The 72,089-nt window shown below is 38.1% G+C and overlaps 5 protein-coding genes and 1 long non-coding RNA gene across 6 annotated transcripts; 3 read left to right on the plus strand and 3 right to left on the minus strand.

The window, feature by feature from the left end:
- Positions 1 to 391: 391 nt before the first annotated feature.
- DRB2 (dsRNA-binding protein 2) lies at positions 392 to 4,168 on the plus strand. The gene is made up of 3 exons (XM_086575731.1): positions 392 to 895; positions 1,023 to 1,242; positions 2,942 to 4,168. The coding sequence occupies exons 1-3, from the start codon at positions 650 to 652 to the stop codon at positions 3,958 to 3,960; spliced, it is 1,485 nt and encodes a 494-aa protein (XP_086431857.1). The 5' UTR covers positions 392 to 649; the 3' UTR covers positions 3,961 to 4,168.
- Positions 4,169 to 10,042: 5,874 nt separating this feature from the next.
- LOC147482134 (uncharacterized) lies at positions 10,043 to 13,873 on the minus strand. The gene is made up of 3 exons (XR_015205328.1): positions 13,600 to 13,873; positions 11,629 to 11,762; positions 10,043 to 10,341 (listed from the first exon to the last, which is right to left on the minus strand). It is a non-coding gene; the product is annotated as an uncharacterized LOC147482134 (long non-coding RNA).
- Positions 13,874 to 30,658: 16,785 nt separating this feature from the next.
- Positions 30,659 to 31,186, minus strand: LOC147482135 (uncharacterized). Its single transcript, XM_086579212.1, has one exon. The coding sequence runs from the start codon at positions 31,184 to 31,186 to the stop codon at positions 30,659 to 30,661; it is 528 nt and encodes a 175-aa protein (XP_086435338.1).
- Positions 31,187 to 58,298: 27,112 nt separating this feature from the next.
- DCP2 (decapping 2) lies at positions 58,299 to 67,455 on the minus strand. Its single transcript, XM_086575895.1, has 8 exons — positions 67,290 to 67,455; positions 67,050 to 67,201; positions 66,834 to 66,961; positions 63,221 to 63,319; positions 61,910 to 62,062; positions 59,674 to 59,777; positions 59,524 to 59,591; positions 58,299 to 58,741 (listed from the first exon to the last, which is right to left on the minus strand). Exons 1-8 carry the CDS (start codon positions 67,415 to 67,417, stop codon positions 58,557 to 58,559), a joined length of 1,017 nt encoding a protein of 338 aa, XP_086432021.1. The 5' UTR covers positions 67,418 to 67,455; the 3' UTR covers positions 58,299 to 58,556.
- Positions 67,456 to 67,685: 230 nt separating this feature from the next.
- LOC147482137 (uncharacterized) lies at positions 67,686 to 69,455 on the plus strand. The gene is made up of 4 exons (XM_086579213.1): positions 67,686 to 68,019; positions 68,223 to 68,492; positions 68,614 to 68,827; positions 68,966 to 69,455. Exons 1-4 carry the CDS (start codon positions 67,686 to 67,688, stop codon positions 69,453 to 69,455), a joined length of 1,308 nt encoding a protein of 435 aa, XP_086435339.1.
- A 26-nt stretch (positions 69,456 to 69,481) lies between these two features.
- LOC147482138 (uncharacterized) lies at positions 69,482 to 69,868 on the plus strand. The gene has a single exon (XM_086579214.1). It carries the CDS (start codon positions 69,482 to 69,484, stop codon positions 69,866 to 69,868), a length of 387 nt encoding a protein of 128 aa, XP_086435340.1.
- Positions 69,869 to 72,089: the final 2,221 nt, after the last annotated feature.

Consider the following 72,089-nt stretch of genomic DNA (forward strand, 5'->3'; position numbering starts at 1 on the left):
CATTATACAGTGGGTGGCTGGGTGCAAGAATTTGGGGTTTCCTAATAATTTCTCTGGGCCCATAAAGATTCCTTAACAGTTCAAATGAATATGGCGACGAACATTAAACAAGTGCACTACAGTACTTTTTCGAGCCAAAACTGCCCAAGCCCACTTAGCCCATATCAAGTCCAGTTTCGATGACCCCAAGACAATGGGAATCTGGACGATGGTTCCGAAAGCAGGTGATACATTTCTCACCTTTCCATTCGTTTTGTTGCGTTGGTCCACCTAAAAAAGTGTCAGACAACAATGCCAAAAGAAAACGAGTAGATTGTTGAACACGTGGCACTAAGATTGAGTATCCAATGACCCCCTTCCGTTATATCGTCTTTCAAAGAAAAATTAAAATCTAGTAAAAGATTACGTCCATGCAACTCAAAAAGCTTAAGTTGACCCACCGCAATAACAACAATCATTAATATTAAAATAATTTACCACTTACTCCACTCAGAAGAAAAAAGGCTCGTTTCTTTGCCCCTTTTTTCTTCACTCCTTCACACAAAAGATTTTTTCCTCCCTTTCATACATTTTTTGAAGCTCGATCTTAGGGAGGAGCAGGAAAAAAAAAAAAAAAAAAAGGAAAGAGAAAGATTGGTAAAATTGGAGGATGTATAAAAACCAGCTGCAAGAGCTGGCACAGAGGAGTTGTTTTAATTTACCTTCATATTCATGTATAAGAGAAGGACCAGATCATGCACCCAGATTTAAGGCAACAGTTAATTTCAACGGAGAAGTATTTGAAAGTCCTCAATTTTGTACTACTTTAAGACAAGCTGAACATTCTGCTGCTGAGGTGGCACTTAATTCTTTATCTAATCGGGGTCCTTCTCATTCTCTTGCTGCTAGAATTCTTGTAAGTTTTTTTCAGTTAGGTTTCCGTTACTTTTACCTGTTATTTCAACTTATACTTGAAACTTTGACCTGATATTTTAAATATGCCGATATTTAAGACAACATTTATCGATATATTAATTTCTTAGGATGAGACCGGGGTATACAAGAACCTATTACAAGAGGTGTCGCAGAGAGTTGGAGCGGCATTGCCACAATATACAACTGTAAGGTCGGGTCTTGGGCATTTACCTGTGTTTACTTGTACAGTGGAATTGGCTGGAATTACATTTACTGGTGAACATGCTAAGAATAAAAAGCAAGCTGAGAAAAATGCTGCCATGGCGGCGTGGTCATCTTTGAAGCAATGTGAGTTTTATGAAATTTGAGTATTAGTTTGGTTCTGCTCTATTGCATGATTGTTATTTGTTAGATTGTTTATGAAGCTGCTGTTACGGAAAATGTAAACTAGTACACTTTAGAACAGGGAATTGATTGTGCCTCGTTAGGTTAGATTTTTCTTTTTGATGAACTAAACTGTATTGATAAGAGGAAAAACTACCTGCACTTTGCCATATAGAGCGTGATATGTTCAACTATGTTAACTTTGTAGGCTTTATACTAAACTACTTTTGTCACAGTAAGAGCATCATTCTTGCTTGATAATTGCAGAGAGTTCTTACGTGTAAGTCATCGTATATATTTAGGTAAATTCCATTGTTCTGCCTTGCATGCAAAGCTCAAGTAATTATAAAAGATAACCTTGGAGATACTTCTCGGTTTTGTGATGAGATTTACCTGGCCTTATGGAAGGCCTGCACTATATACTTATTGTACTGATTGACGAGCTAAGTCACCTAAATGTAATGATGCTTTGCAGTGTATCCTCATTTTCCTAATACAAATTCGTAAATTATGTATCTGGTGTGTTTATTATAGTATATAGATGACTTCGGGTGAAGTTATGTACCGAACGAGGTATATTATAGAATATAGATGACTTCGAGTGAAGTTCGAATTGCTTTCAGTAATGCACAATACGACTTGTTTCGTTTATTGAGTTATGAGAATTGTGATTTTAACTATTACTTGATGAAATTGGTTGATGTCTCTGATTATTTGTCCAAAGACATCAAATTTTAATGTATAATATATACAGTTTTCTAGCTTTACCTCCCCAGAACTTAGGCCAATTAGCTTTACCGCCCCCCTCCCCAAGACCACAACACATCCAAGTCAACTGAGTTTGACTGTTATCTTTTGGTCAACACGTATAAAAAGACTCTAATGCCCTTTCCTTGGCATAATTACAAAAATACCCCATGACTATGACAAAGACTAGGTTGGAGTTCAAATCATCTAAGACATGTGTCATGATCTCGTGATCTCTATCCGACGGCTAAAACCAATTCTTATGAAATTACATTCATACCCTTCACACATGAAATTACATAACTACCCTCAATGTGACATCATCTTCTTCAAGCAATACACCACTACTACCATCACCACAACTCCGCCATTACCATCTTCAAAAATATATAGCAAAACCCAATTCAAGTAAACCACAATTGGGTTAAAACCCATTTTTTAACCAAATCAATCCGGCTAAAACCTCAAATCAACAAACATGAATTAAAGGAAAATCTTTAACCACCCACCAAGTGTATTCTCCTTCACCAAAGTAGTCATTGGAAGTCAAATTGGGAAGTGGGAGTGTTTGAAGCTTTTAAATTTGAAAAGGCCCCTTTAATAACTTGTGGTTTCTATTTGGTAGGGAAAAGATTCTAACCATTGGATAGACTTGAGAAGATTATGACACGTGTCTTAGATGAATTTGAATCTAAGTTGGTCTTTGGGAAAGTCATGGGGTACTTATGTAATTGTGCATGCAAAAAGGGCAATAAAATATTTTCATTTGCTTTGACCAAAAAGATAACAGTCAAGTTTCGTTGACTTGGATGTGCTGTGGTCCTGGGGGCGGAGTAAAGCTAATTGGCCTAAGTTCTGGGCGGGGAGAAGCTAGAAAACTGTAATTAATATATACTTTCTGTTTTTATTTATACAGTGGCAAAACAGGATTCAAGCTCGTCTTCAGAAACAGAGACCAGTGATGAGCAAGAACAGGTCACAATAGCTCGAGCATTATTGAACTATCGGCTGAAGGAAAAGATGGCAATGGCTAACTATCCTAATGCCCTATCACCATTCCCAAAGAGATTTCCCATGCAACATCAGAGGCCATCAAGTGCACAGCCTCCACCACTCACAACATCAAAAATACTCCCCTTAATCCGTCCAAAGTCGGTTCCACGCAATAGACCCGTAGTGACAGTAAATCACGATAGTGCCCAACCATCAAGGTATGTGCCACCTGAAAATCGTGGTATTCGCCCTCAGAAGTTCCCGGCAGTTAATGCAACACCTTATGTTCCCATCCGACATTTTAGGGCACCTTATCATGGAGTAGCACCACCAGTCACAATGAGAACTGCTGTTCCAGTTTTCTCTGCTCCACTGTTTCAGTCACCAGCCAATCAGCCTTCTCATGAGATGGCATCTTCTGTGCGTCATGTTACCCCATCAGTTCATATCAGGCAAGCTGTGCCAGTGTTCTCAGCTCCACCAATTAAGGTAGAGAAACTGCAGCTTGTTACGATTCCTCCAGAAGCCGAGTCAAGAGTTCAGATGGAAGCAACTGGAAATGTGCCGTTAGTGGCTGCTCCCCAAGTTTGTGTAGAGGAGCCACCTGCTCTTTCAGTTCCCCAACTTCCCAAGTCGGCATTTCCTATAGAGGAGAGTTCTAACTACTTGCAAGAACCAGTCACAAGGGCTCAAGTTGTCTCATCCCAGCCAGAGTCATCTGTTGGTACATGTCCTCAACCAGAAAAGTTGTTCCATCATATGCAGGATGCTGGAAAAGGGTCCATTAATAACCTGAAAGAATCTGCAGCAGTTCAAGACGTTGGAAATCAGACCATTATTGACCTGAAAGACGCTGCAGCAGTTGAGGATGAGGGAAATGACGTCACTAACGACCTGAAAGTTTTGGCAGCTATTCAGGGAGTGAAACAGCTAAAAATCTGATGTCTGCAGAGGATGGTTTTATCTATTTGAGAATATATTCTCGGTTTTGTTTTCTAGCTTTCTTTTAGTCATCTTTCTTCCATGTCTCTCCTTTCCTCTTTCTGGTAGCTTGTCAGCTCGTAGGTTATATTAGCACAGATGATCTGAAACATTGTAATTCCGCAGTAGGTTTGATTAAACAATAATAGATTCTGGCATTGTGCTTAAATAGTGTGTCATCTAATTGTTAAACTGAGGATGTGGTAGAACCGTAGAAGTGTAGAACGTATATTTAGGTGTCAAAACATTTGGACTCCTCAGCTTTTAACCCAACCCCGTCCTTGTCCAACCAACAAGAACAATAATGCTAATCATTATGTAAACCAAGTGTATCAAATCTTGGGGATATTATCTGGATTGGGAAGAACGGGCCTTAAAAAGCTTTTCGGGGAACACTAGGGATTGTGGGGATGAACAAAAAGGAGGTTTGGTTTCTAGTTTCTACAATAATCAGCCTATTCTAAAGAGGGAACATGAAGATGATTATGTTGACAACTGGGTGTGTCTCTAACAATGGCATTGTTGCTAGAAGATAGGGTGGATTTTTGGGGCCTTTAGGTCGTCGTAGGGGTGTAAATTCTATTTTAAAAGAGCTTTAAGGAATGCTAGGTGGTGTCTAGTCCGCCTGTGCACTGGTTGCGCCGTGTAAGTTAGATTCTCTCTCACTTGTACGGTTGTACCCTTTTTGCAACCAATGAATAAAATTTACTTGTCCAAAAAAAAAGAGTATCAATCTCCGGGATTGCCAGAATATTGATTCAGTCTCCTGTCAGGAGTGTCATATCTTCTTCTATCAATACAATGCAAATCGCTGGGGTTCAGAAGACAGAGAAAGGCAGGTCTACTTGTCAGTATTATTAGCTTTCCTACTTTACAACGTCAACGAAAATTCCTGGTGCGTTATTAGCTTTCATCCGAAACGCAACCAATAAACTGGTGCGTTACAATGCAGTAGTAGATGGAAAAAGGAACTGAGCTCAATCCAATGACACTTTGAGACTGTAAGCTGGAGCGTCGTTTGGACGGCTGACCAATTGTTACTAGAACTCTACATTCAGTACATACAGTCCCGACTCTACACCAAGCCCCTTAAGAGTAAATGATGTACTATAAGTGCTGTTAAATCAGATTCATTACGCCAGGGATCTATTAAATATTTTGTGTGCTGAAAAAACTTTACAAAATGTCTCATACAAATTTTCGAATCGGAATATATTTTTATTGAAAATAAACCAAAATGAGCCGCGATTATAGTGCATAAGTACGTGGAAACTAAGAGATCAAATTGAGACAACCTCTTCACTTTATGGTTTAGGATATTAATCCGTAATTTTTAAATGGAATTATCTTAAACTAGATCTAACTTGTATAATATTTTTCTTAGATTTATGGTGATTTAGCGGCAAATTTTCGAATCACAATATATTTTTATTGAAAATAAGCCGAAATACGTTAATGAGCAGCGATTATGGTGCATAAGTACTTGGAAACTAAGGGATCAAATAGAAATAGCCTCTTCACTTTGTGGTTTAGGATATTAATTCGTAATTTTCAAATGGAATTATCTTAAACTCGATCTAGCTTATATAATAGTTTTCTTAGATTTATGATGATTTAGTAACAAATTTTCGAATCAGAATATATTTTTATTGAAAATAAACCGAAATACGTTAATGAGCAGCGATTATGGTGCATAAGTATTTGGAAACTAAGTTTCCATTTGATCACTTGGAAACTAAGTGATCAAATTGAGATAGTCTCTTTACTTTGTGGTTTAGGATATTAATCTGTAATTTTCAAATAGAATTATCTTAAACTCGATTTAGTTTGTATAATAGTTTTCTTAGATTTATGGTGATTTAGCGGTAAATCATCACCGCTCGGCTTACGTACTAATGTGCATAAATCAGTGAAATGTCTATCAAATTACTAAAATAGATTGATTGTTTCCATATCCTCAAGGAATACACTACTCCCACTTGAAAAGATTTATCACATGAACGTGTTCTACGATGAATTGATTAATACAAAAAAAAATTTCTTTCAAGAAAATGCGTTCACCTACTTAGAATACTCTCCCAAGTATTTTCTCTTTTTCTAGGTAATTGTTTGTGTATATGCAAAATATACTTATTCAATTCCAACATTAATAACAGAGAAGATCATGTTGTTCTATGTCTTTCGTCAATGTAAACATGTCAAAGTGTTAACGTAAGATTGGGTGGGTAAAATGAGTAATGACCATTAATTTTAAGATTTGAACAATCTAATAATAAAATGGATGGAAAAAGAGGGTGCCTTTCAAATAACATTTTCTTCCCAAATTTGAAGCTTCTAACACACACTTTGAACTTATAATAAAATGCTCAAATATTCAATCTTATTCCACATTTTTCCTTATTTCTTATAGTATATTTATCTATTCTCAATGTTTCATAAGCACATTGCAAAACAAAGTTCGGATGAAGAAATAGTACCACAAAGTTCTTCCAATATTGTACTAATATTGAAAGGGTTAAGTTTGATGGTATCAATAAAGTGCTACAAAAATAAGTATAACAATAATTCACACAAACACTCTTCACTCTTTTGGACCAAAGAATTATCATCTATCAATTATCAGTAGAACACTCGTAAGAATTTTTAAGCTTCGGTATATTTTACTCCAAAATTATTAAAATTCCTACAACCAAAAAATGTTTAGACGGCCCTTTTTGCAACCAAAGTTTGTTCTGTATCGAATAAAGGTTGTTGGGCTATTGCAAGTTCAACTATAGTTCCATCGCTTTGAAATGCTCATCACAATGCAAATTCAATAATAGCTTTCTTATGCAATACCAAGAGTAACTCATATAGAACATCATATTATTATACAACTTGGCAAGATCTTACTCCATGATGATATGGACATTTTATAAGCATCCACACCCATTTATGAAGTCAGAGAGGTGAAACATACTTGACAAGATCCTACTCCATGATATGGACATTCTATAAGCATCCTGACCCATATCTTTTAGCACTATCACATCTTTCTGCACTCAGAATGAGCACAAATTTTGAAAATTTATTTTTAGAACTATCCCATCTTCTTGTACTCGGGGAAAAAAAATAACAAAACTTAAGAAACCAGAGACAGCCGCCTCGATCAGTTAATTTAATCTTCGCTCCTGAATTAAGTGATTTCACTCACCATATCTTGTATTAGTTATAAGAGTCAGTTCCAATTTTTGTTCCAGGAACTGAAATGAAATGTAAGAAGATTGTATATATATATTCAGTTCAAAGAAAGCCAACGTATTGTTTATAAATGAAATTAGTTAAGTACAATACTTAAAGTTTTGCTTACCATTTAGGCCCTAAAGGAAACCGTCCCAAGTGCACAATACAATTTTACTTTTGAGTTCATTTGTGTTTCCCGATGATATCCGAATACAAAATCTAGATTGTTATAGTCAACTCTTATTGTGATGGAAAATGCTTTATGGATTCATATGTAAACGTATTATATTGCTCTATATGTAGGAACCGTTATGGTTTCATGTAATGATTTACTACAAACCGCGAAAACTAATGCGCAGCGGAATAAAGGGTTCTCATGCTTTGGTTTAGAAATCATACCTTTGATCAGCTGTGATTTCTCTGAGAATCCAAGCTCTACGAATCAGCAACCTCTTGATCTTCTGTTGTATTCCTATCCTTAGAATGGACGTTGTGTGGGCAACGATCTTCCAGCCTCTTCTTTCTCTCTTGGCCTCTCTCACTCACAAGATCATAACCGAATTTTGGAACTTACTTTTCTTGAGAAAAACCTGAGTATTTCGGCTAGAGAAAGAGGAGTTTCTTTATATAGGCTACAACAAGGACCATAAAGAGAAATTAGGGTTAGGTCTCCTGACGGACTTGGGCTTCCCATGTTCGCCCAGAACACAAGGCCCAAGTCCGTCAACAAATGACTTATTCCACTAAAGGCCATTGTCGCACTACCGCCCTAATCCCAAATTACATGTATGGGTTCCATATTATATGATTGTTGATCTCCCCGTGTTTAAGATATCGAATGCTCGTTGATTAAGACAAGTTACTGACAACTACATTAATCAACTTTTTATTTCCTTGAGTAGTACCACTCAACCTTATTGTCATGTCGGATTAAATCCACCTGCAGGGTTTACATGACAATCTTTATGAGCTCCTCAAGGAGACATCATCAACCCGACTTCCTGCGGGTCACGGATTTTTTCTATAATCAACAGCACACCTTACATACAATGTCATTACCCAATCCATCGAGTTTGTTGATTCACAAATGAATCTCAGTCATTGATGATTTAAAGCAATGTACAATGCACGTAAGTGCCCATTATTATATCCGGATTAAGAGGATAAGCATCCATAATAACAGAGGTGTTTGTTATCTTATATAGTCAGTATAAAGAGAAACAACCTCACTTGGTCCTGTTCAATACACACAAAGTGTACTAGTGTAATCTTGTAGTCAAGATAGACTAATACCAGATTATACTACAACCGTACCAATGGTTTGTCCAAATCTATCTAGGTTGTGAACGTTTACTTATACTTTATATGGTACTGATGATATGATCTTCTGTGTGTCACCACACATCATATCATCTACAACATAAAGTATTAGACGCATACATATAACTAATAACATATAATATGCATAACATTTGCCGATATGATTCTCATTCAAAATATAAAAAATTAGAGTTAATACAAAAGTAATTGCTTTTAGTATATAACCCTATCACTATATACATTGAATAGAAAAACATCACATGCATAACCATGCATTATATCTACCTGTCTTCCAAATATAACTATCGGTGATCGTCCGATCCTTTCATAGTGTTCTTAAACCGATAGAAACACAGTTCTCTACATTAATGAGAAAGCAGTTGGGAGAGTTTCCACCTTGGCATTTGATCTCGTGTTAACTTTGGCTTTTTCTGAATCAATTGTTCGAGTATATGTATGTGAGAGGTTGTGTTTGGATGATTATTAGATATATCATTAGATTGTCTAAAGAAATAATGTCATACAAAAAAGCATAAATCAAATGTGCAAATCAAAGCACCCCTTCATAATAAACTGGTGTTTTTTTTACAGGTATAGACTTTCAATATGTATTATCATATTATAGCATGCATGTGTTTGAAAGATCCAAGAAAGAAAAACGAAAAGGAATAAAAGTGCATATGTTAAAAATGTGAGAGTGTGTAATGGGTATTCGGGCACTTACTCGGGAAGTATATTGGTCTACTTCTTAAGAAGTTAATAACCAACAACAAATACAAATTCCAAGTATATGAAAGGGTTATGCGAATAACATTTTGAGTGTTCTAATTTGGTATATCTCACATAATCCTTAAAGAATGTGGAGAACCGTCGAAAGCTGATTTTACACCCTATAATAAGTTATTAACAGAAAAATATGTAATGTTTTTGAGGCCGTGTTAAGGATATATTCGAAATAAGTCGGTACATTATCATAGACACTAAAAAGTGTATGATTTGTAATATGAAATTAGCTTCTACAAATCACCTATTTTTTAGCAATTTTTCTTATTTTATCAAATATATAAGTATTGGAAATACACTTAAACTCTCCAAATATAAGAATTAGAAATACACTACTACAAAAAAAAACAGTCAATAAACGACTGCCGTTGTCTATCATTTTAAGACAAAAACGTGTGTTTTCATCCGTTGTTAGGGCCATCATAAAAAGGGTTGTAGTATTTGAAAAACGACGGCCTGGGACACTTGGGATACTTGTTTATCAAATAAAAAAATGACGGCTTTTAACACTTGTTTTTTTAACGACAGACATTGGCACTTGTTTTTCGCAAGTTTTGACCTGTCTCCTAATGTGCCTAAACAACAGCCAATGACCGTCGTTTATGAATAACCATATATCTAAATTATATATGCAGGTTTTTTGGTAGCTCATTGTAGTACCCTATATGTTGTACCAGATAATCATTTTTCTAACACAACTTAAATGGAACACAAGTACTGAACAAAAAACCAAATATTTTCATTTAATATTTAAACTTCAACCAAAGTCAATCCCAAGTAACAATTTTGTACAAACAAGTTTAATAGAAAAGAAAAAACAAATTTAATTACACGAGTAAAACACCATAGTCTTGAATCTCATTCACTATGTTCCAACACACATTTTGCAGTGCCCCCTCATGATCACCAAGCAGTCTTCCAAAATGCTAGAACTCTATGACCAACTCCTTGCAACTCACATGATATAGAGATGGACGCAAGGGAACCTTGTCACCTAGACAATGAATGTGTAGTTGCCTACAACACATGAATATAAGAGTGAGCACATAATCTTAAACTCTTGAAACAAGATTGCACGCGCATGTGTGTAACAAGGCATTTTACACCTCATATCCAACAAAAGACCCTGGTAAAACAAGAACCAATGCACCCTGGTGTAACATCTTAATACTTTATTTATAAGCGAAATTCAGTGGTCCGGAATTCACAATAAGCCTGGTGCTTACAAAAGAAAAGCAAGAAATTCAGTGTGTGCAAAGGCATATAAAGAGACCTAGAAGTACCAAACATTACTTCATACTAGGGGTGGCAATGGGTCGTGTTGGGTCAAGTTCGTGTCGTGTCATACTCGGGTCACGTGTTAGGAGAGCAAATCCAAACCTGACCCAATTACTAATCATGTCAAGTTTGTCAAACTCAAACCCAATCCACATATGTAACGGGTTACCCAACGGATGACCCGCTAAGCCAGCGGGTCAATTTTTGATTGGGTTAACAGATAACCAGTAAGTTCTATTTTTTTTTTGGATAAAGAATATTTATTAATCTAAATAATAAAAAAACTTGCAAAAGTGCGCAGAGTTGTTGAAGCACATGCATCTGTTGAACGCCTGAACCAAATAAGTGAAACAACCTGTTAGCCAAACAAAAAACATAACCAAACTAGAAACAACAACCATACATGTCCAGTTTGTCCGCTTTGTTACCTCGTGGGCAAACCTATTATTAAATAAATACAAATATTATTGTGACTTTGACGGCTTCATTGTTCTTTTTATATAATTAAGACTAGGGTCTCAATGTTAATGTACGTGATCATATATTTTATTAAATGAATCTATAATATTCTATATGTTGGATTGTCGATTGATCCTTCTAAATCCAGTTGATCCTTTTCTGTTTAGTATTTTCTTTTAGGTAATAGGGATTATGAGATTTCATAAAATTCGGAAACATATATGTTTAAGGACTTAAAACAGGTCATACAGGTCACGAGTTGATGACCCGATCCATTGAACTCAGGAACTAATCGGGTATACTAACGGGTTACCCGGGTTAACATGTGTGACCCTAATCCAACCCATTTATGTGACGGGTTTGACGGGTCAACCCTTAAATGACCCAAAAGCCTTTTTTCCCAACCCAAACCCGCTAATTTCGTGTCGGATTCGTGTCGGGTTAGCAAGTCGTGTACAAAACTGCCACCTCTACTTCATACTAAGTAAGAAAATAACATGGAAAAAGAGCTTGGAAGTACTAAACAACCTTAAATAATTTGTACTATTTCTCCTAATGTTCCCTTACCAAGCTTCCCAAGAACCCCTTTGCATTGTCACTGATTTGTGCCAACCAATTCCAGCCCTTCACCTTTCTCCCTTACTTCGGAAATTCGCACAAATCTCTTCAATTGATAATAGCACCAGATCAGTAGCACACACCTGTTTACACACTTGCACATACCAACAGAGTTACAGAGAGACACACATGTACAACATAAAGTTCAAAATTACATCGACACGCATAGACACAAACATATTCATGCACAGTATGCAGACAACTGGTCATGCCACACACATTAGTCCATTTTGATTGAAACATTACATTTCTTCTTTGACAATTGGTACAAAAACAAATGAGACAAAGACCACGCGTGTAACAGGGCATGTTAGTTACACCTAATATCCAGCAAAGGATCCTGGTATGACAAAAACATATCTAGAAACCCGAACATTACAGTGTAAAAAATGCCCTAGGGCTATAGGCACACCAAATGTGTATGAGAACATAACAAATCCCTAGTGGCTTGACAAGATTAAATTATTAACACACAATCCATGTCAAAGCAATACCACAAGTGCATGATGCTTAGGGAGATACTATTACCTGATCTAGAATTCATGTATAACATATCAAAGAGCAAGAACATGTTCTTCCATTACAAACTCCTAGCATACATTGCACCATACTAGGACCTGTGCAATGGACAACCTAACTACCTTATCATGCCAAAAACCATCTACAACAAAACAGTAAAATCATACGTTCCTAATGTTATTAGTTTCTTATGCATACTTTTGTAACGCCTCCAACCCCACTATATCTTAGCTGACCAACCCAAGATATAATGAGTAGGAGAACCTTGCTACTTAACCGTCTCAACAAATGCCAGAATAGTCAAGTAACAAGTTTACAAAATGAGGTCATTTTAACACACCTATACAATAAGCCAAACATACATATAAACGTCTCTAAATCTATTACATGAACAACATCTTTGCTTAAGTTTCCAAAATATATTACAAACCCTCATTGTTCTCTTTTACAACGTTTCTTCTTATAACTCAAAAGTTAACTAACAAATATATAAAAGATAAGAAAATTATCCAAAGCCAAACTCTAACCGGACAATGTCCCAGATTTCTAATTCTCCAACAAGTACACAAACCTCGACTCGATCATTACTAGTACTGCTCACCTTCTATGCTCCAACAGGAACGCAGCCCCAATGCAAGAAAATCACAATAACGGAGCTCATATAAATAATAACTTTACAAACTAATAACTAAAAATCCACAAAACACGATTAAACATGCTACAAAATCAGAAAATTTCTCATCAACCACCTTGAACGAAAACAGACGTATCTTTCTCAATATAGCTTGGAAAGAGACAAATCCAATTGGGTTTGAAACTAGACTCACAGAACTACAACATACCTTAAGACCTTGAAAGATATATGTTATTCAGAAAATCACAGACGTTGACTGAACCTGCTGAACTGTCAGCACAAGAACTAATTCACCACCCTGAACTAAAACAGTCATAACTATCACTATATAACTTAGAATGGAACAAACCAAAATGGATATAAAACTGCACTCGAAAGTCTACAGCTTCTGTTCAGACCAATCAAGCAAATTCCACAAAATTTTCAAGGAAGTCGACTAAACACAGAACATGGGCTGGAAAATCCTAGTTAACATAGTTGTACTAAAATAGTTGTTTCTTTTTCTATATATATTGAATTGAAACAAATCCAATTGGATATCAAAGTTAAGTAAGAGTTCTACAAGTTCTATTGGAACCTCAAAACCAAGTTCCTAGTCACAAATCCACACAAGTCAGCACAATAGACCACAAAAAGGAAAGACAAACAAAACTAAGTTATTCTATTATTTGTCATAGCTTCAAACTCTACAAACCCAAGTTTCTAAGTTTCTGAAACACATCAACTCCAAATAAATTTTAGTAGAGAAAACACGAGAATCAACTCACCTGAATCAAGTCTAGTCGAAATCAATTTCAAATCCACCAATAATCAACTTGACTTACTTTTCTTCTTAAATTAAAACTTTAGCAATACAACTCCCTTGATGCTTGAATTCCACCTTGGTACTGATTACATGAAAAAGAAGAAGAAACCATCAATGAAAAGTGTCCCCTAAATATGTTTTTCTTTTAATTAGTCTTATCCAATAGATTTTCTAGAAAGAGAGAGAACCGAACAGAGGGTTCTCGAAAAGGAGAGATTAAGCATAGAATTAGTAATTTTTTTTTAAATGTGGATGGTACAGCGCAAGGTAACCCTGGCCCCCGGGTTATAGTGCTTGTTTCAGCTTGTTTTCGAAATAAGAACTATGAGTTCCGAGCTATTGTGTGCAGACATGTAGGTCATGGGACTAACTTCATAGCTGAATGTCTAGCTATATTGGAAAGTGTGGAGTATACTTTGCATAGAAATTGGAAGAAGTTATGGGTGGGATCAGATTTTACCGCAGCAATTCATGCATTTTGTGGTTCAAATGTGCCAAGGTCAACGAAGCAAAGATGGCATAGATGCACAGAAGGACTAAAGAATTGCATGTTAACTCCAACATGGAGGGAGGCTAATTTCATTACGAATCAGGTGGCAAAGCATTCATGCAGTCAATCTTCAAGGCAGTGAAGTAGTTTTTTTTTTTTTTTGATCACCAAATGTGAGGTTACTAGGCATACTTATTTTAGAGCTACTATTGTGCAGTGGACTGTAAGTACCTCCTGTACTGCGTAGTTTGTACAACTTTCTTTTTTCTTTAGTACAAAGTTTTGGTAACTTAAATTATTTCTAGTGATTATTAGATGTAAGCTGTTGTTAGGTAAGTGATGTGAAATTGGTAGCAGAAAGAGTTGCGTCTTGACAATACAATCAGCGCCCACCAATAATGTTAATATTCTTTTCATATGTTTTGATTGAGACCAGTTCTATAAGTTAGGGGCTCTTCATTGGCCACATTTTCCGTTATCCACAATATTCTTTAATTCTCCGGTTGTTTTTCCAAACAATCATTTTCATAGTTTCTTAAAATGTATTGGTCTCTTAAAAGCATTAGAAAAAGAACTGTAAAGAAAGTGCACACTCATCCTTTGTATGGCAGTGACCAAGTCTAAACAGTACCAAGGTGGTTTCTCAAGTTTGTTTATGGTTTCAATTGCCCTCAATGAATCAATTATCTTTTCTACTTCCTTCTTCATCTTCACACCTTCGAAGAGCAATTTCAATGGTTTTTAAGCTCTCTTCCACTATGCCCTTACTATTAAGAGCTTTGTCAGTGTTGAGCTTTACTCTATTGTCTTGTGGGCGTAGCTATGAATACTAAGTGCTGACAGGGATCTTGAAGCTAGACTTGAATTGTACTGTGATACATAGAGAATCAAATTGTCTTTTTTGCTGCTTTGAAATCTTGGACCTTGGGATTTAACACTTGCAGAAAAATTCTCAGATCCCTGAACAACTTATTGTACGCCATTGTGAGGGTTTGGAAATCATCTGAAACCTACGGGCATCTCTCTTTCCATATTGCGTCCACTGCTCCAAAACTTATGTACTTCTATGCAATTCTGAGTTTAGTTCCAAATGTACTCGAGTAGAGCTGAGTGATCACTACTTGAAGTGAATAGGCCACTCTGGTGAGGTGTCTAGAGTCTAGACAATTTTATCTTGATCGAGGAAGGTATTGATGTCTGCTACTTCCTCAGAAGTCAGAACTCACTATTTCCTATAAACTATTTCCATCGTAAATAGTGCACTTCCATATAAACTTATATGCATCTTAAAATTAATGCATATAAACTTGAAAAGATGTGAGCCGTCTTCCTTATGTGCGACTGTGAAGATCAGAGGCAGCAAACCCTTGAAGTCTTGAACAAATTTTTTTAGAAGATATGTTTTTACTAAAGTACCCCTGGGAGTTGGGCGGGCTTGGTTGAATTTTTCACCAAAGTACAAGCGGGAAGAGGCACATACAAAACAACGGCAATTTAGTCCTTATACAACGGCCATAAGCAATCGTACTTCAACAAGTGCCATTAACCGTCGTTTTTGGGTGTCGTAAATTAGCCAAATTGGTGTAGTTACTCAAACTCTCCAAAGAGATTCCATGTACGTGGGATTGTATTAGGCTATTAGAAAAAACTATCTTTCATATTAGAGTGTCACATAAGAGAGAGAGAGAGAGAGAGAGAGAGAGAGAAATCTCTTTTAGAGGTCTCTGCTTTAGTATATTATGGTTTGTAATATGGAATTAGCTTCTATAAATTACCTATTTTTTAGCAATTTTTTTATTTGATCAAATATATAAAAATTGGAACATTAAAAGTGTTTGATTCGTAATAGGAAATTACCTTATACAAATCACCTATTTTTTAGCAATTTTTTTTATTTGATCAAATATATAAGAATTGGAAATACACTCAAGCTCTCCAAATATAAGAATTAGAAATACACTCAAACTCTCCAAAGAGATTCCATGTACGTGTGATTGTAGGCTATTAGAAAAGACTATCTTTCATATTAAAGTGCCACATAGGAGAGAGAAAATATTATCTCTCATATTAGAGATGCTATCTCTCATATTAGAGTGTCATATAGGAGAGAGAGAAAATCTCTTTTAAAGGTCTCTACTTTAGTATATACTATATTTTGGACTCGGGCATACGCCCGGGATCTTTTAGGTATTTTGCGTATTAAAATTGCAATATTCGAACATTGTTTATGTACTAAAACATTTCTATTAAATAAATAATATACTTCTATTAAATAAACAATATACGTACAACTCTTTGAAAAAAAAAAATTCTTTTATAGTTAGACTCCAAAACCATGTTTCCTTCTCATGTGCCACGTGGGCAACGCAGAGCAGATTGAACTTTCTTCTATTAGAAAACCACGCATTTATGTATTTATTAAGATCAAGTGTGTTCTATGCTTCAATGCGTTCTCTAGCAATCTAGCACGTGTCCCCTTCCGAAGCACTTTTGAAGTCGAGGTGTCATTCAAGCTAGCACTTTCACATGATGGAATTCTTGGTGAATGATCATTAATTCAATCAAATAACACCAACTTGGTTATAGTTCATGTCTTGACGCTGAGACACCAACACTACTCACTTGGATAAATCAATTTTTGTGTGGTTTAATGGAGAATATGTAAGTTATATGGCTCTTTCGCGTAATGCTCCTAAGAGTATAAGTTCATCTTGCACAATGTTTAGAGCACTTGTTTGGGTGTTCCAGTATATTGCTTTGATAATGTCACGACTTCACAAACCTATTATGAGAACTTCACACAAGAATGTCATGACTTCTGGTATATTATTGCTGTCTTTCAATATTTTTAGGACCCTGTTCATTAAATTTTTGTGTATCATAAGTTGTTAACATAGACGTTTGCAATTGATGGACTCTCATAGTCTCATTAGAGCTTGCCAATCAAGTGGATATCCGTGTCACCACAACTCCATTAGAAGATGCCACATATGAGAGAGAAAATCCTTCCTTGGAGGTACAAAAGGTATTAACTACACATTTGGTAGCAAAATTCGAACACCCACACATGAACACGTCAACTACATCACAAATAATCTATGGAGGCACAAATTGTAGAAAGCAATATAATTCGAAGCATTAAATCTATTTCCTTTTAACTCTACCTTAATATTCAACTTGATTGCGTACTCTATCATTTATCAGCCTATCCCATATTCCCATGCATCCCATTCCCAATCCCCTCTGAAGTTCAGGTGTCGTTCAAGCAAAAGCCCCATTTCCACTTAAGGTTTTGGTCTAGCACTTCACCTGATCGAATTCTTGTTGCATTTTCATTAAATCAATCAAATCAAACCAATTTGATTATAGCTCATGTCTTGTCGCTGAGAAACCATTACTAATTAATCATTTGGATAAATCAATTTTTGTGGGGTTTCATGGAGAAGATGTAAGTTATACGGCTCTTTTGAGTATAAGCTACTAACCTGGCCAATGACCACTACTAAATTTACTAACATCACTTGAAAATCTACTAACTCTTCTACTAACATCACTTTGTGTAAGCTCATAGCATAACATTTTTTTTTTCATCTTTTAGAATTATATTGTTGGTAAATGAAGAAGCATTTGCTCCACCAGAACGATCTCTTTGTCTAGAGCACTTTGGGTGATATACCCTCAAGTATCACTTTGATAATGTGATTGATTCATGCAATATTAGACTGGGTAGAATATATACTAACATATATGTTAAACGAAAATTAGTTAATGGATATGATTCTATGTAGAGATGGAACCTGGACAGAGAACATAGTGTTTAGACAATTGAGGATACAACAAATCGATAACCTCCCCATCCCAATACCTAAGTACTATGCATACGCCTCTAGGATACATCAATATATAGCAACAAACTTCTCATTGTTTCCCTTTTGATGCACTTTTTTCCGCTCCACGTACTCTGAATCATCTATTTTTTTGTTGGGTTTGAATCCCTATCACTTCAATTCAACAAATTGGTCTAAGCGATCTAAACAAAAATCCTCAAATGACCTCTCATCATGAACAATTGTTCGTTAATCACTTCCCTACCATGCTCAGGCGACACGACCCGTGGTCACTACTCCCTTAAACCACTCCAGATCAATTTTTCTCCAAAACTACAATAATCATTTTGTAGTTGATCTTCTATCAATGCAGAACAGTGAATTACTATAATTGAAGCTTTTCAGGAGAGCTAAAACATGAGTCAAAGCTAGCTCAAAGCACCCTATGCCTTTAAAGTTATAGAGCTTATATGAAAAACACATAACGACAAAAGCCATTTGAATGAGCATCTGTAAGAAAATCCCAGACATACTATATTTTCTAACTCTAAACTATCTAGTTTTTACTATCTATAGGTGGGCAAAGATGATAAATTCATATTTTCTTCACACCATAGCGTGCAGTAGATATGTATTGAATTGAGGTAATGCCTAATTTATACGCAGTATGCCCTGAAATAAAATTATCAAAACAACATTCTATAGAAGATCATTAATTTGTCCAAAAATAATGAAATTTATTATGATACCTCTATATAGTAAACATGTTATTGAATTCTAGGGCATACAAATAAAATATATTGAGTTCCACGGAGAAAAGCTTCGGTCCTCAGCGCTTAGGACCGAAGTGCGTCCAAAGCGGCTAAGGACCACACATTTGGTATCCACATCAGCATTTTCACACAAAAAGTCTTCAAAAAAAAATTAAAAAAAAACAAAAAATACCAAATGTGTGATCCTCAGCCACTTTGGACACACTTCGGTCCTAAGCGCGAGGACCGAAGCTTTTCTCCGTGGAACTCAATATATTTTATTTGTATGCTCTAGAATTCAATAACATGTTTACTATATAGAGGTATCATAATAGACGAAACTATTTCTAATAGAGTCATACTCGTAATAGGAAACTACTTAACTCGCACTTACTCACACTCCTGCACTCAAATAGTAGGAAGAGTTTTAATTAGACTCGAAAACTTTAATTACACGTGGCATAATGGATTCAAAAAATTTAATATTAGAGAGCCACCTAGGAGAGAGAAAAGTATATCTTTCATATTAGAGTGCCACTTAGGAGAGAGAAAAATCTCTCTTAGAGATCTATACTTTAGTATTTATTTAGTAGACTAGATTTTGAACTCGGGCATACGCCCGGGATCTTCTAGGTATCTTTCGTGATGTAAAAGAAATACTTTATTATGATAGTTTTTATATTTAAAAAATTTATGGTCTAATTCAAGTATAAAATGTGTGGCTCTTTCGCGTAAAACTCCTAAGAGTATAAGCAACTAACCCAACCAATGAGGCAGTGACCCACTACTAATTTTACTATCATCACTTGAAGTTTCCAAGTTGAAGTAGAGTTTGGGCGGATGGAGATGGCACCAGTCTTGCTTAATTCAATATGCTTTTACCTATAGCTAAATTGTTAATACCATTAGGTAAGATAATGCGTATGTGACATGTCTGTATACACGCGGTTTATGCTGCAAATAGATAGTCTTAGAATAATAATATGAAGTCCATTAATGTTGTTGGGAATGGAAATCAAGGCATATTTAACATTGTTCTTTCCATGATCACTGTGTTATGCTAGTTTCCGGTCAATTTGTATTCTTTTCTACTATGCTTTCATGGCTTCATTGCCTATTATCTATTCTCTCCGAAACTTCCAATTATTTTTTAGATTTTTAAGAGAGAGTTTTAGATTTATGTATTTTTGAAGAAATAATTGCTAGTTAAACATAATTATTTTTGCTGAATTTGTGGGGTCTTCTTTCCTATTTTTGAGAAAATAATAGTTAGTTAAAAATAATTATGTTTTAAGAAATAATTGTATATACTAATTTGAATTGCACTTAAGTTGGGAGAGTTGTACTAAAATAGTACATCCTGTTAAATGGCTTGTATTGATATTTAATTCCAATATTGAAGAAAAACATATACGTACATATTTGTGGGGGTAATAAGATCCTGTTTCCTATTTTTTAGGAAATAATTGATATATTCTTTAGAAATTTGTGTGGTAATTTCTTTCCTATTTTAAAGGAAATAATTGCTAGTTAAACATAATTATGTTTACTGAATTTGTGGGGATTAATTTGAATTTCACTTAAGTTGGGAGAGTTGTACTAAAATAGGAAACTATGCGGTAGAGCTATATTAATCGTATGTATGCACTCTTTTAAAAAGTGGAAATTGAATCAAACTCTCTAAAGAGTCACGTGGCATGGTAGAAAACCACGTATGAGAGAGAAAAGGTTATCTCTTGTCACGCCCTGAGACCCAACACACATCCCGAGGACGATGAGTGAATCTCGAGGCGGTCGCTATCCCGATTCTAACGAAATTTCGGCGGAGTCTCCTTTGTTTAATCGACGTTTCGTATACTCAAAACCTGTCATAAACCCTGGACATCGCATAATTCATCCTTAACAACAACCATATACATAAATCCTAACTTTATACACAATAGTGATGTCCATATACATATCCAAAATGTTTAAGATTAACTACACTCCAATACATCGAGTATTACATCCAAAATGAGCGAAGCTCTCCTATACAACTAAAAGAAAAGAGCTATGCTCTATGCTCTCTATATACAACAAAAGAATAAACTAGACTATCTCTATACAACCCAAAATATGAACTTGACTCTGTCCCTTATCAAGCATGGGGGAAACCACCCAAATCCCCATAACCATCATCCTCGGTGGTAGGGAAAGTCTCCTCTGCAACGGGCTCGGCTGAAATATTAATGTAGGATGAGCAAAACAACTATGCCCAGTAGAAACGCACATAACCAATAAATAGTTTACTTATAGAAAACATTTAAAATATGCAGGGTTTCCATAAAAGTATTCAAATATCGTGACTATATATATATACATCACTAACTAGCAGAAATCATCTCGACATGCTTCATTGATATACAAAATATAGTTTTTCACAATCATCATACAACTATTGTGGCCACTGCATCCTATTAGAATGGTGAGGGTACGACTGGTACTCAGCCCCAGTCACAGGCAAATCTCGGTTCAGTACTTTCCAGTGTGAACCATGCACCGTTGTTTTCCCCGATTTTACCGGCGTGGAGTCAAATGTCGTTGTCGTGTTCATACACACAAAAATCCCCAAAAGCTTTTAGGGCTCAGGTGGGCCCTGTGACCACGACCCCCATACGGGTTGTCACCTAACTTACGGTGGTCAACCGTTCGACGACTGCAGACTGCTCAAGATCCTGACACACATCCAGGAGTGGACTAAACTCTCACTCCTCGCGTCTAAACCTCATCGAGGTAACATGTAACCTCACACAAGCTAAGCACCATACAGCGTGACACGTACAAGCATGGTTATCTAGAAAAGTAGAAAAGGAATTCCCGGACTACATCCAGTGATGCATCCCTTTAAAGGTGGCCCACCACCTCGAAAGGTGTACACCACAGTTGGAATCCTAGAGCGAACTGCCGTCTCCGGAAATGCGACAACAGTTCCTTCTTTATAAGAATTCACCAATTCTTTTCCAAATCCCCCTCGTGATAAACATAGTAATATATATATATACTCGTATTACCGGTTATTTCAAAATACTATAACTATATATTTAGTTTTCCTTTTAAAATGTTGATTATGTAGGTGTGAGTTCCTGGATTTCCCACAATCAAGTAAAAGCAACCTATGACTCCCAAACGGGCCAGTCATAGTAAATAAAAACCGATGATTCCCAAACGGCGAATCATCGTAAATAACAACAACCATCCCGGGAACAATCCAGAACCTCACACCTAGTTACAAACAACCGGGTAATCCTTACCCACATTACAAAATTCATCTCTCTGTCTCCTTACTGAGACAAGAGACGAGAACCCTTCCCAAAACCAGTTTTACTCTTTTAACAAAGAAAATAAATCCCCACTATCCCGATTTCGCAAACTCATTTTTCACACAAAAGTTATCCATATATTTAGTTTATATCGCAGAAAAATACAAATGCAAAATATGAATACCATATATACATGCATGGTTGATACACAAACTATCTCTTAACAATTTAAACAAATCAAATCATGCATGAAAATAAGCATGCTATATATTGGTATGTAGGTTCCTACCTTTAGCAAGCTTCGTTCTCCTCAAGCCCACTTAACCGAATCGAGCCCGCTTAACCGAATCTACTCTTATTTGACTCCTATAACATCATATATATACGTAGATCGTTAGAGTTTATCAAACTAACGAGGAAATTCTTATCTAATGTAAGTCGAGAAGAAATCTCGACGCTAAAAATTTGGTTTCGTAGCTAACAAAGCTACAGGCCATTGCTAGCACTGTTCCTTTGACAGGGCTCTGTAGTCATTTACAGCCACTGTATAACCGCACGTCAATGCCAATCATATCTATCAATCCACTAACGATTATGATTTCTTTTTTTCCAACTCTAACTACAACAAATTCCACTCTTCAATTCACATTAAATCCAATAATAGCAAGTGGGTGCTCTTTCTCACTCACTCAATACTCAACATGATCTTAAACAAGTGTGAACTAACATCAATGCTCTAAAATTGATTGAATATACCGAAATCCTTACCAAGTCAGCAAGAATAGCTCCTTAGCTTGCTTCTCCACCAATTTCGCAAGCTCTACTTCTCCAAACAAGCTACTGCCGAATACCACACCACCCCATATCAATTATCTCTCATCAAATACAACCAATTAAATCGAAATCGAGTTTACACTAGTGATTTGAGAAGAATTTACTCACCTGTCGCTGTGATACGACGAACTTCCAATCAATTTTGAAGCTCCACACTTGACTCTAGTGTTTACAAGAGGTGGGTGGCAAGAATTTTTGGTTTAGATCGATTAAATTTGGGAGAATGGAGTTTTTTCTCTCCTAGGTTTTCAGTATTGGCAAAATTAGAGAATTGGGTGCAATTTTTTATTGTTTTGGTGCGATTTTGTCTAATTTTTAGCCAAAAGACCATCCTACCCCTTACCTTCTAATTTAGCATCCAACAAGGTTTTGAATCCCCCGCTATTGCGTGCAACTCCCAAGTTTGCGCACGCGATACCAAAATTACGACGCTGTCGTCGAATGACTTGTCCAGTTTTTAAAGTTTTCGGTTTACAGGCGACAGACTCTTATTGACTATGTAAGTATTTAATTATGCGCACACGAATTTACCCGGTATCGAATTATTTTATCACGTATTATTTATCTTCTTTTCGATTTTTGAATATTCTAAGTAGCCAGTTATATGAAACCTTAGAATTTTTCGAGAGGTTTTCCTGAACTAACTTGGTTTTCTCGGTCGGTGTTAAATAAATTTACATTACGTCAGGCTAACCGTCTATCTGACTGGCCAAGTACGTAATCGCCCCTAAGGTTCAAGTGTCTTTTACTAATTTACCCTTAATAATAATTTAGGACTTTACATCTCTCATATTAGAATGCCACCTAGGAGAGAGAAAATTTTCTCTTAGAGGTCTCTGCTTTAGTATATAGATAGTAGATTTTAGCAAATTTTTTTATTTGATCAAATATATAAGAATTTGAAATACACTCAAACTCTTCAAATATAAGAATTTGAAATACACTCAAACTCTCCAAAGAGGTTCCATGTACGTGGGATTGTAGGCTATTAGAAAAGACTATCTTTCATATTAGAGTGTCATATAGGAGAGAGAAAATGTTATCTCTCATATTAGAGTGTCGCATAGGAGAGTGAAAAATCTCTTTTAGAGGTCTCTGCTTTAGTATATTATGATTTATAATAGAGAATTAGCTTATACAAATCACCTATTTTTTAACAATTTTTTTTTATTTAATCAAATATATAAGAATTGGAACACTAAAAGTGTTTGATTCGTAATAGGAAATTACCTTATACAAATCACCTATTTTTTAGCAATTTTTTTTTATTTGATCAAATATATAAGAATTGGAAATACACTTAAACTCTCTAAATATAAGAATTAGAAATACACTCAAACTCTCCAAAGAGGTTCCATGTACGTGGGATTGTAGGCTATTAGAAAATACTATCTTTCATATTAGAGTGCCACATAGGAGAGAGAAAATGATATCTCTCATATTAGAGTGCCACATAGAAGAGAGAGAAATCTCTTTTAGAGGTCTCTGCTTTAATATATAGATAGTAGATGTTTCACTAATTACTGCTAGACGTTTCCAAATAATAAAACAAACTAGCTACATCCCTAGGGCGTGTATGACAATATATTCGACTAATTGACCAAAAATCCAAAATCAAATATTAGTCTCAAATGCATGCAACAAAGTATGATACTATCATGTTTTTCATTACAGATATCATCAACCTTAATCGTACTAATTCCACTAAAGAAGATCATGCATAATACATATGGTGCAGTTAAATTCCTAGCTTGTACACTTTATTTTGTTGATATAAGTTTCATAAACTTTAATTTGTATTATCTATTTTTAGATCAGGAAATTGTCTACCATTAACCCTTGTACTTTAATCACTTAACCTTCCTTTTAAACATTGATAATGAATGGAAGCCGTTTTTTTCTTTGCATTACTCATCACTAAATACAACTTGTCAAATATTATGTGTCAGCGACCTATATTAGAGCATAAAACTAAGTCTCTTCTATACGTAACTAAGCAATATTAGGATGTTTTAGGGACTGTACGAGAATTTGATAAATAAGCACACCACACCTACCAGTCGACCACGGTTTGTAATGCAATACCACATTATCTTTGCAACACTATAAAATAACACGTTATCTTTGCAACACTATAAAATGGAGAGACTGCTGAACATTCTAGTCTATATACAAAGTTAGGCTTTTTTTTTTGGTTTTTGCGTGGTTCAAAGTTAGGCTTGATATGGTTGGGATAGATGGAGAATCATAGATGGATATAGGGGGGTGTGTGTGTGGGAGGTCGCACCCCCTGAGATTAGAAAAGCTCCACTACCACATAACTAATTGCCTAGAAAAATCTTCAAACTATAAGAACTCGCACCCCCAATTTTTTTTAGCAAACTCCCCAAAATTTTAACAACTATAGTAAGAATTTATCAACAAAAAAAATAGTATGAAAAAACAACTAATAAAAAACATTCCAATAAACCAAATTTTTTTTTCTTCTTTTTTTGCCCTTACAAAATTATCATTTATTATTTATTTTGAGTTCAAAACCATTAAAGATGGACAAATGTGTTTTTGAATATTTGATGGGTTAATGAGACTAAAACAAATAGCCAAAGGCTCAAAGCCCAACTGGTCAGTTTGTATAATTCTAATCACCCATAATAAACTCATATGCTCTCCTTCCTTCTTTTTTTCACTCTCAATTCTTAAACAAACGGTCAGACCTCAACATTAAAAAAAAACAAAAAAAAAAAAAACAAAAAACACAAATTCAGAAAGGACTTGCGGTGCAACGCAGCTTGTTGCACGTTTGTCCTAATTATTTGCAAAACTCATTATCTTTATCAATAAAATTTTCACTTAAAAAAAAAAAAAAAAAAGGTAATTTTTTATAAGTCTATATAACATTATATAACATTATAAGTCTATAACATTATAGGAAGTTAATATATAACATTATATAGACTTATAACATTATCGGAAGTTATAAGTCTAGATTTTATATATATATATATATATATATATATATATATATATAATATATATATATATACTTAATGACTTAAGTGCTTAAGTAGTTAATTTCATCAGTCCATATTAAATTCTTAGTAGTCAACGCACTCTAGTTTTGTGAATTGAAATAAATGTATAATTTTGTTGATATTTATTGTTTAAACCTTCTGACAAAAAAAATAAAAAAAATTATATTATCAAATTTTTCCACCTCTAAGATCGAAATGTATTCTTTGATTTTACAACCTCTCTCTCTTTCTCTCTCTGTTTTTTTCTCCTTGTTCTCTTTCTTATTTTTCTTATTTATATCTCCTCTAACCGCTAACTACTCTCTAGTTCCATGATCTCCACCACCTTCTCCCATAATCGCTAACCGTCCACCTATCGCCTTAGATATCGCAAACTGGATACCGTACTCCTGACTCCGGTTCCATTATCTTGCATCCTCTCGAGTCACTGAACCCCTCCTTGCTACTATGCCTCTCGCCACGTCCCTTCAATGCTTCGCAGACTAGATCATATGCTCTCTCCCCCTTGTACCTTATGTTACCTCGGTATATGAGACGTGTTATCCTGATGGTCATGAATTTGGATGATACATTTGCCCCCTCTCGGCCCCCGAAACCACGTGGCGAATTCTGTTCAGGGGCCCGAGATATCTTCTGCTTACTTGATTCGCGATCCCTTATTCTCGTATCCTTTTCGTGTTGGTGTGTGTTTTCTCTCCATTGGCACGTGCTCGTTCTATCTTCCCCCATGCGTACTTAGCACGCCCCCACGCATCATGATTACCTGCAGAACATGACCCCTCGTTCCTAGGAATCCACGTGTCACCCATCTTCTGGTCCATCTCTCTTGGCTTTTGGGTTTATGCACCTAGAAAATTACCCTCTTGCCCCTGATGCTTCGAATCCCGCTCAAACACTTCATTTCTTCTTTCATTTCTCCACTCTTCTTCATTCACTCAACCTCATCCCCCATCTCCCTTCTCTTTTCCTTCTCTAATCTGCCTAGTTCTCCCCCTTTGCTCCTTTTCCCGGTGGTGTTTCCCCTTGTCCTCGCTCCAGTTCTCTACGCCCTCTCTCTCTTAACTCGCAACTGCACTGAAAGTCAGGTTTGTTCTTCTTTTCTTTTTCATTTTCAGTTCACTAGTTTCCGATCAACGTTGATTTCTCCCTTGCCTCTTGGGCTTTATTGTATCACCCTTTGTATATTTGGGAAATCAGTTGCCTTTCTTGTATCCCCCACCTGCTCTGCGTGCCTCATGTCTGCTTCGGAGTCATCGACCTCATCTGCCGTCAGATCTGAGGGATCTGAGACCCCACCCTCTAGGTCTAATAGCTCCATCGCGGATGGGTCGGAGTCCTTGGCCTCCGAATCGACAAGCCCTGCCGTTGTCCCCTCTACCTCGGGGAGACCTTTTAAACTTCCTCCCCCTCCCTTGTACTACCGCAGACCCAACCTAGACGCGGTCAAGGCTGCTTACGGCATCCCCAATGACGTGGTGTTAGAACACGTGTCAGGAGTGACTCATTTCCCTCACCTCGTCGATCCGCGACCAGGAAGTCTGGTCGTCACAGTCGGGCAAATAGTGGCCGGCTTGAGATTTCCCTTGTCATTACTAGACGTAGAAGTTTGCAATCATTTCAACATTCCGCCCTGTCAAGGTATTGGCAATTTATGGCGTGCCATGTACGCTGCCAACTTTTATAACAAAACAAATTCTCCCAAAATCCAACTCCGCGATATAATTGCCCATTACTTCATAAAAAAGAGTACCAAGTTTGGCAGTGTAGGCCAAGGCCCAAAATATCAATATCGATGAATACCGATATATATCGGTGTACCCAAAAACCGATATATATCGGATATATCCATTTTTTTGGTGACCAGTCCAAACTATTTAAAATATCAGAAATATTGGAAATATAATATCGGAAATATATCAGAAATATATTGGAAATATCATATTTATATTAAAAAATGGTCAAAAAGTCAACCGATATATATCGTAAATATCGATTATATGTAAATATCGATTATATCGGCGATATAAAGTTTAATATCGGAAATTCCGATATATATCGGGAAAGAAATGGTTCTATATTCGGTGGATATATGTCAGAAATATCGATGTCGGTGTACCAAAATACCGATATATATCGGCAATATATCGAATATATCGGCGATATTTTGGTCCTTGGTGTAGGCTATCAATCTTTTTGTAGTCGTCCGCGAAAGATGTCTTTCGTTCTTAACATCACTACCTCTGATCAAGTGTGGCACCACTATCCTTTATATGTGTCCGGGAGCTTTCTGTCGGCGGACATACCTCCTGAAGTTTCTCTAAGGCATTTACACTTTCTCAAAAGCGGTAAGTGTAGTTGGTCAGCTTATACGTCTTTTTACTGTTCTCATTGATGTCGCGCTTAACTTTCTCTGATGCAGGTTGGAGGCCCGACTCTCACTCTCAAATATACGCCGGTGTCTATTCTGAAATCTTCTAGAAGCTCCGCGGTTTAGGAAGCGATCAGTGCGACATTCTCGGCATCGACCCTGACAAAGGCACTCCTCTTCTCCTAGACCCTGCCCTCAAAGATTTTGGCAAGTACCAAGGTCCTTTCTACCATCTGCCTCCCCCTAAAGAGAGGTTACCCAAACCTTCTCCCCCCAAGACCAAGAAGAGGGGATATACAAAGAAGATCTCTCATTCACAAGCCGCGGCCCGAAGAGCTGCAGCCTCCCGGTCTAACAACCCTCCTACCGCTGCACCTGTCTCATCCATCCCAGCCAGTGTCCCCGGTTCTTACTCTTCCCTTGCTGATTGGGAAGACGATTTTGAAGGCACCAGCTCCCCTCTGCCCTCACAAGACATGGATGTCAACAAGATCAAACTGTGGGACAGCGACCCTGAAGATGAGCCCACTGACCTGGCGGCGAAAGGGCCACCCGCCAAAAGATGCAAAACTACGGGAACTACCACTGCCCCCACAGCCCAATCCACCCCAGCCGCTGTTGTATAGCGGCCTGTGGCTCCCTCCCATCGCCAGGGCAAAGATCCCATGCTCGTTGGGCCTGAAGTATGGCATCCCAAATTCAAAGCTAGAGATCGCGCGGTCACCACTCGAGACTCGGCCTTAGAGAATGCTGCGATGGCCGCCTCACTGTTTTTCAGCTCACATCTCCCACGAGACCAAGCCTATGGCAACTCTAGAACCTTTGTCGCACATCGTGCTGCTATCTACACTGGTTGGGAAAAGGTTGGACTCGTCTTGATTCTCTTGCTTGTGTCTTTCATTTGTAACATATCTAACGTCCTTTTTGTGTCCAGCTGAGCTTGGATATAGGCTACGTTATCTGCGGCTTAACCAACACCCTAGACACTCTGGACACGGTAAAGCAGGAGATCCAAGGGCCTGAAGGCTGGAAGGCGCGATATGCTAGGTTGGAGAAAGAGCGCAACGACTCTCGTATCGCATCCCTCAAGGCTCACAATGATCACAAGTCTGGGGAAGTGGCTCTCCGCCAGCAACTGACTGACCTTCAGGCCAGAATGGAGAGTGAGAAGGTAGCAGATGAGGCCGCCGCTCAGACCTTGCTTGACCAATCACTGAAAGCCGCCTCTGATCGCTTTCGCGACTTGGCCGAAAAGAAAATTGCTAGGGAACTCCAATGCCAGCTGACTGAACTCACTACTGCTGGGAGGATCCTCCCCTCGCCCCTTTCTATTCCTGCTCAGGTCGCTGATCCAACTACTACTTCCACTCCGCCGCCCGAATAAGAACTCAACACAGTCCAGGGGACCAATGATGCGATAGTGGAAATATCAGAAGGCTCGCCCATAAAGGAAATGTCCGAGGACCAAAATCTGAAAGAGATGGCTGGGGAGCAGTGACTTGGAGTTCAATCTTTGGTTTTATGTTTTGATATGCTTCGCTTTCAAACTTGTTGTCATGATACTATGTTGTCTCGGTACTATGTGTCCCGTATTTTTGGGTGTTCCCAGCAGGCTAGTAAGTTACTCACTTTTTGTTAATCACTCCTCTGATTTGATGCACTTTAGCTACTGTCTCGTTGGGAACATGTTTTTCCATTTTGCTTGAAAATTTTCCCTTAAACTCTGTGAATGTTCCGCTCAACAACCTGTATTTTGCTTAACGGTCTGCAAATGACCCCTGACTTCATTGTCCGCGAAGGGCTCCACCCCTCCGTTGTCTTTGTCAGCCACGAGGCTACTTGGGGGGCAGCTCAGTTTGCCCCCAAGTTGGTTTTGGACCTCCTCGTCTACGAAGGGCTCATCCCCTCTGTTGTCTCTGTCAGCCGTGGGGCTAGGTTGGGGCAGCTCAATTTGTCCTAACATTGGTTTTGGACCTCATCATCCGCGAAGGGCTCATCCCCTCCGCTATCTTTATTAGCCATGAGGCTGGGTGGGGGTAGCCCAGTTTGCCCCCAAGTCGGTTTTGGACCTCCTCGTCCGCGAAGGGCTCAGCCCCTCTGCTGTCTTTCTCAGCCATGAGGCTGGGTGGGGGCAGCTTAGTTTGCCCCCAAGCTGGTTTTGGACCTCCTCGTCCGCGAAGGGCTCAACCCCTCCACTGTCTTTCTTAGCCATGAGGCTGGGTGGGGGCAGCTCATTTTGTCCCCGAGTTAGAACTTACGTCCTGAATCAGTTTCGATAATAATTCGCGGCACATAATGTAATATATCGTTTGGTCCAAGCTGAATTCTATTCATTGATAAAATATGTAACACAAAACATCACCATACACTCGAATAACAATCTCTGGAGGTTTCTTTAATTTAAAAATTGTATAACGCATCACTCATGGAACTTCTTCAACATTCTGATGTTCCATGGCCTCGCGATGTCTTCTCCCTTTGGGTTCTGCAATCGATAGGTTCCGGCTCTCCCCTTTTCAACCACAGTATAGGGCCCCTCCCAGTTGGGCCCCAGTTTCCCATCGTTTTCCTTTCTGGTAGTCGGGGTCACTCGCCTCAGAACGCAGTCCCCAACCTTAAATTGACGTGGCTTTACCCTCTTGTCATATTGCCTCTGCAATCTCCTATGGTATTCCTCCAGTCTGATGCGTGCCATGTCTCTTCGTTCCTCCGTAAGCTTCAACTCCGCGGCTAATACAGTCTCATTGACTCCCTCTTCCACTGCCCTTGTTCTGGTAGTGGCCTCCACCATCTCCATGGGAATCACTGCCTCTACTCCATATGCCATGGCAAATGGCGACTCTCTAGTGGATGGCCGCGGCGTGGTCCGGTACGCCCATAGCACCTGGTTCAACTCGTCTGCCCAAGACCCCTTTCTATCCTCCATCTTTTTCTTCAAATTATCCATTATAGTTTTGTTTGACGACTCTGCCTGACCATTCCCCTCTGGATTGTAAGGGGCTGAGAATCCTTGCTTCACCTTGAACGCTTAGAGGAAATCTCGCACCTTACCCTCTGTAAATTGAGTCCCATTATCCGCGATTATGGTATGCAGCAGCCCAAATCTGCAAATTATATTCTCCCACAGGAACTTTTTGACTTGTTCCTCCTTAACCTGCTGCAGTGCCACGCCCTCTACCCATTTAGTAAAATAGTCAGTCGCGGCCAACATGAACCGTCGTTTACCATTGGCCATGGGTAGTGGGTCGACGATGTCTAGCGCCCACATGGCGAACAACCAAGGGATAAACACTTTATGCAAGGACTCCGCAGGAGCATATATTAGCGGTGAGAATCTTTGACATTTCTCACACCTCTTGGCATATTCAGTTGCGTCTCTCTTCATGTGTGGCCAAAAATACCCTTGTGATAACAAACAGTGCGCAGTAGTTCTACCTGCTGATTGGCTCCCACAATCACCCTCATGAATCTCCCCCAAGACCTATTCCGCTTGCCGAGGCCCCAAACATTTCAACATTGGTCCACTGACATTTCACCTATACATGTCCCCCACTATTAAGGTATATCTTTGGGACACCTGTTCCATTCTCTTCCTTTCTCATTTGTCCTCGATCTCTAACCCCGAAAGGAAACTCTTTATGGGCTCCATCCACCCTGGTTCTTCCTCAGTGACTTCCCAAACCCCTTCGTTCTCAGAGGTACTTGGCTTGCTCAGCACTCTGATCTCGATGGATCTGCCTTCGGTTCTAGGAAGGACCGCCGCAACATATGTTAATGCATCAGCGTGTCTATTCTCACCACGGCCCAAATGAGTGAATTTGATTTTAGCAAACTTGCTAGCTTTTCTCTATAATACCTCTAGATATCTCGCCATCCTGGGACATCGGGCTGCAAATTCTCCGTTCATCTGACATATTACTAAGTTGGAATCTGAATACACCGTCAATTCACTTACTCCCAGATCAGCAGCCAACTCCAACCCTACTATCACCACTTCGTACTTTAACTCATTATTCGAAGCTGCGAACCCCAACTTCATCAACAATTCTAGACAATTATTTTCTGGTGTAACCAATACCACCCCAATTCCATTCCCTGTGACGGTCGCAAACCCATCTGCGAAGACCCTCCATCCGTTCCTCATATCCCAAGGGTCGAATGGGTCATGATTGGTGTCGCCCTCTCGTTCCATAATCATTTCTTCCCCCCAAGTAGGGTCCTCGGCGGGGAATTCTGCCATAGCTTGTGCCTTTTCTGCTGTCCTGATCTGGTACTCTATGTCATAAGAGCTCACCACCACTGCCCATTTCAACATTCTTCCTGATTTGTCTGCCTTCAAGGCCTATTTAAGTAGCAAGTTTGTCACCACAACTACTGAGTGAGCATCGAAGTAGGGTTTCAATTTCAACGCCGAGAACACCAAAGCCAAAGCAAATTTTTCGATCATGTTGTATCTGGTTTCTGCATCTAACATGGTTTTGCTCTGAAAGTACTCCGGCCTCTCCACTTTGTCCACTACCCTTATCAATACTGAGTTGATAGCGTACTCTGATACCCCCAAGTATAGATACAACTTTTCTCCTTGCCCCGGTCGCGACAGGATCGGGGCTTTCCCCAAGTAAACCTTCAACTCTTGGAAAGCTTTTCCACATGCCTCGGTCCATTGAAAGTCAGTTGTCTTCCTTAATAGTAGGTACAATGGTCTACACTTGTCTGAAGATTTTGAAATGAACCTGTTGAGAGCCGCGATTCTTCCTGCCAATCTCTGAACCTCCTTCACATTCTATGGTGATTACATTTCCACCAAAGCCCTGATCTGATCCGGGTTCGCTTCTATTCCGCAGTATGTGACGATATAACCCAAAAAATTTCCCAACGTCACCTCAAAGGTGCATTTCTCAGGGTTCAACCTCAACTTGTATTTCCGCAGTATCGAAAATGTTTCCCTCAATCCCTCCAGGTGTTCCTCCTCGGTCATACTTTTCTCCACCATATCGTCTATGTAGATTTCTATCCCCTTTCTAATTTTGCTCTCAAACATCTTCTCCCCTACTCCCTGAAATGTTGCCCCGGCATTTTTCAATTCGAAAGGCATTCGGGTATAATAATAGATTCCACCTTCTACTACAAACGCGGTCTTTTCCTGGTCCGGCTCATACATGAACACTTGATTGTACCCCATTGATGCGACCATGAAAGAGAAAAACTTAAACTCCGCAGTTCGGTCCACCAACTCGTCTATCCGCGGCATTGGGTAGCAATCTTTTGGGCATTGCAGGTTGACATCTGTGAAATCTACGCACATTCTCACTTTTCCATTCTTCTTTGGCACCGCGACTATGTTTGAGAGCCATTCTGTGAACTGGCATTCGCGGATTATCCCAGCCGTTTTCAACCTCTGTATCTCCTCTCGTATTCCTTGTGCATACTGCGGCTTTAAACCTTTCATCTTTTGTCGGATAGGCTTAGCACCCTCTCTTATATGCAACCTGTGACAAGCAAATTCGGATCTAATCCTACTATATTCTCTATGGACCATGTGAAAACATCATTGTTCTCTGTTAACAAGGCAATTAATTTTGCTTTCCAACTCTTCGGTAAATTTGCTCCAATAGACACAAATTTCTCCTCTTCCTCCTCACCTACGTTCACCATCTCAACCTCATCCATTGTCTTTGCCCTCACTTGCAATTCCTCGTCTGTTACCGCGGTCTGTAATTGCTATGCCTGGGGCTCGCCATCTCTCAGTATACCCTTATCTGGTGCGCAGATCAAATCTCGAACCACCACCTAGTGAATCTTTTGAGTTGCGACCTGATCCCCTTTTATCTCATACATTCCCCCCTTAGTTAGGAAGCGGATCACTTGATAGTACGTGGATGGAATTGCCTTCATCTCATGAATCCATCTTTTTCCCAGGATCGCATTAAACTGTGAAGTGGTGTCTACGATCATGAAACGTGTGAACACAGTCACCGGCCCCGCAGTCACTGGTAGCACCAGTTTGCCTATGGGTTCGGTCATGCTACCATTGAACCCAAACAAATTAGTCTGAGGGGGCTTCAACTGCTTCTTTTCGATACTCATTTCTTCCATCGCGCCCCTAAACAACAAATCCACTGAGCTTCTGCAGTCTATTAATACCCTCTTCACCATGTAGTTACCCACTGCTATTGTTATCACCAGTGCGTTCTTGTGGGGCGAGACTACCGCTTCCAGATCCTTCGGTGTGAACTCTATCCTCCCGTCCCCCACGATGGCCCCAGGAACTGGTCGGGCATACGTGAAACTTCATTTATCTGTTGTACGCTGGCCGTCCTCCTTACTTTGTCCCGGTGAGCATTCCTCCCCACTATTTCCCCACTAAATATGACATTGATTGTTCCTAGAATCCTAGCCATTGTCGGCGCTCCTTCGACTGGATGTACCTCTTTGACAAACTCCCTTAGCAACCCCTTTTATATCATTCTCTCTACCAGGCATTGTTGCGCGAAACACTCATTGGTTTTGTGGTTTCTGATCTGGTGGTAGGCGTAAAACGGCTTCCCCTCCAATTCTCTAGGCACACTTCTTAGACCTTCATAATACTGCATCCCTTTTATTAGCGGCAAGATTTCCTCCAAGGGTTTATTCAAAGTAGTTGACTCTATGTCGTGGTATGGTTTTCTTTCGCAAACGTCCCTCCTACCTTGGTATCTGCCTCTCTCAGCTTTGTGTGTTTCTCATCCTTGCCTCTGTCCTTTCGGTCGTCCTTTCCTACACTCTACACTGATTTCTCTGCCTTCCTGGGTTCCTTGGTATTTCTCTGCAACATATCCTCATAGCATATGTACTTCTCGACCTTCAGATACAACACATGTAACGTAGTGACATCGATTTTGGATACTGATTCGTGGACTCTAGTTCCCTGTTTCAACCCATGTTGGAATGCTATGACCGCGGTATGCTCATTTAAATTCTCCACCCTCAACGTCTCCTCCTTGAATCTACATAAAATTTTCCTAAGAGTCTCGGTGGATTTCTATTTGACGTTAAAGAGGTCCACAATATCAATTACCCTCCGTTTCTGATGAATGAAATGGTCCACGAAAGCTTGTTCCAACTCCTCGAACTTACTTATACTTCGCGATGTCAATCGGTAATACTAATCCGAACCCCCTTTTCAGGCTGGCAGGAAACATCATGCAGCGGAGTCCGTCATATTTATTCTCTTGCCACAGCGGCATCTGCTGCCTGAAATAGTGCAAGTGGTCCGCAGGATCACCCTTTCCATCATATCTCTCGAACCTTGGCTGCGAGAACCTTTTAGGTACCTCAGAGTTCCAAACTGAATCTGCTAGCGGATTCTGATTAAGTCCTGCCACCACCTTCTTCGCCGCCCCTTGGTTCTCCTTTTTAGCCACCCTATTTACTTCTCTATCCCTTTCAATCATTGCTTAGACCATCTCTAGCGTGATGCCTCCCTCTAGATCGCCTCTTGGTCCATGAGGCGCTTCCTCATACTGCCCTCCCACCTCGCTATTATCTGGCTCTCCTGTCCCTTCCTGTCTCTATGTAGTTTCTCTTTCTCTTCTAAGACCATCGTTCTCATCCCTTAGTCTCACTATCTCTTCATGTAGGAGTCTGGTTGCTTCTGCTGCCGCATCTTGAACTTCCTCTTGCATTTCTTCCATCTCCACACTTAGAGTCTTTTCGTCACCGATTTTTTCTCTCACCTTTTTTGGTCCCCCTCTTACTTTCTTAGCTATCGTTGCCATATTATCACCCTCTCTTCTTATCACTAGATCGTAGGCCTCTCTCTCCCCACAGACGGTGCTAAATGTATTATCAAATTTTTCCACCTCTAAGATCGAAATGTATTCTTTGATTTTATAACCTCTCTCTCTCTCTCTCTCTCTCTCTCTTTTTCTCCTTGTTCTCTTTCTTATTTTTTCTTATTTATATCTCCTCTAACCGTAACTGCTCTCTAGTTCCATGATCTCCACCACCTTCTCCCATGATCGCTAACCGTCCACCTATCGCCTTAGATATCGCGGACTGGATACCGTACTTTTGACTCCGGTTCCATTATCTTGCATCCTCTCGAGTCACTGAACCCCTCCTTGCTACTATGCCTCTCTGGAGTCCACGTCCCTTCAATGCTTCGCGGACTAGATCCTATGCTCTCTCTCCCTTGTACCTTATGTTACCTCGGTATATGAGACGTGTCATCCTGATGGTCATGAATTTGGCTGATACAAAAATTGCATATATATATTTTTTTTGGGTGGGGTGGGGTGTGCACATAATCTCGCACCCCCTGGCTTAGAATTCTGGCTCCATCCCTGTGGAGAATCTCATGGGGAAATTGATGTAAATAAGTTAGTAATTGATTTTTCCCTAGTGATTGTTGGAGGCGTAGTATCGTTGTTTATTCAGGAGATGATAAAGTGTTGTAAGAAAAAAAAAAGGAACAATAACTCAGTAGTTGAAATGACGGGTAAGTTGGTAACTGGGTTTATTTCCCTACAACTTTTTTGTTTCTATTTTATTTAACAAATACCCTAATTTCTATTTCACTATTTCATCCTTAAATATAAATTATAGCTATACCATTTTGGCTCTATTTTTCAAGGCTTCACAGAGTCTCCAATTTGTTGTAAACACTAATACTAATTACGAAAAAAAAAAAAAAAAAAGAATTCCAAATCCTTAGATATATATTATAGATATACCCTCACCAATTTATTTTTTGGAGCACTCACAAAGACTCCAGTTTTTTCTAAACTCTATTACTAATTATGAACAAGTAGGATATAAATAAATAACCAATCCCATCTAGAGTTTCACAGAGTCTCCAACTTTTCCTAAACAATATAGCTAATTACGGAAAAAAAAAATAAAAACTAAATTGTTAAAATTAATAGTTTCAGCCAAAAACGATTTTCATAAAACTCTTACGCCACAAAGAATAGTTTTCACACTAATCTCAGGTGAAGTTTAACTTTTATGTTGGATTTTACTGTATTGCCCTTTTTGTCTACTTTATGTATTCTAATTGAGCTAAGGCTGGGTCCATTGGAAAGCTGATTCTGAGATGGTCATTTCCATATAACATAGGCCCAATTCCAAGGTTTGAGTCCAAAAATAAGTCCATTTGAAATTCTATTGACTTTTCAGCAGTTTTCTAATCCGGGTTGACTTTCGCTTGACTCCGTTAACTTGGGCTTTTTAAGGGTTTTTCCTTCATAACTCTTGGACTTTTTCCATGTTCTTCACCTAGCAATCAATTAAGTTTCTTTTCATGCACAATTAACATCATTTCAACACTTATTCAACTCCAAAGCCTAAAATACATAAAAGCAAGTAAATAGTGATAAACTCATATTATTATAAACATAATTGGCCAAACTATACTACTATTAAGGGGTTTAAACTACAGTTTTGGATGCTTATCAACATATTTTCAAATGATACTGAAAAGGTCTATGAAATGGTGGCGGCCAGAGTTCTTCTTGACAGGATCGGAATCCAAGTTTCTTTCACTCCACATGTACCTATTTGGTGCAGATGGTTTAAGCCTAAACCAGGAGAGTTATTAGTCAACACTGATGGCTCTATATCAGAAGACTTTAATGGATTTGGTGGTGCTATCAGAGATGAAGCAGGTGAAGTTAAGTTAGCCTATACAGGGTGCTCGACTAGGAGATCGGTCATGACACAAGAATTATTGGCCGTCGAAGCTGGCATAAAGGGTGCAATCAGTATTGGAGCTAAACGAATCATTGTACGTTCTGACTCTAAGTGTGATGTAGGAGCAATTACTGGAATAGAGGAACCTCCCTGGTACTGCCTCAACATAGTTTCTTCTATTGACCTCTTGAAACAACAGTTTGAACTGGTTGACTTCAAGCATGTATTGACTTCAAGCAAATCGGTTAGCTAATTACTTCTCTAAGTTGTGTAAGTCTCGTGAGGATTTTGTTTTCTATTTCCTTTCCCCTTTAGACTGTGCTCTATCTAATATTGTAATGGAGGATGCACAAGGAAAAATGTACTTGTGATTATAACTAATACAGGTTGGGGTCTGTCTAACCTCTAGCTTCTTCAAAAAAAAAAAAATTGTACATTCAAAAATAATGATCCATTTTCCTTTGATCTCGTACCCTTCTTTTTTATTCATTCCGCCATTTGTACACTTTGTTTTCAAGTTTGACACACTCTATTCCTTTTAGAACTCATTCGTGTTTAAACTTATGTCATCTACGCACATCAAGGCGTTTCCCCATCATCTTTCGTGTCATACAACCTTTGATAAAAGCATGTGATATACCGTTGGATAGGATTTTTTGCGTTGATCGTTTAGGCAGTTCGTTTGTCCTGATCGGACCGGTAACGAAGTAGGAATCTACGTTATACGCATTACGAGAAGGAACATGATACATCCTGTATTTCAGAGATTCATAGGGGCTTGGGGGTAAAATTTCAAAACCTAGAAAACCTAACAACCGACAGACGTACGCGGGTTTAAAAACCAACCACGCGACCGCCAGACTCACCTTTCTCTCTCCCAAAAACTAGATCTGAGAAAAATCAAAACCAGGCGCGACCGCGCAAGAAAATCCCGCCCCCGCCCCTAAAGCTTCATCAAATAAAAAATCCTTCCTACAGCTTCTAGAAAACCTTCACCCTAATCAACCATCACTTCAACCACAAATCCACTCATGGCAGCCGATCGAACCATAGTTCCGAAGATAGACTTTTCCACTCTTTTCAATTTGGGTGTTGATAAGAGCCCAAAACTGTAGTTTTAACCCTGTAACAGTCATACTTTTAGACCAATTATGTGAGTAATAATTAAGAGTTAACACTGATTACGTGTGTTTATGCATTTCAGGTTTCAAAGTCCATTATGTGCAGAAATGTGCCACTTTAGCGAGATAAAGGAGCAAAGGTCGGTTACTAAGGAGTTCCGTGATTTAAAGGCCAAGATTCAAGAAGACAAAGCCTTCCTAAAGCCCGGTCAAAAGCTGAAAAGTCGACATGGGCAGAAACAGTACACAAGTCAGCAGAACTTTCGAAGGCCGTATCTTTGGACTCATACCTCGGAATGGGGCCTACCTTATGTCAAAACGACCGGCTCGGAAAGAGCTTTCCAATGGTCCAAGCTTTGACCCAATCAGAGGAGCAGAAGTGGACGAAAAGTCTGTTGAAGCCAACTGTAGCTGAAAAGGCCTTTTTGGACTGAAAGAATTGGGTTTTGGGCCTGATTCTCTGGCCCAAAACATGGCTCCAAGCCCATGCACGATTTTTGGATCTGAAAGTATAAAAACCAAAGCTTAGCTCTTTGTTAATGGTAGCTAGTTAGACCTAAAACAAGATAGATAATTCTAGATCTAGTTTCCAGTATTTTAATTAAGTTTTAGTTCCATTTTCAATTCTTGTTTTAGATTAAGTCTTTGAATCATTGTTCTTGATTGATTAGATAAATAAAATAGTTATTTTGTCAATTTCGATTTTTGTCATCTTAATTTATAGATCTAGTTTTTAAGTCTTGTTGATTATCATTTCGTAGTTTAAGTAGATTGAAACATTGTTGGTTAATTTAGTTAAGTTAGAATTTTAATATGATGTGTAGTTATAATTCAATGGGAAATGATGGTTTGATGACTCAAGGCTAAAACCTCCATTAGAGGGGTTGATGAAGCCTTGGCCGAAACTTAGTGGTATAGTGTAGAAGCATTGTAGAATCTATTCCAATCTAGAATGTCGTGATTAAGCCATGAGAATGGGTGGACGACCTCACATGCTAGTTAGTATTCGGTAGAAATGCCATGAACACTAGGGATTAGAACTCGAATTCTTGCCGTAAGAACGTAAGAATCGAGATACAAGAATCTATACTAGGTTATTAAGTTGGGTTTTAGGTGGATTCAATTCCCCTCTAATCCTTTATCTAGATTCAAAAACAATCATATTTCCATAGCATTCGTAGTTAGATTCAACATAATCAATTTCATATAGGTATCGTAGTATAACACCCTTCGTAAAGCTCTCATTAGACTTAAGACCGACTAATTAGATTAAAAAACATTCCATGCTAGAGCACTAGGAGTGGAACAAATTTGTTACTCCACTCTATTTCGATAGAATTGAGAGTAGAAACTTTGATAAAAATAGACACGTAGATAGTTTTAGTTTACTTATGTTTTGAGTTCATCGTTCATTTCGTAGGTAGACTATTCAATTTTATCTTTTATCAAATGGCGCCGCTGCCATCTTAGTTGCACTTTAGCATTGTTTTCATAGTAGAATTAGTCATTTTTAAGTCCCATTAAACCCACCCACCCTTGTTTGATTCATCTTTGTGGTTATCCGTTTCAGCGTTGAAAAATTCGCGACAAAATTACACTCGAAAGACGACGGCGCTATAAGGAGCGCACACGCGCCTATAGTCCGGAACACGAAGCGCGCGACCATAAAGTTATTGGACCACGCACGACCAGACCCTCATATGGAGCGGGACCGGCGCTATCTGGCGCTGCGCTGCGCCTCTAACCAAAATTTTCGGTTTCTACAGGTTTGTTTTGAACTTCGATTTTTAAGTTTTTCGGTGTTCTAACTTGTTATTTACATCGAACACGTAAACAAGACAAGCTATTCATAAGCGAAGCAAGGACGCTATCAGGTATTCCTTTCTTCCATACCTCGCATCTCCAGTTAGAGGTTCATACTACTAATATATCAAGATTGTTTGGATTGTTGTCGTGTTTAGACTTAGACTTGCATGAGATTAAGGTCTGGTCGGAGAAAAACACCGAACGTAATTAACCGTCAACGTCAACAAACAAATCTATCGAGTATACCAATCACTACACCTCTAACTACTATCCCACCAACCACACCTAACACAATGACTGAACAAAGAGAAACTCCTCTCTCCGACTTTTACAAAGCCTTGAGCGATAGCCCTAAATCTTGCATCGTTCTAGCAGACCCAGTGGGGGATTTTCGAATTCCCCCAAACATATTTAATTTGTTACCCGTTTTCCATGGTTTAGACCATGAAAAACCTTATCAACACATGCGTAGGATTGAACAAGTCCTTACAACATTCCATCATCCTACGGTTGGTACGGAACAAATTAAACTGAGGGTATTTCCCTTCACCTTAGCCCGATAAGGCAACGCGTCTTGGTTAACCTGCCCAAAGCTAAACTCTCGTGGACTCGTGGGCTAAACTTGTTCAGTTGTTTATGGAACATTTTTACCCACCCCTAAAAGACGGATGAGATGCTTTCCAAGATTCATTTTTTTCCGACAAAATCCTCATGAATCGTTTTACGAGGCTTGGAATCGTTTCACCGATCGCTTATTGAGTGTCCACACCATAACCTAGCAAAAGACCGTTAGTTCATGCCTTTTTCAAAGGACTTCAACATCACCATAAAGAAGTCCTTGACATAATGAATGGGGGTAGTTTCCTAAGTAAAGGAGCCTCGGAGGCTTACAAATTTTTAGAAGATCAAACTAAACGCATAACAATTGGGGGGTAGTAATGATATCCCCACTCATTGTTCTTCTTCTTTAACGATTAAGGCCGCCGGTATGTTTGAGATGAAACCCGATCTAGAACTTAAAAATTTAATCGAATCTCTAACTAAAAAGGTTGAGGCTATTTCTGTGCAACAAAAGCCTATCCCCGTCATGAATGTTAACTCCAACCCATGTAATGTCTGTTTGAGTCCTGAGCACCCTGACTCCTATTGTCCTCTCGCCTATGAACAACAACAATTAGAGCAAGATAATGTTTACTCCATTAATAACTATCCTATTCCTAATGCCCCATGGAGACAACATCCCAACTTTAGTTGGCGAAACAATCAACAAGTTTCACCTCCAGGGTCTAATAACCAAAATGTTAGGCAAGCAAACAACTATAATCAAGCTCCACCTAGGCAAGGCCAGGGACTAAGTCAGGGAAATTATAATAATTATAACAACCAAGCGCAACCACGACAAGGTTTAGCACAAAGGTCGGGGTAATTATAATAGTTATAATACCAATAGAGGTATCGTTTAGGTTAACAATAGTAACTATCACAACCCACCCATAAATAATCAACGTGAGATAGTTCGGTCGCACCACGTGACTACTACACAATCACATCCGGATCGTATAGGCGCCTTTATACGGGTTACCCAACAACTTTTCCAATCAATGACTCAATCAAACCAACGGATCTTACAATCCATAAATCGGGGCATACAACGGTTAGCCTAAGAGAAAGCCCAACCAAAAGGCGTGTTTCGGGACAAGCCATACCCAACCCTAAAACAACAAACCACGCCTTTGAGGTAAACGGTAATACTAGTAATGGAAACGACAATAGTAGGTGACACGAATGCCATCACCACTCTCCGTTACGGAAGAGTGGTTGATAACAAAGTAACTATGCCTATAGTTACCCCATCGATACTCCTACACCGATATCGAACTAGATACGAGAAGTAGAAATCAAGACCCTACCACTGTATGGGTACCAGTTAAACAACAAACTAAGAAACAGAAAGCCAAGGTAACACATCAAGTTGAGCCATACGCTAAATATAGAGCAAAACCACCATTCCCTCATAAGTTAGCCATGCTAACCAGGGATACAAACTTTGAGGAGATTAGGAACGTTTTCAAGAATCTAACGATAAACCTTCCTTTTCTCGAAGCTATTAAAAAGCTCCCTAACCACGCTAAGTTTCTTAAAGAGTTGTGCACTACTAGGCGTAAGACCAACATACCTAAAGACGCCTTTTTAACTGAGCAGGTTCCCAACTTTATCCGAAAATAATAGAATCGTTAAGTACAAAGGACCACGGTAGATCCCTCTTAAAAATGCACCTTAGGAGATTCCTACCACGGCGACCCCTTTATTAGACCACGGGGCGAGTGTTAACTTACTCCCGTATTACTTGTATAAACAAATAGGTCTACAGAAATGCAACCTACAAAAATAATGTTGCAATTAGCGGACGGTCAATTAAGTATCCTAAGGGTGTAGTGGAAAACGCGTGCTTGTTAAGGTTCGGGATTTTTTACTATCCTGCTGATTTTGTTATCCTCGATACAAAAAAAGTCGCCAACGACTTCTGTACCCGATCATCTTAGAGCCCCGCTTCTTAGCAACTGCCAACGCACTTATAAATTGCCGCGATGGTAAGATGTCCTTATCTTTTGGCCATATTACAGTTGAGGTAAATATTTTTAAAATGATGAAACAATTACCAGATTTGTCTATAGATGGGGAGGTTAGCATGATCGAGAGCTTAGCTCAAGATTATTTTAACAACACATTTCCTGAAAACAATATGTACAAATTCCTTTCTTTTGGAACTTCAGATTTTGTAAATGACTCCTACTTAGAGGAAGTCAACACCATCCTTGAGTCCACACCAATTGTAGACCCTTCGGTTGCTCCACATATTGAGTATGAAGACTTGCTACCTAAGCAAGTATTCGTTATGCAAAATGAGGACCCCGACGAAACATCTATTGATTTTCCTTCCACCCCAGTGCTTAAACCTCTTCCCCCAGAGTTAAAATATATTCAACTTGATCCGGATGGTAGTCATCCGGTAATTATATCTTCTCTGTTATCTAAGAATGAAGAGACACGTTTAATCCGGGTGATTAGGGAACATCGGTCTGCAATTGGTTGGTCCCTAGCCGACATTAAGGGAATTGACCCTAATATTTGCACTCATCGTATCCATTTGGAGGATAACGCGAAGACTTCTCGCGAACCTCAGCGTCGCTTGAACCCAGCCATGAAAGAGGTGGTTAGGGAAGAAGTCTTCACGATTACTTTCGATCGCGGGTATCATATACCCAATCTCGATAGCGAATGGGTAAGCCCCATTCATGTAGTTCCTAAGAAATCGGGGAGTTACCATGGTGCGTAGCGGGGAAGGGTGACTATGTTGTCACCTGAAGGCCCTATGAAATGGAGGATCTGTATTGATTACAAATGTTTAAATGCTATGACCGCGAAAGGATCACTTTCCTTTACCTTTTATAGATCAAATGCTTTCGAGCGCCTAGCTGGTCATGCTTTTTATTGTTTTCTGGATGGCTACTCGGGGCTATTTTCAGATTATTATTGATATTGATGACCAAGAAAAGACTACCTTCACATGTCCCTTTGGAGCGTATGCCTATAAGCGAATGCCTTTTGGCCTTTGTAATGCTCTTGGAACCTTCCAGTGTGTGTATGCTTCATATATTTAGTGACATGGTAGAAGCTTTATGGAAGTTTTCATGGATGATTTTTCTATCTATGGAGACTCCTTCCACAATTTGTTTGTCTAACCAGTCTAAGGTTTTGACACGGTGTGAAGAAAAAGAGCCTCGTTTTAAAGCGGGGAAAAGTGTCATTTCATGGTGAAAAAGGGCATAGTACTAGGTCACATTGTATCTAGTGATGGCATCAAAGTAGATAAGGCCAAACTAGATAAGATAAGCGACTCTACCTAAACCCGGACTGTCCGTGATATTATTAGAAACCTTTCTAGGCCATGCGGGTTTTTATAGGCGGTTTATTAAAGACTTCTCGAAAATAGCTAGGCCGTTAACTAATCTGCTTTTGAAGGATGCAATCTTTGATTTTAATTTTAACTGTAAACAGGCTTTTGAAACTTTAAAATCCGCCCTAACCTCTGCACCAATTATCTGACCTCCCGATTGGTCTAAACCTTTCGAACTCATGTGTGATGCTAGTGATTATGCGGTTGGTGCGATCTTGGGACAAAAACTAGATAATAAGTCCACTTGTTATTTATTATGCTAGTAAAACCTTAAAAACGATGCTCAACGAAATTTTTCAACTTCTGAGAAAAAGAATTCTTAGCTGTCATTTATGCTTTAGATAAGTTTAGATCCTTATTTGGTTGGTTCTAAAACTTTAGTTTACACGGACCATGCAACCACTTAAGTACCTTCTTGCAAAGAAGGATGCTAAGCAGAGATTAATCCGATGGATTCTTCTCCTGCAAAGAGTTCACATTAGAAATAAAGGACAAAAAGGGGTCGAAAACGTAGTTGCCGACCACTTATCTAGACTCACAAAAAAACGGCGATCGAGTGATTACGAGTCCATACCGGACTCTTTTCCCGATGAGCATCGTATCGCGATTTTTTCAAGACCATGGTATCTTGACATTGTAAATTATTTAGCGGCTGATGTTATGCCTTATAATTGGTCAAGAAATGAGCGTAAAGAAGTTCTTGGCGAGTTAAAGTTATACTCTTTGGGATGAGCCATACCTTTTAAGTATTGTCGCGGATCGAGTTATTCGTTGTTGTATTCCCGGTGGGAAATACAATGAAGTTCTATCATTCTGCCATGACAAAGAGTGTGGTGGCCATTTTAGTGGGATGAAAACAGCCGCTAAAGTGCTTCAATGTGGTTTTCATTGGCCTACCCTTTTTAAGGATGCCCAAGTGCATTGCAAGACGTGTATTCGTTGCCAACAACTTGGGCGAATCCTGGCGTAATATGATGCCATTAAATCCAATCTTGATAGTAGAAATTTTTTGGCGTTTAGGGCATTGATTTCATGGGTCCTTTCCCCCTGTTTCCCACGGTTTCATTTATATTCTAGTTGTCGTGGACTCGTGTCAAAATGGATAGAGGCCCTAGCTTGCCGTAGCAATGACCATAAGACCGTTGTATTTTTTATTAAAGAATATATTTTTTTAAATGGGTTTGGCATTCCTAAAGCCATCATTAGTGATGGTGGAACACATTTTGCAACGAGTTGTTGCATCCCTAGTGAAAAAAGTATGGAGTTACACACAAAGTAGCAACTCCATTATCATCCACAAACTAGCGGACAAGTAGAAGTTTCTAATAGGAAATCAAAAAAATTTAGAAACAACTGTAAACCCTGATAGGAAAGACGGGTCGAAGCGTCTATCGGATGCCTTATGGGCGATAAACTGCTTTCAAAACTCCTATAGGTATGTCTCCCTTTAGACTTGTATTTGGGAAACCATGTCATTTGCCCGTTGAATTAGAGCACCGTGCTCTGTGGGCTATAAAAAGCTTAACTTCAATATTGATGAGGTAGGTGTCAAACGCCAAGTTGCAATTGAATGAGCTTGAAGAAATCCGTAGCGATTCTTACGATCTCGCGAAAGATTATAAAGCTAACATGAAACGTGTTCATGATAAGCAAATCTTGCGCAAAGAGTTTGTAGTCGGTCAAAAGGTCTTGCTTTACAACTCCCGTCTACATATTTTCCTAGGAAAACTAAAAACCGGCGGTGCGGCCCTTTTAAGTTCTTGAAGTCACCCCCTTACGGGGCAATCACCTTGGTAAATCCAAATGACAACAAGATGCGTTTCAAGTCAATGGTCAACGGTTAAAACATTTTCACGAACCACGTCCCGATGTAGAGGAAGTCCTTTTCACGGGACCACATCTATGAGGATTGACCTTTGTCATTGGTGTACTTCCTTTCACTTCCATATAGTGGTAAGTGCACCATTCAATGTCCGGGCCTCCCCTATGGAGTGTGGCTGTAAGTACCGGATCCTAAGTCCACGGTTAACATAATTCACGTTTTCCACTTTTGCATGTTTTCTTCGGGTTTTGAGTCATGTTCCTCTAAGGGGTGAATTATGTATTTATTGTTTTTCGTTTTTCTTATAATAAACTAATAAATAAATAAAATAAATAATAATAAAAAATTCTTAATCATAGAAATAGCAATCCAACAAGTCTTGGGAATCTAACTTTAAACGACCCGCGTTAAAACAAATTTTGTGTTTAAAAATTTGTTTGGGGGTGGGAAATCGGTCTCTCCATCTGGATTGCTCGAACTTTCCATTTGTGTTGCTTAGGCCCATTACTTGTAGTTCAATTGGGTTGACGTAATCTAAACTTAGATTTCCTTCGTTCGCATAACTTACGTCACACATGCACTTCGAGGCGTTTCCCCACCCTTTTATAAGTCACCCATGGTTGGAATTGAGTGTTTTATGGATCATTGGATTGGAAATTCTCTACTGATCATTTCCATAACTCATTGGCCAAAATCAGGCCAGTAACGAAGTGGCAAATTGAGTTTGAAATTGCACGAAAAATCGGAAAATTTGAATTCAAACCGGGCTTGGGCCCCAAACCGCCGCGCGCGTTTGTCGTCTCCTTCCTTCCCAAAAAAAAAAAAAAAAACAAAACAAAAAACGCACGGTTTCTTTCTTTCCCTTTCAATCCCGCCGGTTACAAAGTTAAATCAAACCTTGAACACCAAAATTAAAAAAAAAAATATATATATATATATATATATATATATATATATAGAGAGAGAGAGAAGGAAAGGAAACCTAACTACACCCACACCAAGATAATCAAATCCAACTAAAATCTTCCTTAAACCATTAATACCACCACCCCAACTCCGAAAAACAGCCACCAATTCAAATAACCACCGCCGCCACCGTTGTTTTAGTTGTTTTTCTTCAATGGCGCTACGACGAAGAATTTTGCCGGAGCACGCGTTTGAGTCCAACAGCTTCGCGCCATTTTACGACGCGGAGATGATTAGGAGGCATTGGAACGGACTGTGGTACTTTCGGTGAGGAGTTCTATCACCATGATTTGGTAGAAACGGTTTTATAAAAAGCGAGAATTGGAGGGGATAGAATTTTCATAAAGGTAGCGAGAAGCGAGGAGGGAAGTAACGAGACGGTTGTTGGGTCGAACTGTTAGGAATTACGGCAGAAAGCAACACGGTAACGACAATTCAGGAATCCCAAGATCTTGGAGTTCCTTCTTTGATGAAGGATCTTTGTCGTGGAGGGTGAATACAATCCGACATCTCATTCGTCCGCTGTCAACCGAGAACCAATCAACCGGGTCAGAGCTCGGTGGATTGGTAGGAACGTCCTCGGGAAAGACAAAGTCAGTGATATCGGCCTGCAATGTCTGCACGTTCTCTGGATTTTGCAAACAAATAAGTATAATTTCTGCATCCTCGATTTAATGTTTAATGTGATTCGAGGAGTGGGGAAAAGCTTGGCGCCTCTTCCCGTATTGATCACTAAGATCATGCTCTCCTTTAGAGCTGCAAAGATCTGCTCCTATTAAGATCAAATTGCATTCTAATGCAAGTATCTATACGGATTGCATCCAAGAGACTTGGCCGTTGTCTGAAGAAAAAATGGATGAGTCGGAGGATGAAATGGAGGATATGACATGCCTGGATGACGATGCATTAGATAAATGTAGTTCTAATTTAGAACGCATGCAAGTATTGCAAACTGCCTTGCGTTGCGTTTATGGTATTTGTGAAGATATCCAAGATAGACAGATTATAATTCGAAAGAAGCAAACGAACCTTCAGACGAGACTTGAAATGCTCGAAGGGGTTCAGGACGATATCCTATCTAACATGGAGACTATCCACCAGCATCAACAAGCCCAGTATGCAGTACTCAGGACTGAGATGGAAGCACAGCGCTTGTTCCAAATAGAGATGCTACGACGCATGCCACCCGTGGAGGACTCTATTTCAGCCGAGTCCGACATGCATGAGCGTCGTCGCCGAAGGACAGCAGGTTCAAACCATTCTCCATCCCAGGGCCAATCTCCATCTCAGGGTCCATCTTCATCACACAACTAGGTGTTCACCATCAGTTGTGTTCGCTGTTATTTCATGGTTTTGATTGTTTTATTAGTTGAATTTTAATTAAGTAGTTAAATTTAAATATTAATGTGTTTCTTTTATGTTGTTTGGATTTAAATTTTATTTTTAATATAATTGGTTAATTTCGAGTACTGCTTGTTTTTATCATTAATCCCACCTTCCCGACTTGTTTGGGGGTGGTAATATTTATACCGAGCATAATTCGTTATATAATCATCCGCGGTAAAATAGTCTTGAAGGAAAGGTTGATAATTTGGCCGATATCGGCATATCTATGATTTGTGTGGTGGTAGCATGAAATGTAGGAGAGTTTAGAAGTTACTATTCTAAATCCATTATGAAAGATACCAGGATTTTTAGAAAATCACGAAAATGGTTTGTTTCCGTTTTCGGGTTTTGAATTTTTCTATTTCCGGAAATTGCCTTAACACAATTTGGGAACTTTCCGAGTCGTTTTGGAAGCTCAAAACCTATTTAAACTCCCTTCATTCTACACTAACAAACCACACTACACCCCACCATCATCCCGCACCTTTCACTCCAAGCTTTTCCTTCTTTTTCTTCCAAATTTCGGTTTCAGCACTTACGAGCGCACCTGCGCCCTGTACACTTTCCCAAATTTTAGTCAGAGCGCGACCCGCGCCCAAAACACTGTAATTCTAAAACCCACGAGCGCGACCGCGCCCTATGTGAGCGCACCCGCGCCCTGCCTTCTGTTAACGCGGAAAATTCCAATTTTCAGAGGGTCAGTCCAGGATTTTTTTGAACTGTTCAAAGAGTAGTTAAGATGACATCTCCTATAGTCATACCTGAACAGTCTTTCGAAGATGTGTTGGGCACCGAGACCTATGGGCATTGGTTCCGACCACGGGATCCTACCGATTAGGATGGCGTCATCGCGGTAAGTGAGGGCGATTCATATTCACCATAACTTCTTGCTTATTTCTTTCGACCATGTTAAATTCTATTGTAATCGGGATGGAGAACAAGAATTCTCCATCGTAGTCGAAGACCGCGACACATCAATTCGATAAAAATGTGGTCGCTTTAGTTTGTGGATTACCAATACGATCCTGTTCACACATGGGGATATATGACCGATAATGCATATCTTTATGATTATACATATTTCCATGAGTTATTATGGGGGTATTATTTCGAGTAATGGACCGGGGCGATATAGCATTGCCCTTGGTAGCCTTTCCCCTAAACGTAGGCACCACCATGTTATTCATCCCGATGAATATTTTGGGGAATGGCGGTTCATTTCTGCAAACAAGATGCTGGTGACATTTTCCTCGCTTTAGGCGAGGGGCGTCGCCGATATGACATTCCCGAGTTTTAGTCGCTAGTCTTAAGAGAGCCCAAACCATGAGGCGTAAGTATCTTCTTATGCACGTGGTAAGCCGCATCATCGTAGTTGTTTACGTATTACGTGCACAATTCCGCGGTTGGAAAAGGTTGAAGTCATGAGACCCACTAATTGGGTGGTTAAGCTCATTCGCGAATAATGACTTGGCGGGATGGCGGGTCGCGACCTCAATTGGTCGCCCGTACATCCCATCGGACATAATAACACTTAACAAAGTTAGCATTAGTAGATGATAAATGGCGGCAAGCTTGGCAAGTTATAATGGACCGGCGGGGATCTGCGAAGGAACCTCATCTCTTTTTCTTGAGGAGGAGGACATTTAAAAGCGGGATATAAGGTAAGTTTTAGTTTTGTTATTATGCGCTTATGTCCCAAGCAAATTTAATTACATTAACCCCATAATGGGTGGAACTCTTATAGAGTTCGTCGGTTTTATTTCCTATATTAGTACGTTCTAACTTTGTTTTCTGCGATGTTCTGAATTTCACACGCGTTTCAATGGTATTTTTCCTACCCTCTTTATTTACAATACTTTGAGGACAAAACATGCTTCTTGTTTGGGGGGCATAGAAACACGTGTAATTAAGGCATCTGATAGGAGATATAGATATGTATAATATGCATTTGTTTTCTAGTTAAAGTTTCAAAAAATTTCAAAATATAAATAAATAAGTTTATACTATACACTTAGGAATATTGGTATTGTTTTCTTTCTCTATGCTCTTAACAATCTAGAAGTCTCAATGTAGCTTTTGCATCGAGAATAATCGTTAGAAACTTAGGTTAATATGTAGGTAATAATCTTTGCATCTATCTATAAATATATTACATGAGTATCTATGATTGTTAGCGATAAAGTTTCAAATCTAGGTTAGAGTACTTATTCTACAAATCCTGTGAGAATATAGCCTAAAAGCCTTATATGAAGCCAAACATTTGAGAAATGACACAAGGGAGAAGTAAAATCCGGATAGAGAAATCACACGTCCACTTGCTTGATCACTATGTCATATCCTAAGCGAGAATTTAGGCCCTCTTTGGATAGATATAGCCAGAAATTCAAACCTATGAATTATTTTCCTCTAGTCGCCCCTCTGAGCCTTCTTTTAGCCTTTCATAACCCACAAATCCTTTTACCTGTTAAAAAAAAAAAAAAAAAAAAACCTACCCAATCTAGAATAAGTCTGAGAATAGAATGATGAAGAAAGAAGAAGAGAAAAACCAGTGTAAACAAAAGTTAGTTAATTGCTTCAGAAAATAAAAAAAAATAAGTTTCCATCCAAAGAAAAGAAAAATAAAAATAAAAATAAAATAAAAACTCGGAAAAAAAAATAGAATAAAAGGAGTTAAAAGTCAAAGAAAAAGAAAAAAAATATGGCTAAGGATGGAAACAAAGTGTAGAAGCAAAAGTAAATAACAAGGTTTTCTCTAAGTTACATAATATGAAGACTCTACTATCTCAGACTTGTCCTTTTGAATATCCATTTCCTTCCTTCTTAAACCGTCTCCTAATCCCCGCAACACCTAATAAAGACCTCTAGCTCAATTAGGAATAGGTTAGTGTGATAGTAAGTGGCGGATGTGTTTGATCGACTCGGCTTCCTTGTTGTCATTGAGATTGTAAGGTAAAGTGTGCCCACTTGCATTGCTTTGAGTAAATAAACTTAGAGCGGAAAAATCAGTGGTTTTCGTCTTGACATTTATGTGAGGACCTATTTAAGGACGTTATTCCGAGTTTTCATAAACGAACCAGCTAAGCATTTCATGGTATTACTCATAGTACTTATATTCGTATCATAGATGATTGATTATTATGCATATATTAGCTTAGGTTTTTTACTTGGTTATTCTTATTCATTTGCTAGTGAGATGTATAGATAGTTGGGACATGAATGAGGAAAACAATAGTTTTATTTCTTAGTCGTTGTAGTAAAGTTGAAGTTTGTGAGTACCTTTACTGGAAAACTCTCACGAGGCTATAACTCGTCCACTAGGGAATTCCTAGTGGTTTAAGGTCTTGTTGCATATGGTCAATGCAATCGCACTCAAATAAACGAGTAGATAAAACTCCATTTTGGTCACTTATTCTAATTTCTCATCTTTGCTTGAGGACAAGCAAAATGCTGTTTGGGGTGGTTTGATAAGAGCCCAAAACTGTAGTTTTAACCCTCAGAACAATCATACTTTTAGACCAATTATGTGAGTAATAATTAAGAGTTAACACCGATTCACGTGTTTTATGCATTTCGGGTTTCAAAGTCCATTATGTGCAGAAATGTGCCACTTTAGCGAGATAAAGGAGCAAAGGTCGGTTACTAAGGAGTTCCGTGATTAAAGGCCAAGATTCAAGAAGACAAAGCCTTCCTAAAGCCCGGTCAAAAGCTGAAAAGTCGACACGTGCAGAAACAGTACACAAGTCAGCAGAACTTTCGAAGGCCGTATCTTTGGACTCAGACGTCGGAATGGGGCCTACCTTATGTCAAAACCACCGGCTCGGAAAGAGCTTTCCAATGGTCCAAGCCTTGACCCAATCAGAGGAGCAGAAGTGGACGAAAAGTCTTTTGAAGCCAACTGCAGCTGAAGAGGCCTTTTTGGACTGAAAGAATTGGGTTTTGGGCCTGATTCTCTGGCCCAAAACATGGCTCCAAGCCCATGCACGATTTTTGGATCTGAAAGTATAAAAACCAAAGCTTAGCTCTTTGTTAATGGTAACTAGTTAGACCTAAAACAAGATAGATAATTCTAGATCTAGTTTCCAGTATTTTAATTAAGTTTTAGTTCCATTTTCAATTCTTGTTTTAGATTAAGTCTTTGAATCATTGTTCTTGATTGATTAGATAAATAAAATAGTTATTTTGTCAATTTCGATTTTTGTCATCTCAATTTATAGATCTAGTTTTTAAGTCTTGTTGATTATCATTTCGTAGTTTAAGTAGATTGAAACATTGTTGGTTAATTTAGTTAAGTTAGAATTTTAATATGATGTGTAGTTATAATTCAATGGGAAATGATGGTTTGATGACTCAAGGCTAAAACCTCCATTAGAGGGGTTGATGAAGCCTTGACGAAAACTTAGTGGTATAGTGTAGAAGCATTGTAGAATCTATTCCAATCTAGAAGGTCGTGATTCGCCATGAGAATGGGTGGACGACCTCACATGCTAGTTAGTATTCGGTAGAAATGTCATGAACACTAGTGATTAGAACTCGAATTCTTGCCGTAAGAACGTAAGAATCGAGATACAAGAATCTATACTAGGTTATTAAGTTGGGTTCGAGGTGGATTCAATTCCCCTCTAATCCTTTATCTAGATTAAAAAACAATCATATTTCCATAGCATTCGTAGTTAGATTCAATATAATCAATTTCATATAGGTATCGTAGTATAACACCCTTCGTAAAGCTCTCATTAGACTTAAGACCGACTAATTAGATTAGAAAACATTCCATGCTAGAGCACTAGGAGTGGAACGAATTTGTTACTCCACTCTATTTCGATAGAATTGAGAGTAGAAACTTTGATAAAAATAGACACGTAGATAGTTTTAGTTTACTTACGTTTTGAGTTCATCGTTCATTTCGTAGGTAGACTATTCCATTTTATCTTTTATCAGGTGTCTATGACGTGTTCTAGAAGGCAGAGATTCTTAGGAGATGTAATGACCCGGAATTTTACCTACGGGTAAACCGGTCATTTTACATTGCTACTATAGGGAATTACTTGTTAATTGTATTTGTTTTGGTGTGTAAATGCAATAGACTCAGCTTGTTATTATAATATTTTGACGGGAGCTTGTGTAGTTGTATTTAATACGAATAAATCCAATATAATATGTACATAGTTGATGCGTAGTTACGATTAATATGGGATTGTGATTTGTTTGTTAGATTGTAACAATTTTATGACAGTTTTTCTATTAGTAGCCTCGTAATTAAATTTGGTTAGTTGAACAAATACTTAAGCTTATTTTCATATGGGCTATGGGCTATGGGCTATGGGCTATGAAGGGTGATTAATTGATGTGGGATTTATTATATTTGCTATGGCCTATATTACTATATATTAGTTGGTCCTATTCAATTAATTAATTGGGCTTAAACTATAATATTATATGGGCCATTTATATTAATAATTGCTGGGCCCATTTACATGAATAGTGGATAAGGACTAAAAAACAAAAGAGGAGGAGAGAGGATAGAAGGGGGACGTCCAGAAAAACCTGATGGATCGATCTCTCTCCTTCAGAGTTCGAAATTTCAAATTGGATGGACCTTAACTTGATAAGCCCAATTAATTTAATAGAATAGGCCCAACTAATATATAGTAATATAGGCCCATACCAAATATGATAAATCCCGCATCAATTAATCACCCTTCATAGCCCATAGCCTATGTGAAAATAAGCTCAAGTATTTGTTCCACTAACCAAATTTAATTACGAGGCTACTAATAGAAAAACTGTCATAAAACTGTTACAATCCAACAAACAAATCACAACCCCATATTAATCGTAACTACGTATCAACTGTGTACACATTATATTGGATTTATTCGTATTAAATACAACTAGACAAGCTCCCGTCAAAATATTGTAATAACAAGCCCAGTCTATTGCATTTACACACCAAAACAAATACAATTAACACGTAATTCCCTATAGTAGCAACGTAAAATGAACGGTTTACCCGTTGGTAAAATTCCGGGTAATTACAGGAGAGGTTGGAAGCCTCTCATGCTTGATTCCAATGCTCGATACTCCGGCCCCCTCTCTTGTTCAAACCTTCTATCGTGGCTCAACTCGCAATAACGAGGGTAACGCGATCGTGACGTTTGGGGGGGATGTTTGATTTGAATAGAGAAGTTGTTGGTTTTGTTTTGGTTATTCCTCCGAGGCACGAGATTTCAGAAAGTTAGGAGTACCCTGGAACGGTGGTTGATCTTATGACGGATACAGTTATCGAGGAAGTCTACAGCAACGGTTCCATATGCGCGAAGCAAAGCTCTTTGAGGAAGAACCAGTTGGTTGTAGCAACATAGATCGCTCATAACCTGGTTGGGAGGACTAAACCTTCTGATATAAGTAAGTCGATTCTCCATATCCTTTGGATCCTACAGACCCAAAACAACGGGTTCTGTATAGTTTATTTTTTCTGGGACCAGCTCACCCACTTCAGACGGAGTACTGCTCCCCTACCCACCCTGGTAACTAAGATACTGCTTAGCTGGGGAGCAGCGGTTCCTACTAACTACGTGGCAGTTAAAACTGCCACAGTCACTCCTGTCTACCGTCATTGCGTAGCGCTCAACTGGTCCCCTGAGGTAGTACATGCCGCAGAGCACGCCCAAGAAGATCTCCCGCCACTGCCTCCGGTTGATTACTTCGCTCCTAGAGCTACTTCTCAGTTCACGGGTGCCCTAGATGTGATCAACTTCATGTACGAGGGTCAAGGACGCTTGCACCAGCAAATGCTTAACATTCAGAACGAGCAGCGTGACTTTCGTGAGGAGCAGAACATTTTTCAAGACAAAGTCACTCGAACTCTTAATGAGCTAAGAGATGCGATCATTCCAGAGACTGGAGCTCAGAGCGTTAGACATGAGCCAGGAGAGGGTAGCTCGAGGCACCCTCGACTTTAGTTATCACGCACGGATTCTGACTAGGCAGCTCCCGAGTGTCCGCATAGATAGATGTATTTTACTTTTCGCACTTGTATTTATAATAACTGTTAGTATTATTTTAGTAATGTATGCATGGTTGATGATAGTTGTATGAGGATTTGGTATATGAGTAGAAGGTAATACAATACATCATGCCAAAATTTTCTTATTTATGCACTATATATATATTTCAAAAATAAATCCAAAAACCCAAAAATTTCATTGCAGAATAATTATGTAACTTACTATTTAGATAAACCATGTATTTTTTGTTCTATATCCAGTAGCCCACACTCAAAAATTTGTTTGGGGGTGGTATATTTTCATCACTAAGAACAAAGTACTGGTGTACTGCTGTTTTTGCTCATGTTCCTATGGTAATCTGTATATTTTCTTCATACTTTGAGGACAAAATATATTTCTGTTTGGGGGTGGTATACATTCTGCAAAAACTAGGCATTTTTGTGTTCTTCCAAAAATATCATTCATCCCAGCATATCATTCATCTTCCCCAATAGTGTTCTTCTGTGTCTTCCTCCCTCTTCTTTAGAATCTCTTATCCCCAGTGGATTTTCTTGCTCTCCCCAACGAGTCTTTCGTCATTGTTTGGTTATCACCATTATATGTGATTGTTGAATTTAAGTCAAAATCATGAATGAATTGATCTATCAATTTGATTTCACCAGTTTTCCAAAATGAATTTTAAAATATCGATTTCAACAAATTTGTCCCTTGATTTCAAAAAGTTGTTCATCCTTATCCATCACCATTTTTTGCTTGAGTGCCTAGCCTGAGTGTCATTATCCTAGTACATACTGATGTAATGTAAGGCATAGAATACACGCATTAGAAGGTGTGATATCTTTGGTTGAGTACTGAAAAAATGTAAGACGTAAAATATGCATTTGTATTACGATACCATCCTCTCTGGAGTGACTACCATTTTCAACTATGCTTTCACAAACAACTTGATGAAACTGAGATTTCAAATATTTCGGGAAAAAAACCCCTCTTCAAAAATTAATTTCAAATGAAATTTTCAAAAATTGCATGATAGCACTTGGATGGAGTATGGCAAAAATGTTGTGTCTCCTTGGATTTGCCATTCAGTTGCAAGCAACTTCTGCCAAAGAGGGGCAACTGTAGATACCCTATTTTTGCACTTCAGACATAATTCATTTATGATTTTGCATTGAATTAAATTTGATCATATAAGGTGATTTGCATTCTAGAGTCTTCATTTCTATATCAAATTTCTTTATTTTCATCTTCTATTGGTGTCTTTAGACTCCTCTCATCATGTTCTAACTATGGCTGAAGTTTCATTGCATTCTGAGTTTCGAGCTAAAAATAACCAAAATGCCCTTGTGACCCTTTAGAGCCCAAATTTCATTTTTTTCACTTATTATTTGAATGAGATTATTTCATATTTGTATTCCCCTCAAAATATCCTTCGAAATGAGTACAAGCTTACCTAGGTTCCATTTGGATATCAGAAACCCTAATCTTGCCCTATCCCGTTTCAATCTATTTTAATTTGTGCGATGTTCAATGCAATGTATTTTTTGAGTAATATTTCGACCCAAGGGTATTTTTAAGAGTTCATGGGACTTCCTAATGGATTAATGAACCACTTTTGTGAAGAAGAGTTTGCCTAATTTTGACCCCGTCAAAGGGGTAATTTACAGCATCGAAAAAATAGTCAAAATAGACCTTTTTGTGGATTTTGGATCCGTGCTCATGGGCTGTGGATCCAGCTCGTGTTGGACCTTTTCAGTAAGGTTTCTAGCCCATTCTCAAGCCTCCAAAATCCTAGACAACCTTCCTTGTTTGATTTGATCTCTAAAATCAAGAATATTCTAGAGAATATGTCATTTTAGAGCCATGTTTGGAACTCTAGATTGGGGCATATTGAAGACGTCCAAGATTTGATTTTTTTGCCCTAATCCATCTACCAAAACATAAAAATCAAGAGACAATATTTACCGAAACATAAAAATCAAGGGACAAGATTGCACCCCTTATCCCACCTCTTGCAAAAAAAAGTTTGCCATTTAATCGACTGTCGCACAAATAAAATAAGGGAAACTCAATAATAAAAATCAACAAATTTTAATGATAAACTACAGAAAACCCAAATAGTTTCTCATTAGATACAAATACAACATAAGTTTTTACTTGGAAGAACACTAGCACTAGGAAAGGCAATTGGTGCCATATACTGTTGTTTCTAAGCATGAAATCCAGAATAAAAATGTTTGCCGCCAGCTCAATTTGAACAAGGCAACTAACATGAGAGGTACCGGTGAAAGCATCTAATGATAGCCTATATGTTGTGCAGCTCATTGTACAAACAACAATTTCATTCTTCTCTATTAAATTTTAACCTTGAGTATAGGAAAAGAGTAACTACAAGCGAAGAGAAAATTGTTTTTATACTAAAATAAGCAGTCTTCGGTCTTTCACTCCACAACAACTTTATACATCGAATCTACAAAAGCTATCCGGCAACCACGTTTGTACACACGCATAGTGTGGAACACAACATCAAATGATCACGGTATATGGACCCACACACTTTAGGAATAACTACCAAAGCTTTGTTATCCCTTGGCAAAGAAGACAGCTTCGATTTCTTGAAGTATTGCAGCAGTATCAAACTTGAAGTTTCTCAAGCTCTTTCCTGGGCCCGAGTCTATGGGACGAACTTCAGATCCGTGTTTCGTCTGTTGGCTCTCCATTCCTGTTCCCCCTATAGAACTATTCTTTGCCTTCCAAACACACGTTCCTTCAAAAAGACACCAGACTTTATCAGTAAAACCAAATTAGACCTTTTAGCTAATCCAAACCTAGTCTCCGACATGCAATCCTATCAACTCCATGAGACTAGCGTAACCAATATTATATAGACCTCAACAACCACCAAATTCAAGTAGACAGAATAGGTGCTATTCGTTCAGCTCAAGCATAGCCTAAATATGAGGATGGTAGTTTTCTTAATAATGTGCAACCCTCTGAGGAGAAAATATGTGAAAAAATAAACAGAACTATGGTTTCTCTCTCCTCCACCCTCATTTTCTCTTCTATAATCAGATGAAACAGATGATTCACTTTTTCTGTCCTTCAAAAAACAAAAAAAATTGTTTGACAAAAGCGGGTAAAAAATCCACAAGAATCTGTCTTCATCTGTGCAGGTCCCCATCCCCATAAAGATGGCTGTCACCTGACTCACCTCAAGGTTGTCGCCTGATCGCAACTTGTAATCTTGTATTATGCATCTTGATGCACCATACTTTCAGAGAAAGTCAATGTCAGGGTGCACGCACAAATCTGTGTTGGGGATACAGTACACATTACTGAAGGTTATCTACCTGAAGTTTGGTATTTCGCAGGGTTGGATGGTGATAAAATACTGATATCAATGTCACTTAGATATGCATAATCAAACACCCACGTGAGCACTTCATACACACTCCAAACACTTGGCCATCCTTAATGCAACGGATTTGCCAAATCCACTGTTTGGCAACTAAAACAATAAGCAGAATAATTGAAGAGAGGTTGAACAACCTTTATAAAATGTATCAGATTTCTGTGTTGTGGGGGGCTGATGCGCTGAAATCCAGGCTTTTAGTGGCCTGCATGACGATATTGCAAATTATAACATCATTCAAAGAAAACCTGATAATCCATTCAAAGTCAAGATATTGCAGAACTTACATTAAAAACGGACCGACCATGTAAAACTTAAAGCCACTGGATCCACGAGACACAACATCAGTGCCTGCTGATTGAAGCTCATCTATCCGTACCCAAGAAATTTCCTGATTGCAGCAAAAGTACATAAACAACTATGAGATCTGTAACTGAAAACATAGCTGCATTGTGTTCGGTTTCTAAATGAGAAGATAAGAGGGAGAACCAAAGTAGTTCCTAAGCTGCAACGAGATGATAAAGATTAATCTATCTTTTCACTTGGCTAATTAACCAAGGGTAGGTATAAGAATTAAAGGGCCTAAGTACTTATTTCCACACAGGGCCAGCTCCCCCTATAGGCAGGTGACTAGGTGAGGGCCTCACCACTAAGGGGGCTCACAATTGTAAAGCCCAACTTTGTTTAGGTACTTTTTGTTCTATTTATTACTTTACTTAAGCCCACTAGGCTTTGTTTTCTATAGGCCCAACTAGTTTTTGAACTTCTACTGTCTAAACATTACATTACCAATCATATATTAATAATTTAATGAACCATTACCAATCATTACATTATAACCTTTTGTTCTCCACCAAATTCTCTAGAAGAAAAAAAAGAGTTTGCATCAACGATAAAAAGCTTTAAAACGAGTACCATGCTAATTTAATAAAAATAAAATAAAAGACACAATATTATATACACTATATCAATATTCGAATTATTTACTACATCAATAAAAAGCACTTATAATTTTGCCTAGGGCCTCAAATAGTCTTGAGCTGACCCTATTTCCACATAAACATTTCCGATAAGACCCCCAATCCATACAAAGTCAGCAATAATCTTTGATTTTTCATAAGAAATCGAGAACGAACCCCGATGAGATGGAGACTTTGCGAAAAAAGTTAGTGAAGTCTTAACAAACTGGTGCCAACCCCCTACTAAAAAAATGGTCAAGTGTTGCAACACACAGCAAAGCAGCCATCTGCTGAAAAAAAGGCCCTAACGACGCCTACCAGTGTTGACCCAACTTTTCAACACGAAAGATTTTATTTGAAAAACTAATGCTACCAATTTGACAAGTTCTAAATTATAACAACAAACCTATTATTCATAATGCGTCAACTGTCAACCTACGATCCTACCAATGTTTCACTTCCAATAAAAACTAAAATTTTAAACTTTAATATACCACGTCCAAAACATATTAGTACCTCTATAAGTCCAAATATACATTAATACTAACTAAACGTCTTTGTTTTTCATCAGTGTGAACATACATTAAGACCCTACTTTGAGGCTAAAATATTCAAATCTTATAGAGCTATGGGGATAGCTTTTGTAGGTAATACTGTAACTGACAATTTCAAAGTCCAAATTCCAATCTATCCCCTCTGAGAAGAATAAAATCAAACTGACGTGATTTAAGAACTGGTGAGCCCATGAAAACAGACATCTCTAAACGAGAACTATAAAACCTTCCAATGAACCTATTTTTCCCCGTACAAAGCCAACTCGTTTCAGATAAGTAAAGACTAACTTTTTTATTAATATAAATACTTTTTGGTCAGCAATGTTCTAGAAATGGGTCCAGGCGGTGCCTCAGGATTCGCTTAGGCCTCTAGGTATCAGAGCACTAGGTTGGATGGATTGTTAATGGTGGTGATAAACTGATAGTCTGATAATGAAGAAGTCGAGCCAGCTGGTGACTCGAGGAACGATTAGAGACACGGTTGGAGAGGATAATGGGATGAAGCCTCAGAAAAGTGCCAGACACATTGACTCATGAAGAAGATTTTGTCTCGCAGAACACATACTTTTTTGTTTTTGAATTATGCAAAATGTCTAGTTGGAGAACTCTTATTCCTCATTACGAAGGTTTTTGAACTCTAAACTAAGGCAAAAATTTGGTTTGAAAACCACTATGCATTGCTAGAAAGTATCGTCTGATTCTTCTGGTATTATACTATTATATTATAGTAATATGTTTCTTGTCTTTACAAGAGCAAAGAAAATGACCACCTAGCGCCTTTAGCACCTAACCAGCTAAGGTGCTAGGCCTACTCCCACCACCTGCCCTTGGCCTAGTCTTATCACAGTTGGCAAGATCCATAGATCGATGCATATGCATATTCATGATACTAGTTTAAATTTCTGAATTTTTCATAAACTCAGTTTAAATAGCAAAAGTGAAATATTGAACTTATAAATTCCACAAAGTAATCTAAGAGGTAGGTACACAAAAAAGAAGAAAACACATACACTAATTTCCTTCTTGGTTTGTGGTGCAAAAATAGTATCTTCTTTCACACCAGCAATTATGTAAAGTCGCACTCTTTGTTCGCCAACTGTAACTTCAATATGGTCATCTGTCTTCAAAAATTTGGAAACATCAAATCCCGTTTCTTCCAAAACCTGCATCCCAATCACAAAACTTAACGCATTACGCACACTAACATATATATATATATATGTGTGTGTGTGGGGAGGGATAGAGGCACATTCACTGTAGCCACATTCTAGCCACATTGTAAATTAATCCAAGTAAAATCATGGACTTAAAAGTTGAATTAAAGGCTGAATTTTTGTGGAGATGATCTCTCCACCATGGAGAACATACTCACAAAAATTCAGCTCATTCAAAGAAATCTAACCTTAGAATATGCTCACAAAAAATTTCGTTGATTACCAAAAAAAAACACACACACACACATTATGCATAAGAGTTTTACAAAAGGCCCCTTAAGTAAACCTTCAACTGCTGGTTTTTGGTGAAGATGACTCCTCACCGATCATTTAAACATTTCTGACCTTGCTAAAAGAGTGTTGCAAAATTAAAAGTTCTGAACCAACATTTCACAAGGTTAGATACATCCAAACTAGCTTATCTTTTGTGAAGATGACTCTGCTAGGAAGGACATGTATGCTCAAAAATCAAAATCAGTTGTTCAGTATCCAGCATGTTTTTTTTCTGCACAACCTGGACTAAACTTCATAGCATATAGACAATAAAATAAACAGATTCCGCTATATCAGATCAGGCTCCATAAATTTTATTATATGTGCTCTGAAGTTTACTTTAAGTTACCTAATCCATGTGAAAATCTGGATGAGAAAAACTTTGTCCAAATAATCTCTTTATATAGATCATCTCCAACAGAAGGAAAGAACTATCAGTCCATCCAAAATTTCCAATGGCTCAATTCAATGGTGAAAATGGTGGGTAACCCATTTCGATGGGAGTGATAATATCAGATGTCCGATTTTTTGTGACGATGATCTATAATGTCAGGAAAGCATATAAAAAAAAGACGGTTTTGTAATTTCTATATGCATCAAACAACCTAGAGTGGGGTACAAAACATTATTCTCAATTTTCTGTCTTAGGCGGTCATCATTCTGGTTGCCTAATTTTAATATACCAGGTCGCATATTAAATGGGCAAGATTTGTTACATCCCCCTTCCCATCATTTAGGTGTATTTTAATTTTCCATAATATATTAAATCAATACGAACCTGCCTAACAGGCAAACTCAAAATAGTGTATCAAAATTCAAAAAGCAAATAGTTACCTCTCTGATAGCACATGTAAAGTCTTCCTCATCTTTGGCTTTTTTCCCACGGGGAAAACTCCAGCTTGCTCCAGCCTTCCACCCCTTCACCAGTAAACACTGCAAAATGCATATACCTATTGCTAGTGAGTCGTCATACTAGTTGTGAATGATTCACAGGCAGTTTAATAATCACATTCAGAAACACTCACGACTAATTAACATCAATCAATTACATCATCAACTAAAAAACAAATTAATTTTTACAGTTGTTTAATCAACTTAACAAACTAGAAAGTTCATGTAAATATGATTAAAGAATACTCCAGAAACGTGTTCTCTTTATCGAAAACTAGGCTTCCGACATATCATAGGTTTTTGTTCAAATCATATAAAGATAAAAATACCACAACAAGAGGTTGTTCAATTCACAAACGAAGATAAAATTGACATCCAAAAGGTGCAATCATATGCATACACATGCATAGAAATACTGAACTTTCAAACTGATTTTCAGAATTCAAAATTTGTAATCGACTCTGCAGTTTAGCAAATACCTAAATCTAATAATGCAGATAGACAACCAATCACTAAGCATATTGTCAGAATAAGCATTCCTATTAAAATATCTTACGCGGACATATTGTCAGAATAAGCATTCTCAACCACTTTGGGGTTTTTTTTTTCTTTTTTTTTTAAATCAATAAAAGGTAAATATCCATTCCGAAAATTGTTTCATAGTAGCTAAACCTTAGCAACTTGCTAATGGTAGCTACTTACAATCCCCACAAAAAAATTCAATTACAAGAATGGTCTTACAAATCTAGAGTATCCCAACTACACATGAAGTCTTGATATCTATGTTTCCTGAAAAGATTGATGCCCTTTGACCAATCATATAGAAGCTCCTTGACGTCCACCACGATCTTATGAACAACCTCCTCCTTGTTTCCAAACTCTCCGGTGACGCTCATTCCATATCGCCCTCAATATTGCCTTAGGATGATGCTCCGCAAGACCGCAATCCATTTAGCTTTCAGATCCTCAATGACGATATCCCCAAGAGCCACCCTTACATTCTGCGGAAAATTCCAAGATCTATTGAATGATGAAGAGGAGAATAATTCCCACACTCGCTTTGCTACCACACAAAGAACAAGAAGATGATCCACTTCCTCCTATACTTCCTTGCAAAATGGGCAATCATTATCCAACTCCATACCTCTATCATTAAGATTGTTGATCGTTTGGATGCATCCAAGATAAGCCAACCAACAAATGAAAGCCACTCAGTACGGGATTGAATTTACACATATCTATTTGTAAGGAAAGTTGACCACAATCTCATGCTCCTTTATATCCTCTAGTGTTTTTTGTTTAGATAGATCCCCATATCTGAGCTATTTAATAGATGATTAATCACCGAGTAGGCGCTACCCGCTACTTAGAGCATTCCCAATGCAAGCAACTTTGAGGGGAAATAGCAACTTGCCACCCTTGTTGAGCAAAAAACAATGCCCCAATGCAAGGGTGACAATGAGGGTAGCTTTTCACTAAGTAACAATGAGGGTAGCACTTGCTACCGAGATTGTCACTGAGTTGTGAACTTCGGACGGAACTTTTTATTCCGTCTTGTGTGTTTTTTTTAATTTTTTCGTTTTTTTTTCTGATCGCATATTTATTCGACTTTTTTTCGGTTTTTTTTTTTTTTTTTCGGACGGGATGTTTCATTCCGTCCAGCCCTTCTGTTTTTTTTTTTTTTTCATTTTTTACGGAATCAAACATTTCGTCCAAGGTTTAAAGTCACCTCTGCATTGGGCAACCTCTGGCAGCTTTTCACCAAAACAGTAGTAAAGAGGGAAAATAGTCTTACGTGGAGGTGAAAAATAGTTGCTTGCATTAGGAATGCTCTTAGCCAATCCGTTTTGCCAATTAAGCCCAAAAGAAATCGGAGCTCCAAAACCCCCAATTAAGCCCAACTAATCAGCCGACTTTTCAATTAGTACTTGTTCATAATTTTCTTTTCCTCCTCGAGATATAAAAGAAAAATATGATAATCTAATTTTTTTTCTCTTTAAGGGTAACCATGCATGTTGGAGAGTTGTAATTTTTTGTGTTTTGGAAATTTGGTGAGTTCCATTTACATAACTCAAGTTTGCACTTCATTTTATTAATCCTTAGCATGTATAAGCAGTGTTATTAAAACCGCATGATTCCCGACTTGAATCGTACGAGTTGAGTCGTAGCTTGATAGATCAGAATCGTTCCATTGAATCGTAAAAGACAGGAATCGCTCTAAAATCGGGATTCAAATCGGAAAAATCGTTCGAATCGGAAATAATCACGATTCCTACGATTCAAATTTCAGTAACAAAAGTTGCAAAATAATTCAACCAAGGATAAGAAAGAAAGATTGTAACTACCGTTTTCCAGAATCAAAGACCAAAAAAGGAAAGAAAGATTGTAACTTTCTTCAATTTCATACAAGAATTTTCATTGCACAGGTAAGTCCTCCATTGTTTCTTCTTCTTCTTCTTCTTTTTTTTTTTCTTCTTCTAGATTATTTTCTCCTTGATTCTTCCTCGATTTCATTCTTTTTCTTCTTTTCAATTTCTTTCCCGTCGAGTTTTCGCTCGGCTGGTGGTTCTGGTTCTTCTTCTTCGTCAATTTGTTTTTTTTTCTCAAGTTGAGTACATGCTTGGGTTTAAATTGGGTGGGTTTAAATTAGGGACCAACCCAACCTAACTAAACCTTGGTCAGGTCCATTGAACTTAAACCCAGCCACAAATTTTCAAAATCAAAACTAATTTCACCTCTTTTCCGAAATTAAACCAATTTCACCCATTGTTTTTCGAAATTTGAATTAATTTCACCCCTCTTTCACTTAAATTTAAAGCATTAACAATGATATGTTCAATAGCATTTGCAATATTGGTTTTAATGGCACATAAAATCTGTATGTGCCTATGTCCACAATTTTTTGAATGATGGAAGAACTTTTTTCTGACTCATTAAGTGTTGTGAAAATAAGAAAAACAAGTGTTTAGTATTTTTCTTATGCTATATAAAATTATCTAAAATTTTAGAACACCTATATAAAAAAATTCTTAAATCTTACGATTTACGACTCGATATGATTTACGATTTGGTAAAAATAGAAAATGATTCCCATTCCGATTCAAGAGTTGACAACTATGTGTATAAGTCATCTGGGAGGGAAAATTCTCGGAATAATCGAGGTCTAATCGCTCCTAGACCGATAAGCCACCAATTTCTGATTAAACTGATCAGCCCCATATAAAGATTTCCTGGTGAATAGCTTGCTTTAGAACAAAGTGGTTGGGTGGCGGTTGGTGGCTCTCAACCACTCTGTTCTAAAGCGAAACCAGAATAGATGATGAAATACAAGAAAATAAAATAATAAGTGTTCCGCTAAAACATTTATACCAGGAATACTTTCACTGATATGTCAGGTAAACTCCGGTTTGTGGACTTTCTTCTAGAACATGTAACATTGACATACCATATTTTCACTAAAGAAAAAAGTGTAAGATACACTGATATATCTCTGCAGACCTGTTGAAGGTTAAATGTATTCCGGTGTAGTATAAAGAAGTAGCAGTGGTAAACATACCCGTTCATAAGATTCATCGAGCATAATTGCACCAGATACAGGAACTCGGACCTTGTAGGAAGTGAAGTCCTTGTATATGTCATCTATGTGTGCGATATAAGGTCTGAGAGCAGCACAGCTGTTAAACACTGTGGGCGGGCGTATCAAGGTAAACAAAATATAATATAACTAGTGATAAAGTAAACAAAAAGAGCAAATGTGCATAGGATAGGATACTCAAAGATGTGAATTCCCTCAGAGAGAGTGACTTCAGTGCCGGATTTTGCTCAACCGAGTTGTCCTCGTAGAACCAATGTGCTTGCTCCACAAGAAACAAAATCCTCTCAAACGACTCAAGATCTTCTTTTGGTACATTTAAAACAAACCGGCTGCACCAAATCCAAATAAATTAATTTCAACTACTACTAAGTACAGTAAAAAAAAAAAAAAAAGACAGTAGTAATAATAAAAATGAACCTGCAGAGGTCATCGAGAAGTTCTTGAGGAGGTAGACCGCTTTTTGAACGGTGAAGACCACTCATCGCGAATTGAAACAAATATTTATTTCTCTGATTCAATTGAAACAAATAGAATCTTGCCCTCATGCCAGAATACTTTACAGATTTTTAAAAGCCCAAAGTCCAAAAACTATTCTAGACTGGATCTCAAAAGTATAGACTTTAAAACCCAATAAATAAAGCCCAATAAGATACTGCAAACTATGAAGGCCCTCCTCCTGGAACTGTAAGTTGTGCTCCTGGAGTTATCTGAAAATGATTTTGTCATTACTCATTTCATCTAATATCTCTATATTAGAAAAATGTGGGGCTCAGGCAAGGCGACCCAATATCTCTATATCTGTTTGTTCTTATCATGGAAATTTTGGGAGGCCTTCTCAAACAAGTAGTGGCAAGGAAAAACATCAACTACCATTCCAAGTGTAGAAGGGTCGAAGTAACTCATCTGCGCTTTGCAGATGATGTCCTTTTGCTTTGTAAAGGAGAAGCTAGCTCTATGGAAAGAGTTAAAGCAGTTATGCAGAGTTTTTTTGAACTCATCGGACTCAAGTTGAATGTAAATAAGACTTCTCTGCTCACGGGAAGCTTAAGCCCAGCAGCAAGTATGGATTTAGCAGGCATTCTGGGTGTTAAACTAGTCTCTCCACCTATTAAGTACTTGGGTCTCCCTCTCACAGCTGCTCGGATAGGTTACAAGGACTGCTTACCTCTCATTGAGGAAATCTCAATTCGAATGGCTGATTGGAAAAATAAAACATTAAGTCTAGCAGGAAGACTTCAATTGATCCAATCGATCTTGTCCTCATTTCATCATATTGGACTAAAACTTTTATTTTACCTGATGGAGTGGTTAAGAAGATTTCTCAACTCACCAATAGGTTCCTATGGGCAGGTCCAAACATGAATAAGTGTTTGCACAAAGCTAGTCATGGCACTTTGAGGTTTAGTAAGATGGAAGGAGGGTTGAACATCATTGATACAAAGACTTGGAACATAGCATCTTACTGTGGTCTTATTTATAAAGTAGTGAAGAAAGAAGAAACCCTATGGACAAAATGGATATGGGAGTATCAGCTCAGAGGTAAAAGTTTCTGGACAATGAGAATTCCTTTTGACTGCTCATGGGATTTGGAGATCCATATTGAAGCACAGAAAGACAGCTGTGAGGTTCATAAAGTATGTCATAGTTAATAGGAAAGAAACTAGTCTCTGGCATGAGCCTTGGTGTGAATCTATGCTACTCACTGAGAATAATGAGTTGAAACAATTGCTACAACTTCTAGATGATGCTAGGGTGGCTGAGCTCATCACCAATGGCCAGTGGAATGGTAAAATACACTCATTGCCTGACTTTGAAGTGAAAAGGCTCATTCTAGGCATAGAGATTCAAAGTTTGATGAAGGAAGACTTTGTTGTTTGGACAGAAACAACAACTAGACAATACACTACAAAGTCGACCTACATGAATCTAAGAAGGATCAGAAACAAAGTAAAATGGTACAAACTAGTATGGGGAAAACTGGTAGTTCCTAAGCATTCTTTCATAGTTTGGCAGCTGTTCAGTGGATGCCTCTCTACTCAGGATCGTCTGATTAAGAAAAACATATTGCACCAATCATTATGTTGCTTATGCAGGAATCATAGAGAGAACTTATCTCATCTCTTCTTTGACTGTCCCTTTTCCAAGGAAGTATGGTCTAATTTCAAAAGGCACGTGGGCATGGATATAACTGTATTAACATCTAAACAAGAATGGTACAGGACATTCAGAAGAACTACTAGAAGCAATTCCTGTGACTCAGAGATAATTAGAGCTATGATATGTGCAGTTGTTTATGTTCTATGGAATGAGAGGAATAGCAGACGCTTTAAGAACAAAGAGCACACTCCTGCTCAAGTTATGAGCGGCACTTTGAGGAAAACGAAGTTATACTTGCAGAAGGAACTCAAGGAGGTCCCAGACAATGTGGATACCAGATCCATCTTAACACACCTGGGAATCAGTTTCCAGACTGTCCAGAAACAGCCAAGACTATATGTCAGTGGAATAAACCCCCACCTCAAGCTTTCATGCTTAATGTTGATGGCTCTCTCCAACACATGGCAAGCTTTGGAGGCACTATAAGAGATGAGGAAGGAAATGTCACACTAATGTATGCAGGAGCCTCAAGAAAGAGATCCATCCTTTTTCTGGAGCTAATGGGTATCGCTGAAGGATTGAAAGCAGCAAAGATGGAAGGCATTAAACATCTTGTGGTTAATTCAGATTCCCAAAGAGCTGTTAGTATAATCAATGAGGAAGAGCCAACACCATGGTATTGCCTGAACCTCATGTGTGGCATTAGAGCATATAAAATGTCATTTATCTCTGTATCAGTACAACACATACTCAAGGAAGGAAATAGAGCAGCTGATCATATTGCAAGAAATCATAATGTGAGAGAAGAGGGAGTTTGGTATAGTATAGGACCTATGGATGAAAGACTAAGTGCTATAGTACAACAAGATGCTGAGGGTTATGTTTATACTAGAGTTTAATTTTAATGCAGGTTTGGGTCTGCCTAACCCACAAAAAAAAAAAATTAAAGAGAAAAATGTGGGGGTTGATGAACAGGAAAATTCATGACACATTTTTTTAAAAATAATTTTAGGTTCTTATGCTTTATATAAACTACAAAACAGTCTCTAATCTTTATAGTAATTATAGGACCGTCCCTATACTATACGATAATTATATAACAGTCTCTATATTTTGTCTAAATTAAAGATTAGTCTGTATATTTTATCTAAATTACACAAAAGTCCTTATACTTTTCTACCCAATTTAAATTACAAAAGTTTCATATGTTGAAAATTACAAAATTGCCCCTGTGTGTGTGTTTTTTTAGTGTGATATTTCCATTAGTGCTCTATACGTATTATGTATCCCATTTTTTCTCTCTCCTAATCTAAGCAAATAACTAATAATATTTCAGCTTTTTGAGAAAATCGAAACGGCATCGAAATTGAAATATCATAATTAAATGAAGGTGTACGCTCCTGTTTTGGAAAAAAAAAAAGGTTTGCACATTAGGAAAAAGTAGTAATTTAACTTCGATTGTAAATTTTAAAAAAAAAATGTTATGGCTCATCCATATTGGGATGTTCCATGTGCTCAGGCACGTGGCATGAAGCTAGTTATTAAGAAGCATAAGATAAACCTCAATTTCTCAAAATAATTTCTAGAAAAAGTAATTGCTCATTGTTGATTGTTCCAAACTGTGTTTTAAACCCTGACTCATTAATCAGTTTAGTCGCTCCCTGGCTAGTTCGGGCAGAAATTGAAACTGCATGAAAGTTTGAGTTTGGGCTTAATGGTATTCGACAACGAACACAAAAATTTTTAGATAACCCATAAAGGATATAATTTGGCGTTATCGCATTTGGCCTATGCAAATGAACACATGGTATTATGGTATAGGAGAAAAAATTCGCTCCTAGGCGTTTAGGAGCGAAAAGTCTCCTAAGCACCCATCCGCCATCCACCACACATCCACTATCTTTTTATCTATTGATTAACTTGAGTTAATTAAAATCTAACCAAATACTTATTTTATTTTCTCTCTCCAAATCATTCCATTTTTTCTTTACAAATATTTCAATTTTTTTGTATTTCCATAAAAATAAATAAAATATTAATTTCAATTAAAAATTTGCATGTATGTGTTGCAGATTATTAATGGGGTTCTCATTGGTTCAATTGCAGGGCAAATTTCTCAAATTTATTTTGTATTGGTTATTATCATCAGTATTTTGGGTTGTAATAAAATTGTAATTTGTAATTGCATTTACGTTTCTTTAAGAATTATGAAGAAATTTAAGAATTTTTTCATAAATGTTAGTGTAGTTTTTTTTTTAAATTTTTAATGTAAGGTTATTCTTTCTTTATGGAAACACAAAAAAAAATTAAAGATTTGTGGAGAAAAAAAAATGAAATACATGTGGAGAGAATAAATACATATTTGGTTTGATTTTAATTAACTTAGGTTAATCAATAGATAACAAAATGGTGGATGTGTAGTGGATGGGTGGATTTTGTGCTTAGGAGACTTTTATAGTACCTAGTATGGTAAGATAGGGTACTGGGCCTATGAAATCAGGAGTACGGGCCTAATGGAATTTTTTTTCTGTTGGTATAGTACTATAGTATGGTAAGATAGGGTACTGGGCTTCTGCATATGAAATCAGAGTAGTACGGGCCTAATGGAATGATAGGCCTTTGGGGGCTTCGGCTCATCGAAAGTATGGCCTGGACTACAAGTAGACACTCACAGAGTATGGCTTACATGACAATAATTTCTGGCACTTCTGCTAGGAAATGCCCCATCCCGATTTCTGCGTGTTATCAATTATCATTGCGTACAGTTCTCACATGAACTATGAACCCCCATAACCAAGAATTGCAAACATGAATAGACATTATCTACTGCTTTGAAGGATATCCCTCCACAACCTCCACTATCAATTATGAACTTGCGTACAGTTCTCCAGGAGAACTATGAACCCCCATAACCAAGAATTGCAAACATGACAAGTGCTTTGAAGGCCCTCCACAACTCCACTTCGGGATGAACTTGTACTCCAGGAGTTGCCTCAAAATGATTTTGTCAATCTCAGTCAAAGGTTTGAATCCTTGTACGGATCCAGCAGCCGCTATGATTCATGGTTTAGTAGAACCAAATGAGTTTCACATGGCACTTCTGTCTGGACCTAAGAATTT

This window comes from Coptis chinensis, chromosome 8, assembly GCF_015680905.1.
Source record: "Coptis chinensis isolate HL-2020 chromosome 8, ASM1568090v1, whole genome shotgun sequence".
Lineage (NCBI taxonomy): Eukaryota > Viridiplantae > Streptophyta > Magnoliopsida > Ranunculales > Ranunculaceae > Coptis > Coptis chinensis.

What these genes read in the sequence shown, in the direction of transcription:
- DRB2 (XM_086575731.1), top strand. Translation starts at nt 650, where the DNA reads ATGTATAAAAACCAGCTGCAAGAGCTGGCACAGAGGAGTTGTTTTAAT. An exon ending in CTCTTGCTGCTAGAATTCTT is followed by an intron (nt 896 to 1,022) that starts GTAAGTTTTTTT and finishes TTAATTTCTTAG; the next exon opens with GATGAGACCGGGGTATACAA. An exon ending in GTGGTCATCTTTGAAGCAAT is followed by an intron (nt 1,243 to 2,941) that starts GTGAGTTTTATG and finishes TTATTTATACAG; the next exon opens with TGGCAAAACAGGATTCAAGC.
- LOC147482135 (XM_086579212.1), bottom strand. Translation starts at nt 31,186, where the DNA reads ATGGATAATTTGAAGAAAAAGATGGAGGATAGAAAGGGGTCTTGGGCA.
- DCP2 (XM_086575895.1), bottom strand. Translation starts at nt 67,417, where the DNA reads ATGAGGGCAAGATTCTATTTGTTTCAATTGAATCAGAGAAATAAATAT. An exon ending in TCGATGAATCTTATGAACGG is followed by an intron (nt 63,320 to 66,833) that starts GTATGTTTACCA and finishes TGCATTTTGCAG; the next exon opens with TGTTTACTGGTGAAGGGGTG. An exon ending in ATGGTCGGTCCGTTTTTAAT is followed by an intron (nt 59,592 to 59,673) that starts GTAAGTTCTGCA and finishes ATCGTCATGCAG; the next exon opens with GCCACTAAAAGCCTGGATTT.
- LOC147482137 (XM_086579213.1), top strand. Translation starts at nt 67,686, where the DNA reads ATGGAAATTTTGGGAGGCCTTCTCAAACAAGTAGTGGCAAGGAAAAAC. An exon ending in TCTCACAGCTGCTCGGATAG is followed by an intron (nt 68,020 to 68,222) that starts GTTACAAGGACT and finishes TCCTATGGGCAG; the next exon opens with GTCCAAACATGAATAAGTGT. An exon ending in TGAAGCACAGAAAGACAGCT is followed by an intron (nt 68,493 to 68,613) that starts GTGAGGTTCATA and finishes TACAACTTCTAG; the next exon opens with ATGATGCTAGGGTGGCTGAG.
- LOC147482138 (XM_086579214.1), top strand. Translation starts at nt 69,482, where the DNA reads ATGTATGCAGGAGCCTCAAGAAAGAGATCCATCCTTTTTCTGGAGCTA.